At 33.6% G+C, this 72,089-nt stretch overlaps 3 protein-coding genes across 4 annotated transcripts; 1 reads left to right on the forward strand and 2 right to left on the reverse strand.

The window, feature by feature from the left end:
• Positions 1-18,972: 18,972 nt before the first annotated feature.
• On the reverse strand, positions 18,973-21,802 carry LOC105763624 (cytochrome b-c1 complex subunit Rieske, mitochondrial). Of its 2 annotated transcripts, none has more exons than XM_012581904.2 (3): positions 21,254-21,802; positions 21,019-21,163; positions 18,973-19,515 (listed from the first exon to the last, which is right to left on the reverse strand). In XM_012581904.2, the coding sequence occupies exon 3, from the start codon at positions 19,478-19,480 to the stop codon at positions 19,145-19,147; it is 336 nt and encodes a 111-aa protein (XP_012437358.1). In that variant the 5' UTR covers positions 19,481-19,515; positions 21,019-21,163; positions 21,254-21,802; the 3' UTR covers positions 18,973-19,144. The 2 variants fall into 2 exon arrangements, 1 of the variants encoding a protein (XP_012437358.1); XR_001124343.2 differs by having other exon boundaries at positions 19,366-19,515; positions 21,516-21,802.
• Positions 21,803-25,330: 3,528 nt separating this feature from the next.
• LOC105762090 (uncharacterized) lies at positions 25,331-27,953 on the forward strand. The gene is made up of 4 exons (XM_012580003.1): positions 25,331-25,574; positions 25,808-26,119; positions 26,389-26,738; positions 27,741-27,953. Exons 1-4 carry the CDS (start codon positions 25,331-25,333, stop codon positions 27,951-27,953), a joined length of 1,119 nt encoding a protein of 372 aa, XP_012435457.1.
• Positions 27,954-39,007: 11,054 nt separating this feature from the next.
• On the reverse strand, positions 39,008-54,383 carry LOC105763625 (protein GLUTELIN PRECURSOR ACCUMULATION 3). The gene is made up of 16 exons (XM_012581905.2): positions 54,119-54,383; positions 53,943-54,040; positions 52,508-52,646; positions 52,386-52,414; positions 52,202-52,298; positions 52,066-52,121; positions 51,853-51,960; positions 51,546-51,602; positions 50,789-50,880; positions 48,970-49,054; positions 48,130-48,282; positions 47,791-47,885; positions 46,881-47,060; positions 46,612-46,724; positions 39,734-39,824; positions 39,008-39,297 (listed from the first exon to the last, which is right to left on the reverse strand). Exons 1-16 carry the CDS (start codon positions 54,178-54,180, stop codon positions 39,193-39,195), a joined length of 1,560 nt encoding a protein of 519 aa, XP_012437359.1. The 5' UTR covers positions 54,181-54,383; the 3' UTR covers positions 39,008-39,192.
• Positions 54,384-72,089: the final 17,706 nt, after the last annotated feature.

Below are 72,089 nucleotides of genomic sequence, written 5' to 3' on the forward strand. Positions count from 1 at the left end.
ACTTTAACAATTTTACAATTTAATACTTGGGTTAACTAGATTAAGCTACAACAATGACAAAAGCATGAAATTTACTAAACACGGGTTGATTTAAGCTTACCATGCAAAGAGGTAAAGCTTAGTTGAATGTAACAATGGCTTCCCTTGTTCTCTTTCCTTCCAAACGGTGTAAAAATACAACATTGAAGATGATGATGGCTATTTGTTTTTGTCTTAAACCATTAAAAAATAATTCAATTACTTTTTAACATATAAATATTAATTTAACAAGCATTAACCATCCCACCATTTCCAAAAATGGTTAATTTTCCATTTATAACCTTAATTATTTACTATTTAGCCCAATTAACTAATAGAAATCATTAGTGATTAACTTTTATGGCTTTTACAATTGAGTCCTTGTACCTTAATTAGTAACTAGATCTAAAAAATTACTTATCCCAAATGCAATTCACTTACATAATCACTCAGAAAATATTTAATAAAAATATTTACAGCCTCAATTTATGGAAACGAGATCTCAATACCTTAATTTCCAAAACCATTGACTTTAGGGTCAAAGCACTTGTTGTACTTCAACTAACTGTCAAATTAGCAAAGTTTATCAGATTAAAATTCATTATAACACTAATATTGACTCATAAATATTAAATAGTAATACTTATGGGCTCACTCGTCATAAATAGGGTCTCGAAACCACTATTTTTGACACCACTAAAAATGGGTTGTTACACTAATAATTAATTTAATGTAAGTAAACTATGATTAAACCAAATTACTATAGGTTAATTAAACTATAATCCCACTATATATTAAACTTAAAGAAGAAAACCTAAGAAAACATCATACCATTCGGACATTAAATCTAAGGTAGATTTAAGTTATTTTCTTGTAATTTTATAAATTTGAGGTCATGGGAGCTTGACTTAGCTAACCCATGTACCAATTTATAAAAATTTTAAAGTTTTATAAATTTTCAATTGTTGATTTCTTAAACAATTAGGTTTGAATTTGATGGATTTTAAGTTGAGAATATGAAAAGGACTAGATTGTAAAGTTAATTTATCTTATTGTTAACTTTGTTACATTAGGGACCAAATTGAATAAATCAAAAACTTATTATGAAATTATGCTTGAAATAGAAATTTTAAGGTCCCTAATGAGAATATATGAAATCAAATTTTAATCTGAGGCTAGAATTGGAAGTTATGACTATCCCGAGTTCAAAGACTAAATTGAATAGAATGTAAAATTTTAAGGATGTCCAAAATCAAGTTATATATGTTCATGCATATCATAGCATAAAATAGAGATATTTGGTATTGATAGATTATATAAAACAATTGTTTAGATCAAGAATTGGATCGAAGTGGAGTTGATCGAGGAAAAGCTAAAATTACGAATTAGCCCTTGAAGTATCCATTTTATATATTTTGAACAGGTAAGTTCATATGGAACTTACTACTTTATTTTATTTTATGTATAAATTATATTTGAATTTATATATAGTAGAAGTGAGTAGAATTAAAGAATTTGGCTCATATGTCTTGAAATAGACTGAATTGTAAATTCATGTAAATATGATTATTGTTTATATGTCTCATAAATAAAAAAATGAAATATGTACAGTGATTGGTATTGACATTTATACAAAAACTATGCTTGAGTGAACTTAGTAAATATTTATGATATGCATGGCATGCCATTAGGGATTATGCGTGCGATTGATTAGGGATTTTACAAGTTATTATGAGATCTAGCATTTATTGCAAATTCTCGAGTTATACATATCACAGGTTTTACCCGAATAGGTAACCTGAACACCACTAAATGTGCAAACGTTTAAAGTAAAAAATGTTGGATCTGTTGCCTTAAGTGTAGTATTTTCATCTAAGTACACTTTTAATTTTACGAACATATTGGTTAATAAAATTATTCATTAATACTTTGTATATTGTCCTCATATAGTTTTTGCACGCAAAGAAAAATGGAAGCAAATGTTGCTATGTGGTCGGATCGTAATATAGAAACACAGCTTATTTTAGTAGACAAACCTAAACATGTCTTTAGTCTAATAAAAAATGACCAACCTGATTGAAAGACTAATATGTAGTCTATCAAGACCAATTGGGGAGATGACTCCTAGAAGATATAGACATAAATGTGACTGACTAGACCCAAGCAGAATAGATCCTTAATCCGTTTATAGATTTATTCACTTGTTACATTCACAGTGTCGCATTCCTATATCCTGAGTGGATGGCAAACTATGTATGCATGACTCATACATTTTAATGAAAGTAAAAGCTGAAGTTCGAATAGATAAGGAACTGAAAGTTGGTGCGTTGGGTGTACGAATTATGCAGTATGTAGCCTCATTCAAAATGGTGGAATACATAGCCCGAGATATGGGTAAAAGATATCCTCTCATTGGCATTACAGTTTTGAAGAAAACTAAACATGGTCATGTGTCGTTTGTCTTTGTGATGAATGACTTGATCGTTATTTGATAGTGATTAACTTTTCATGAACGAATATGTAATGGTTACCATGAGATAAAATAGGATCATATTGGGAGAACGGATATCATCCCAAAGGGATCAAGGATCACCTATGAGGGTAACACACTCATGACAAGGTCATTGGACGAGCACTAAGTAGTTGCTTTTGTAATGGTATGTCGTTGGGGAGAGCTTAGTCACGATACTATAGTGGACTAAATTCGTGAATAAATGAGTTTATAATTAATAGGTGAAAAGTTGAAACTTAATTATAAATCATTTGAGCCTTAACTACATATATCCAATCGGTCCCCCCGCTAGTTCGTTGAAACCTTCAATGAATTGTGTGTTTAAATAGAAATAAACGGAAAGAATATGAAAATAGAAATGGGAAACATTCAGGAATGATTATAGTTTTCTTCGAAATGGAGAAATGGAATCATTTGAAAATGAATGTAGGTTTCCAAAAATGAAAATGAAATTGGAAATGGAAATGATCCATTTTGCAATCCTATATGGATTACTTAAAAAATGATCAGAAGAATGAGTTTATGTTTTTGGACTATTTTGAAGCCTGAGAATGAAAACAAACCATTACATAGTATTGGGTCAAAAAGCCCAGGAAGTACTCGTAATTTGAGCTGATGTGAGAGAGGCCCAAAAACCCCTCATAGACATGAAATGGGTGGAAACCCTAGTAGGAATGCTAGGGTGTGTCGTCCACCATAGTCCTATTCTAAGTAGGATGTTGTTCTTCAATTTGATATAAAACACTACAATTCAACAAGGGTTCTACCTTCTCTTTCTATAAATAGATGGCACCGGTAGAGCTATTAACACAACTTTAAGAGATTGTTATTCTGTCAAAAAATAGAGAGAATTTATTCTCAACTATTACATATATTTTTCCAGAATAAAAATTCTATCAGTTTCTATTAAGAAGAGAGAATTTTCATTTTCACCCCAAAAAGAGAAAATTTTTTCTAGTTCTATGTTTCAATTAAATTGGTTCGAGCCCACGCTTGAAGCAGTTTGTAGTACAAGAATAGCGAAGAAGATCTTTTGGCTGAAAGTCGGTAACAACAAAAATCTGCAAAGCCACAAACACAGGTATGCATTTGATTAAGGTTTATTGCTATAAATATCATAAATTGAGTCGATTTTCAAAATTTTAATTTTTCGCTATGCAAGAAAATCATTTTCAAATTGAGATTTTTCCAAAAAAAAAATCATGCAAATAAATAAATATAAAATCAGTGGGATATCTACAAGCAAATAGGTCAAATTGTAATATAGCTTTAGTGTTGCAACGGAACATAGGAAAATATTTTGAGGATCGTACTCAAGGGAGGTTGAATTAAATCTAAATATATTTTCTACACTAATAGGTCTAAATAGTAATCACCAAAAATCATATTACGATAAATAAAACAAAGATTAAAATTATAAAGTACAAATTAACTACTAAAAATAGAGTTAACCGAATATCTCTCAATAAATAAGCAGAAGATTAGGTCGCATCTATGTTTATAATTAACTTTAGAACTCGGCTTTTTATTAGAAAAATAGTTACTACCTAGACAGTATTACCTCTTAGCCTCTACCGCCTAACTAATCAACTAGTACACACTTACTTCTCGACCTCACTTTCCTGACTGGGATGAATACATGATTTACTCGGTAACCTCATCTCTCGATCTGTTTACCTATATTACTTCCTAGGTACGTCAAGCCTAGGGTTTAAAAACACATCCATTCACACCAACACATCCTATTAGAAAAACCCTAATTCTTTTGTTAATTACTCCCACATTTTCTTGTTAATTTTCCTAAAGATCTAGCCACTCATCATCTTAAAAACCATCTTTTCTACAATTAAATTGATCATGCAATGAACACAAATTAATATAAAAGAAAAAAGGTAGAAATTGTCCATAGGATATCTTGGAGTGCTCAGAATAGCAAAATCCTTTTACGTCGATTCAAATATCATCGATTTCAAATAAGAAATGAAATAACAATATGAAAATACTTAAAAACGAAGACTTGGATTCAAATCTAAACCAAGTCGAAGAACAAGAAAATAAGTTGTCTTTTAAAATAAACTAATCTAAGTAAAAACCTAAAACTACTAACTAAAACCTTAAAATGGCTTGGCAAAAGCTCTCTAAGCCTTACCTCTACTTATCATTTTATAGAAGAGTTTAGTAGCCCTAACTAGGATAACACTAGCCTTAATTACATAAAAAGATGTGTTGTGCAGACAGAAACACCCTTGGTTATTTTTAGCCTACCGTTGCTCCTGTGTCATGACATAGACTTATGTGTGTCATGACACACAACTTCGAATGTAAAATTCTTGATCAGCTCAGTTGTGTTGCGACTTTGAAAGCTTGTGTCATAATTTCGCTTTCTTTCGTTATGCTCTTAGTCATAAAATTTAGGTGTCTTGCATACTCAAGTAAATCGTTAAAGCTACCTTAAGGCCAATATTGGCCCAATTAGGTCAACTAACTTGAAATAGTGCATTAAAGCATTTATTTTACAATATTTTAAATCTAAACTAAGAAATGTGAAAATGTAATAAAATATATTAAAATACCTAGAAAATAAGCTCATTAAGTGCCGAAATATACTTAATATGCCACTACGATTTGTGGCAGGTCATAACCTCGATATAATGTTAGTTTGTTTGAGAAACTTATTCCTATGCATTCGAGTTCGTTTCACTACAGTTCAATCGAGCGATACTCAATTGATTGAAAATGGGAATTAAACTATATATTGGAAATGAAGTGGCATTTGGTGAATTATTAATATATGGATTGTTACAAGACTTTGTTCAAGTATTGACATTTCTCATTGTTCTAGATTGTAACTAATGCATTTGATTGTTGATGTTGTTATATGTATAGATATGTCACAATATGATAAAGGATAGTTAAATTTGTTGCCAAAATTGATTAGTTAATTATGCTTTAATGATCAAGGTATGTTTTAGTTCCATTGAAACTTACTAAGTATTCTTAATACTTACCCTAGTTGCTTACTTTCCTTGTAGATCTTTACCTTACAAAATTGTCGAGTCAGATCAGCGGTGGAGCACACACTATCTCGAAACAGTAGTTATAGTCATTTTGAATCTAGACTATGTGGAATGTACTTAAAAGTCCCTAATGTGTATTTGGGTATTTTGGGATTTGGTAGTCTCATGTTAATAGTTGATACGAACTCGCTTACAGATGTAATTGAGTCGTTGAAATGCGCGATCGTCAAATTAAGTAGTTCTCATTTTTAATTCAAAAAAGTTATTTAGGCAGCAGATAAAACAAAGTAAATATGATGGATGGATGGTATAGTAAACTCAAAACAAGAATGAACCCGTAACAAAGGTTAAGGACCCGATTCTTAAACGTTTTAAGGTGACTGGCGAAAAATAGGATAGAACCGAGACCCGCTATCTAGGGAGATAGGAACCGACGGTATAGGTAAACGCCACACTCGAAAGTGTTAAGTTCAAGAATGAAGATAGGTTGACGCCGCTAGCAATGCTAGATAAGCCAAAAAAGTCATTTGGAAACTTCTATGCATAGGTGACGATAATGGGCAGGTTGTTTAGTCTTCCAATTCAACTAATAATTGGCACTAATGAGCTGAAATGAGTTTGTTCAATGTTTTATCAGCTGAAGACATTATGAGTAGCCATTAATTCCTACTTGGGCAGCCAAATAAGCAGCAGCCAAATTAATGGCAGTTTAAGCACACGAACAGCCCAAATGTGTGAACACTTGAATTCAATCAGCCTCCAAGTGTGAACCAACGAATTTAAAAAGCTTCCATGGTGTGAAATCATTTTGTTAGCTGAATGGATTGATTTGAATGTGTTGTCCATTAAACTCCACAAACAGACTTTTGGAGAAGCTCAAAATAACAGCTAAATTATTTCCACTTAATGCTCCAGCCAAATACATGCTCCTCTTTAATACCATTCCATGCACTTGAGCTAGCTGAAATCAGCTTGTGTGAACACCTTTAAGCACCAAATAAATTCGGTTAAGGCACCTTCAATATCTCAATTTAAGTTGTACAAACTTAGGACATTTTAAATAGATGTAGGAGCTAAGACATATTAAATGGCTGTAGTAATCAAAACATATTTAATTACTTAGACATATTATTGTTGAATATTCTTAGACATGTTAATTAGCTTAAGACACATTTAATTACTTAAACTAAATATTATTTAAATTTATTCCAGCAACTAAGTGTGCTAAAAACGCATAGATTAAGTAAAGCTAAATTTGAGCTGAAACCGAGTTAGATATTCCAGCAAATTGATGCACAAGCTAAAACCGAATAATATTGAGCTCAATGAGCTTGGATGAGTTATGAACGAGCTGAATGAGCTTGGAGCAAATTGCATAGAACACTTAAATCGGTCTTCTTTGATTGTTTTACTTTTCCAGCAATGGTTTCCAACCCAAACTTGCTTAATTAAGGCCTGCACAAAAATTAACAAATTAAAATTAAGCTTCATTTTGCACTTAGGCCCCTCGAGCTTAAGCCAATCTCAATGGCGTCGAGTTGTGTCGTAACATAATGCGACTGGGTTCGCATCAATAGTGGTCATGGTTGATTTGATTATAACCTATGGTATGAAATCAAATGAGGCATAATTTGGTTAAAATGATATTAAGAAAGTAATGTTCTAATTCATGAATGATTGGTATGCTATGATTTGAATTTGGACCATTTGAAATAGCTAGAGTGCTTGATGATTTATAAATGTTGAATTGAATGTAAGGTATGTTATATTATTTGGTTAGTTCATATTAATTATAGGAAACTACTTAGCCTTTAAATTGTATATTGAGGATAGATGTTGAAGATAGTAGCATTTTGAATATGGTTAATTGACTTGAGAAGTAACTAAGCTTGAATGGTGAATGTTTGGATATTGTAATCTTGAATGGTTGATTTAGGTACTTTTGTACTTGGATTTGGTTGTCTTTGGAATGGTTTAATAACTTATCTTGTACAATATTGATTGAATACTTGGACAGAAATGGTTTATAGATCATGAATTAGGTACCAAATATGTGTTTTGCCAAAAACAATGGCAACATCATGACCTCGGGCTTTTGATGTTGCATCGTCGCAACGTTGCCATCACAAATAGTAATGTCATCATGAACATAGGCATGTCATTGCGATGTAACATACTAAGATGTCCACGTCGTGACGACGACATGTTGAAGTCGCAATGTTGATCCAGACATTTTGAAACCTAACAATTTGGTCCTAATTCAAGAGTGGACTAATATAACAGTATTCTTAAGCTTGTGTAAGTCCCAAAATTAGATATATTGCATCACATGCCTATATTGCTTGTATCTAAGTGTATAATATCATGAATTGAATGTTTATTTGATGGTTGATGCTTTGGTAACTAAAGTAGCTTAAACCCAGCGATCGAGTCGGGTAAGGGGTCTTACAATATAGATGAAAATACTACACTTAAGGCACCAGATCCAACATAATATTCACTATTAATGCCTAAAGTGAAGTAATCCATTAATGCATCTAGGAAAATTTCAACTTGGTTCCTATCCAATGTATTGTCAATCTAGATAATCATATTTATGTCTCTATGTTTGAGAGTTAATCTAGCTTAAATAACAAAGATAATCTATCTCCCCAAGTGGACTTATAGACAAAATAGTAGTCCTAACATGAGTCATTTGCTAAATCTGACCCCATGGACTACGGACAATTTATATTACCCACTAATATAAGTTATCTTTTCATTTCAATCAATCCAAGTAATGCAACTTAAATATTAGTTAAATATTAAGAAATTAGTGTGATAATATTTTCTTATTCATTTTGCTTTACATGCAAAAATAATTCAGGACAGACAGAAAATAATATTAAATAATCATGTGGAAATGTTATTTATTCAATTAGTTTGAATAATTACAAGTAACATGGATGAAATAACTACGCTAAGGGCACAAACCTTAAGCTGGTGTTATGTGTCTAAGGGCATAGAAATGCATTAATGTAAAGACTTGATTTTAAACAGTGTAAGAAAATGCAGTTTTGGAACCTAGTTCCGTAACTTGAGTGAGTGACATCATAAATAGAAAGCTTCATTAAGTTAGTACGAAAATATATTATATGTAGGTTAAATAATTAAATCAAGAAAATCGTTAATTAAGTAAAAGAGTCAATTGTAAAAGTTTAATCCCTATGAATTTTTAAATTGGAAAGTGCCTAAGTGTAACACCCCAAACCTAGCCCAGTCGTTATGGCTGAATTCGGAAAGCTACATTGGCCACCGGAATGGCCCAAAAAAACTCTTGATTTCAAACCTAATTTTTTTAAACCATTTGCGCAATTCATTCAAAACTAGTAAAATCGAATATTCAACTTTATTTTCAATCTCATTTCAAAAACTATTTGTCCACGAAAATGGCTGAAAAAGACTTTCAGAATTTTGAAAAAAATATTTTAAAACTATTGGCTTATCAATTCAAAACAAATTAAATAAAGCGTTTATTTTAATTTCATAAAAATCGTGCAAATTTTAAGAATCAAATAAGTAATATCTCAATTGTAAACATTCAATCATTTATTTAAAACTATCTCGGATTTTAAATCATAATTCTAAATCATTTGCCTTTTTATTCAAAATTGAAGAACATGGTTATTCATCATTATTTTAGAAATAAAAACATATTAACTTTGTCGAAACCAACTTTTATTTTGAGAAACAAAAATTAGTTGTCGATGAAAATTGGAGTCGCCACCAATCTTTTATTAAGGTGTGATTGGATCACCTAAAAGTGACCTTGGTCTACGAGTTTTAGAAAAACGGGTTCGGGAGTCAGTTACGTACGAGGAATGATTAGCACCCTCGTAACGCCCAAAAATTGGTACCAAATTGATTAATTAGTGTCCTGATGTCGAGAGTTGAAAAATACGATCCTTAGTTAAATTAAGTTGTTCATTAAGACTCTCTCATTTTGGAGAAGAAAATGTCACACCCAAAGCGTTAGGGCACGATATTTTATCTTCAAAAATGAGTTTGTCCAAGAAACTCATGTAATAAAATTTAAAAGAATATTCAATTATTTAAGATTTAAGAAGAAATCGCGGCCCAATACATTAGGGCACAATTTCTCAAAATCCTAAACATCGAATATTTCCTTTATTAATTTTTAGAAAGAAAAAAATCTTTAGCTCGAGAAATCAACACGTCACACCCAATGCATTAGGACACAACATATTGAATTCCAGACGACAAGCTTTTTATTTTGTTTGTTTTAAAAACATTCTCGATAATTAAATTCAACGAAGAAAATTGAAACCCAATACGTTAGGGCTTAATCTTTTCGAAGAGTCTAAATTCGAGTATTGCCTTTATTTTCGAAGTTTTCTATTTTATAAATTCGAGTAAAAAACAATATATTGTTTCATTGGATGTATGTATAAATGTCGCTTTAAAAATAACAATAATAAATACAACAATGATATGGAAATAATATAAACATAAATAAGGGAAAAAATAAACAATGACATGTAAAGTATCAAATAAATGAGCAAAAAAAAGACATTCTTTTAAAATGCAAATGAAAGCATAAATCAATAAAAAATGAAGGAAATAAACAAAAATATAAAGAATAAAAGGTACATAATATATATATTGAAATTATAAAGAATGGGTTTACATATAAAATTTTGGACTATAGAATTTATAAAATATATATATAATGCATTTATGAAAATAAAGAAAATATATAAATATACATATATATATTATAACATATGTGTTAAAAGTATAAGTTTGTATTTAAGCAAATAACAAAACATAGACATGTGCGTATATATATATATATATATAAATATAAAATATATTCATTAGAAACAATATACAAATCAACAAAATAAGAACAAGCCACGGAAAATAAGAACGCAAGAGAGAGAAATTTGAGTAAATACTCTTAAGAATTATTATTACTCCCCAACTCCATTCCTTTACAATGAAGGGAGAGGCATCTATTTATAGTTGAGCCTCCCCAAACCCAACGGTACAGATTAATTACATCAACGGCTAAGATTAAAAGGTATCTACAAATTAAATCTCTAATATTACAAAATCATATCTTCTAAGATTGCATATCATATCTAAGATTACATATCATATCTATGATTGCATATCATATCTAAGAGTACATATCATATCTAAGATTGCATATCCTTGAAGATTATGTTTCCATATGCATCAAGCTTGTAGATGGACCTTCAACCTTTTCAAGTAATGGGCCATCCCGATCGGGCCAAATGATATAATTTTGGACTTTGTTTTATTATTTTTGGTTTATTATTTTTTTATGAGTCTGGGCTAAATTAGCCTATTACAGCTGCCTCTCTTTGCTCATTATCGTGTAACGAGAACGGAGCAAAGACTTTAGAAATAGCCAAATTTTCCTGGTCGTGCTAGACTTTAGCGCTCTTCTTCTTTTTCAAATAGCCTCATTCCTTCCTACTGCATCTTCAGAGGTATACGAACTAGTGCTTCAACCTACTCCACTGCAATGCCAGGGAGATAGGATTTGCACGTTGTAGTTTTCAAGAGAACAAAATTTACTATCTTTAATCTGTTCTACTGTAACTTCAGGGAGACAAGACTTATAGCTTCAAATTGATCTGCTGCAACTTAAAAATGAGTTTGACGCGATCTACTCTACTGTAATTTTAGAGAGATAAGATCCATCACTCTAATCCACTCCACTAAAACTTTAGGGAGGTAGAATTTGTTTATTCAGTCTGCCCCACTACAATTTCAGAGGGATAAGACTTGTCATCTTCAGCCTTTTAAATTGCATTGTTGGGGAAACAAGATTCGCCGTCGTAGCTTCAATCTGTTCCACTACACCTCCAGGGAAGTAAAATTAGTCGTTTGCTGCTTCAATCTTTTTAATTGCAATGTTGGAGTAAGATTTGCCGTTGCGGCTTTAATCTGCTCCACTGTAATGCCAAAGAGATAGGATTCGCTGCCCACAGCTTCAATCCGCTCCTCTTTAGCTAATCCAAGCCTTAATGCTAGGGAGATAAGATTCGCCGTCGTGGCTTCAATCTGCTCTGCTACAACGTCAGGGAAGTAAGATTCGCCGTTTTGGCTTCAATCTATTTCACTGTAATGCCAAAGAGATAGGATCGCTGCCCACAACTTTAATCTGCTCCGCTTCAGCTATTTCAAGTCTTAACGCCACGATCATCTCATGCCCCATTTTGATCCAAAATTTGAGCCGCCCTTTTCGGGTTTTCAACTCAAATCCCCTTTGGTCTCAAGGTGCCCTTTGCAGGTTTTCGCCTTGGCCTCTCCTTTTCCTCTTCTTCTTTCTTTTTCTTTTTCTTTTTTCTTTTCTTTTTCTTTTCCCTTTTTCCATCATCATTTTTTCATCATTTTTTTTTGAATCTGAACTCATAGGATTAGGCAAGTCCTTGTTCTCCCTTTTGATTAGAATCAATGCTTTTCTAGGTAAAATCTTCCACCTTCATCTTGTATGCGTAAGATCTTCTTTGTGATCAAATTTCTTTCATAGATCATTTTAGGGCAAAATTTAACTATAACGAAAAAACTTTGGATCTTCCTCTTCAATTAGGATGAAATCCAACAACAGAGAAATGGAAACTTGACTTCGACGGGCAAAACCATGATGAACCAAAGAAGAAGGCATTGCCCCGGCAAAGAATTCTAAATGCATCGTTCATGATGTTAATCTTGAACATACTGTAAATTTTGAATATCGTGCTGTTGTTCAGATTGCAATGACAGTGCTTAATCCAGGCATATTCTGGTATGACCATGCGAAGATATCTTTGAATTCTTGAAGTAACTCAGCAACGTATTGCTTTGTTTCTTCGGTCATGCATGTTCCCTCAAGGTCACAATATCTATTGTCTCCTTAGGATGTAAATTTGTTTCTCTTCTTACTCTTCCATCCTCAACAAGTCAGGAGATAAGCTACAATCTATGTCATTTTCAAAGTCATGAAATCCCTCTAAACACATGCCTCGCTCAAAAGGAAAGTTTGAGTCTGTAGCAGCGTCACTCGTGTTATTGATATCTGGGGACCCATAATAAATATCAAAGAATATACAAAAGAATGTATAAATTTATGAATAACTATTTGTTCAATTATGATTATGAATGAATAAAGGAATAATGTGGAAGAAAATCCAAAAGAATGAAAGAATAATTATTCGAGAAGAATGAAAGAATATTGGCTCAAAAATGAATGCAAAGATGTATTTTATTAGAATAACGACGTTCAGACATGAGCCTATTTCATAAAGGAATTCTTATTGCCTCTAGGCTAAAGGCAACAAGTGTGTTCTAAACATTACTCTAAGTAAGCTCTAGATGCTACAGAGATTTCTTCTACAATCCGATTATTTAGAACACTCTCAAGTTTATAAGGGTGGATGTCTAACAAGGTTCCTTTTCAAGTGTGCCTTCATATATGGAATTGATGTGATCGTTTCCCACCACTTTTTCATACATTGCATTCAATCCATTATCAATCTTGATTGGGTAGTGGGTTTTCTGCACTAGATGAGTCACCAAACTTGACAACACCCATGTTGATTAGTCTTTCAACTAGCTTTTTAAATGTAGTGCAATTCTCAATTGAGTGCCCCATAATTCCCGCATGATAATCGCATTGTGCACTTGCGTCATACCATTTGGGATACGGAGGCTGTGGAGGCTTCACATGAAAAGGGAAAAAACATGTGCCTTGAATAAACTTTGATACAGCTCTTTATATGACATTGGAATTAGCGTGACCTAGAGCTTCTCAGTACCTTGCTTTACACCTGATTCTTGTCTTGATGAACCCTGCTGATTAGCAACCACTTTTCTTGGTTGATTCACCGCAATCGATATGCTGTTCACCTCATTTTCTTTTGAGGCTTGCCTTCTGTTATTTCCTCCAGCATAAATCTTTCCACTTCTGATAGCATTTTCTATCATTTCACCATTCATAACTATGTCAGAAAAGCTTTTTGTGGCACTTCCTAACATATGTGTGATAAATGGGACCTTCAATGTGTTAACAAAAAGCATGGTCATCTCTCTTTCTAGAAGAGATGGCTGAACTTGGACGACAACCTCCCTCCACCTCTGTGCGTATTACCTAAAACCTTCACCGGGCTTCTTTTCCATGTTTTGTAGAGTGATTCTATCAGGTACCATGTCAATTACATGATTGTACTTCTTTACGAATATCTATGCTAAATCTCTCCATGAATTAATCTTGGTACGGCTCAATTGATTGTACCACTTGGATGCTGCCCCTGTGAGGCTATCCTGGAAACAATGTATCAATAGTTGGTCGTTTTTAACATACCCAGTCATCTGCCTACAAAACATGGGTAATATGTGTTTCGGGGCTACAAGTTCCATTGTACTTCTCAAACTCGGGCATTTTGAATTTATAAGGGAGTACTAAATCTGAAACTAAACTCAATTCTTTAGTATCGATCCCATGATAGTTTTCAGTGATCTCCATCGCCTTAAACTTTTTTCGAGCCATTTATACTTTTCTTCTAACTGCTTTGGTAACTCTTCCTTTATTCTTTCTTTTTCAGCCACTTCATCGAAGTCAGGAATGGCAGAGTTAGCAGGGTAGTTTTCGGGGTTAGAGCCAGATCCAGCCTGGAAGTTTGAAGCACCGGCCTGGAACTGCTGAGGTCTGATTGTGACGGTAGATTTGTGCGAGTATACCTCAGCTTAGGCTTGCACACGTGGAGAAGTAAAGCCTGGGGGATACTGGGGTCCATCATCACCTTCCTCTTCGACATTGGCCATAGGGCTCTTTCCTTTATTCTTTCTGTCAGTCAACAGTCGCGTTAACTGTGTCATCATACTCCCTTGGGATTCCGTCATTTTGTCTATCATATTCTGCTGAATCTTTTCGAGTTGCTCTTTCATTTGTTGTTGAAGCTGATCTTGCATTTCTTTTTGGAATTGTTCTAGCCTTTCCATCCTTTGGTCCATGTCTTTAGTTTTTGATCGAGTACCGTAGCAATGTTTGGTGGGTTGGTTGGTTTCCAGATTAACTGAAATAAATTTACTCAATTAGACTCTTTCAATGCATATGATGTCATGTAATGCAGATGCATGAAATGAATGCCTAAAGAGACATTGATTCTGATTCAATTACATTTAGAAAACTTTTCTAGAAAACAAATCTCTTTACATAAAATGGATATTTATACGGCCTTGCCCTCATAGGCGAATACATTTGATCCTCTTCTTCATTCGAGCGTTAAGATAAATCTCACGAACTCTTCAAAAGGGACGTCTCTTCCATCTCCTCTTTGCTTGATCCGGGCTGCAACTCATTGCTCACTCATCCTCATGATGCTCGTTGGCTTCTCTTTAAGAAAGTTCAGCGGCTCTCGAATAATCTTTGTTATCTTGAATCCTTGGGCAACGGAGCCATAGTCATGTAGTCCTCCATTAAACTATCATCCTTCTCTTATCACATTTTCTTGGACCATATTCGAACAACCATATTATCATCCACTTTATCAAGAAACTCATTTTCTTATGACAAGCTCTCTATTTAGCAACTGAACGTCAATTAACACCTCTTTTTTGTGATCAAAATGCAATGCAATTGCAACCAAAAAGAAAACAGGTTAGTACAAAGCTAAAGCAAGAATAAATAGAAAACCTATTCGGGTGACCACTAGAGGTTTGACATAGCTCTACCTAGGGCAAGTTCCTAAGGTTCATTATATGAGGTTCGGTTTCTAGGGCAAAGGTACCCGAACCAGCAGATTCATCGATCTTTACCCATTACAGGCTCATATAGATCAAGTTCGGTTCAGGGGAACACATTTTCCCTATGACTGTACGGAAATGATAATCTAACGAAGGCATAGGTACTGATGTATTCTGAAAGCGATGCACTATCCAATACGAAGGTGAAAACCTCACAAAGGAATAGTTTCTCACTCCCACTTAAAAGGGTAAAATCATTCAACTCATGTAATGTATAATGCAAAGATCAATTAAGCAAGAAAATAATGAATGCAAAAGGATCTCATGAATTTTTTTTAAAAAAAAATTTTCTCAACCATACGACAAAAATTAATCAACTTTGTGGCTCGACTCTCTTATTTTTTAAAAATTCTCGAGTGGCATCGCCAAGCTGTCGAAACCAACTTTTATTTTAAGAAACAAAAATTAGTTGTCGATGAAAATTGGAGTCGCCACCAATCTTTTATTAAGGTGTGATTGGATCACCTAAAAGTGACATTGGTCTACGAGTTTTAGAAAAACGGGTTCGGGAGTCAATTACGTACGAGGAAGGATTAGCACCCTCGTAACGCCCAAAAATTGGTACCAAATTGATTAATTAGTGTCCTGATGTCAAGAGTTGAAAAATACGATCCTTAGTTAAATTAAGTTGTTCATTAAGACTCTCTCATTTTGGAGAAGAAAATGTCGCACCCAATGCGTTAGGGCACGATATTTTATTTCTTCAAAAATGAGTTTGTCTAAGAAACTCATGTAATAAAATTAAAAAGAATATTCAATTGTTTAAGATTTAAGAAGAAATTGCGGCCCAATACATTAGGGCACATTATCTCAAAATCCTAAACATTGAATATTTCCTTTATTAATTTTTAGAAAGAAAAAAATCTTTATCTCGAGAAATCAACACGTCACATCCAATGCATTAGGACACAACATATTGAATTCCCGACGACAAGCTTTTTATTTTGTTTGTTTTAAAAACATTCTCGATAATTAAATTCAACGAAGAAAATTGGAACCCAATACGTTAGGGCTTAATCTTTTCAAGAGTCTAAATTGAGTATTGCCTTTATTTTCAAGTTTTCTATTTTATAAATTCGAGTAAAAACAATATATTGTTTCATTGGATGTATGTATAAATGCCGCTTTAACAAGTAACAATAATAAATACAACAATGATATAGAAATAATATAAACATAAATAAGGAAAAATAAACAAAGACATGTAAAGTATAATATAAATGAGCAAAAAAAAAGACATTCTTTTAAAATGTAAATGAAAGCATAAATCAATAAAAAATGAAGGAAATAAACAAAAAATATAAAGAATAAAAGGTACATAATATATATATTGAAATTATAAAGAATGGGTTTACATATAAAATTTTGGACTATAGAATTTATAACAAAATATATATAATGCATTTATGAAAATAAAGAAAATATATAAATATACATATATATATTATAACATATGTGTTAAAAGTATAAGTTTGTATTTAAGCAAATAAAAAAACATAGACATGTGCGTATATATATATAAATATAAAAAATATTCATTAGAAACAATATACAAATCAACAAAATAAGAACAAGCCACAGAAAATAAGAACGCAAGAGAGAGAAATTTGAGTAAATACTCTTAAGAATTATTATTACTCCCCAACTCCAGTCATTTACAATGAAGGGAGAGGCATCTATTTATAGTTGAGCCTCCCCAAATCCAACGGTACATATTAATTACATCAACGGCTAAGATTAAAAGATATCTACAAATTAAATCTCTAAGATTACAAAATCATATCTTCTAAGATTGCATATCATATTTAAGATTACATATCATACCTAAGATTGCATATCCTTGAATATTATGTTTCCATATGCATCAAGCTTGTAGTTAGACCTTCAAACTTTTCAAGTAATGGGCCATCCCGATCGGGCCAAATGATATAATTTTGGACTTTGTTTTATTATTTGGGGTTTATTATTTTTTTATGAGCCTGGGTTAAATTGGCCTATTACAAACTTCATAAATCAAATGTGTTTAGAAAACTCATTTGTAAATATTAATAATTTTGAAAACTAAGTTTAATTTTATTAAAAACTCATTTTTCATAAATGTAGTGGAAAATATATTATTGATAGATTTTATTTTCAAAATCGAGTTTCATATGAAATCTTATTAAATACTAACTTATGTACTTTTTAATACTTAATTTCATGAAATGATGTCATGCAAATCAGAATAAAATCTCCAAAGTAAAGTCCCGTGCCACAGTACCATAATTTAACATAAAAAGTCTCAAATAGCAATAAAGTCCATAAAAATAAAAATCATAAATAAAAGTCCATATTTATTTAAAAACCATTTCCGAGAGCATCACTGACGACCGCATTCGAGTCCTAACCACGAGGATTATCTTAAACACATAACTAAAGTGAGCTTTAAAGAGACCAGTGTGAGATCAACAAAAATATTGTCGCATACATATCAAAATATAAATATCAACATATCAATCATCATAATAATCACAAGTTCTAACACTAATGATACTTATGCATGAACATGTCGATGCATATTTTAAAATGATGCACATTTTATAAAACTTCCTACCCATCTCTGCTACACATCAATATCAAGTTCCCCAGAACTTGTCCATCTGAAACACCTTTTGTGGACAAGCCACCACTGATTTGCAGATAAAGTGCCACATACTTCCACCTTTCACAAAACCCACCCTATGCATGTGATATGGCAATTTCACTTTTTAACACATATTATTCACTTTTACACTTAGGCATGTAAACATGCTCTCGTAATCACATATCACTTAAGAATCAATTTTAATCACTTTCACATGCTTTAACATGCTTTTCACATTTGATCATAGATCTCAATATTAACATACACATATATAGATCTCACATAATTAAATTATCAAACGTATCACATAAGCCACGCATCACATATCATGAGGATGAGATCTACACATACATCTTTGTCAAAGTTATAATCAAATCATATATCATGCATTTCATAGAATTACTCTATTAGAGTCACTTACTTGTGTTCCCCTTGATGAGTTTTTCATCTCCCCTTTGAATACTTAGGGCATGTTTGGCTCGCTGTAATGGAATAGAGCTGTAATAAAATAAAGCTGTAATAAGTAATTCAATTGTTTAGTTGAATGGAATGATGTTGTAATAGCATAAGAAAAAAAGTTGAAATGACCAGAATACCCTTATGATTTTTTTAAGTACATAATTATTGTTATTAAATTTTACTAAGATTATTATTAAAATAATAAATAATTTAATCATGTTTTAATATAATTATTACTAAATATAATTAAATAAAATAAAAATATATAATTTAATAACATTCTTAATATAATTTTATTAAAATATGAATTAATAAAAATCATAACATAATCGATGGGATCATAATTGCCAAAATTACAAATATTGATCCAAAAGCAATAATTATTTTCATTTTTTTTATAGATGAAAAATATCAAACATTTATACACCAAACAAACCCATGTTTTAACTTCTCTATGAGATTACCCTAGCCAACCAAAAATTTATAGACCAAATCAAAAGCCATGCAAAATGGATTCCACCATAAAGTGTTGGAGACATAGGAGATATAAATTCCATTGGTAGCCAACCAAGTCATCACCAAAGTTAGATCAACCAATGTATAAATGATATATATACACATTTTTCATTGCAAACACGAAATGCTATTGAACTTCAAACCCAAAACAAACAATAAAAAACCAAAATAAAAAATTAAACTTCATCCCTGTGATGCAAGGTCAACGCTGTTAGCTGTCTTGATGTCCTCTTCGGTTCTACGTCTGATAAAAACAGGCTTCCCTCTCCACTTGACGGTAACAGTGCTCCCTAGCTCTATGCTAGAAAGGTCAACCTCAAGAGAAGCGAGTGCAAGAACATCTTTGCTGGCAGACATGCTTAGAACAAACCTGCCACCAGACAAGACGAAATAAGCAAAAGCACGCTTGCTGGGATCACCAGGTGGAAACCGCTCGTGATTATACTCGTCGTAGACAATTTTCGAACTAGGGTTCTTCACAGTTGCCACAGTAGCAGGGACATCTGAGATCATTCCCATATCGCGTCCTCGGCTGAGGGCATCTGAAGAAAAACCTGGAAAAAGGTAAAACAACTGTCATATGCTATTACAAAAATACATGTACTGATCACAATAGAGCAGCCAGGAAATGTGAACTAAATGTCCACACACAAAGTAAACTAGCAGAGGCTCGTGTATCACATAATCTATAAAAGAAAGGGGGCGGGGGTAGTCCAGCCATACAAGCACAAGTTTTCAGGCCTTCATTCACATATCTATAGATCGCACCATGATAACATAACAACATTATTGCACGACAGCATAGGTTTTTCTCTGAAGAACTTTCTTCCTAAATGGCATGTGAGCTAATTCAACTAGTTGTTTTAAGAATACATTAACATGAAGTAAAGCAGTGGCTTCAAATGTGAAAATTCACCATCCACGAGCATATATGTATAGGCGAGTGCTTCAATGCTTCTCACTTGTATAAACCAAAGGATCACAAAGTTCTTTACCTCTTTTTTAAATTTTTCTTGTATTTCCATTATCATGAATAAACACAATGTGGCTTTTTAATTCAATAAAATCATAAATGAATGGTTATCTTCACACAAGAACAACTGATTCAAAATAAACATCTCATTATTAGCATTCGACTTTCCTTTTGGACATAATTGATTGGGTTTAGTATGCTCCAAAAAGTAACCCATATGACTATTTTCTTATTATGATCTTTTTAAGGTCATCCATCAAAACTCTTTTAAACTAAAGTCATTATAATAATCATCATAAATATTAATAAGTAATGATATATGTTAAGCTTCCAAAATGAAAAGAAGAATTATGGGCACTAAAATATGTATATCAACATTGTTTTACTTTTTATCTTTTGTACTTCAAGCCTGCTTAAATGACTAGACAATTGGCACAACTTGGTGATGATAACCACTAGGAAATTCATTTTTCTTGGGGACACCAAGATGCGGGGCAATGAAGCCCAGTAAAATTGCACAACTTAATAGTAAAGCATTTAATAGTAAAGCATTTTCCTCCATGTCTCTCGCTTTAAACTGTAAGACAAAACTGTTGTAATAACATCCACTCACCAAAGAAAAGAGAATTAAGAGAAACGGAAACTTACAAGAGAGTCATTTCTAATAACACAATCTTTGAAACACTCACTTATAGTCAAAATAAAAGAAAACTTATCCAATCCAGACCTTCAAAAATACATACAGTGTATATACACCCACAAAGAAAATGCTTTTCATTCTAGAAGAATTTCAGACCAAAGAAAAGAGAATAAGAGAAACAAACATATAGGGTAAATAAGATCACATATGAAGAACCCTTCTCAAACTAGGATCACTCAAAAAGTTCCCAAACTTTTACCCCAGCACAATCTGCCTTACTGTTCTACATCCTAGCATTTACTAGCAGTTACTTCTAGGCCAATTGAACTTTGAACTTCCTTTTCAAAGTTTTAGTCGTTGCCAAAAACAAAACAATGAACATTTGAGATGATAAATATTTTAGATGATAAGCTAGACCAACAAAAACAGGCTATGTTTTGGCACCTTAAAGAGGATTGCACGATGCCTGCAAAGTCCAATGGATAGGCTGCCAATGGGAAGCACAATACACTTATGAAAATCCTTCAATCTCGTACTGACCAATTTCCAGCGTTTGTGAATATCCCATTGCTCCACCGAAAAAGTTCCCCTAAATATATAACAATTCAAACACAAAGGAAAATAGATTAAAAAATAGTCAAAAAAATTAACCCTTAAGGGAAAAAAGGGAGAAACCTACCCCATGTATATAGCAAAATTAAAACTTTTTTTGGTTCCTGATAAAATGAAGAGAAGGGGACTGTCTAACATTTCTAGAAATAAAAACTCTAACTCAAAAATTATATTTACTTAAGGGAAAAGAATACCCAAAAAAAGTTTGTCATCTTTTTCTCCAGTTTCTAAGTACCCAAACGTGATTAACAGAAAAGTAAAATAATGAAAAATACGAGAGAACTATTTCATTTTAAGTCACAGAAACCCTAGAAAATAAAAGGTCTAACAGAAACAGTAGCAGCAGCCGCCGTGCAGAATGTTGAAGGCCAAGCCGAATGCTGAAGGCGAACAGAAACAGTAGCAGCAGATGGGGAAATAAGAAGGAAAAATGGGAAATAATATGAAGGGAAATAAAAAGGAAAAAAGGGAAACGCAGAGATGGAAAGGAAAGGAGGAGATGAAGCTAAGGGCAAAAAATGAAAATGGGAAAAAAATTACTCCCATGGAATGGAATGGCTATTCAGTGGTGAAGTAAGGGATTGCCTATTCAACATTTTCCCATAATAGAGCCTGGAATGGATTCAGGCTATAATGTCATTACAGCCAACCAAACTAACGTTTGGTGGTGAGCCCACCAAATTGGGAGGAATGCATTCCTATTCTCCCAACTAAACATGCTGTTAGTGTACTCACAATTAATTATAATTAATTTATTAATATAACAAAAGAAAACACATCATACACAACTAATATTATTGAACCCACACATTTTTCATAAGTCTGACATGCCACAATCCCCTAGTAGTGATTCGCTTTGATCTAAACCCAAAAGACGTATCTAACACACAAATAACGTATTTTGGTTATGATTCGTCAAATATGTTATATTACTAAAAGGTTAGCCACTAAAAAAACTCACCATAACAATTACCTCACGATTTTTACACTCGAATCGATGATCTCTGATCCAAAATTAAGGATCTCTCCTATTGTTATCAATAGGACCTTCAAAGAACATGAAGAATAACGTTAACAAGTGAATAAGAAAAACTTCCATGGCCAATATACCATTCGGCCAAGAGAAGAAAATACTAAAGAGAATGGGTTGATGATCGTATAATCCACACTCACACAACTTGATCAATTCGGAACGATCGAAGGATCAATAATGATATGAGATCGGAGAGTTGGATGATCTAAAAGAATCACCAAAGCAAAGAGTATATAAGATTAACCATAATAAAAATTATGGCAAAGAAATGAGAAGAAAAAAAGGAAAAACTCAACCATCACCGATGAATACAGCGGTCTGACGAAGGCGACAGCAGTCTAGCGACAAGAGGAGTAGCGGTCCGGTGAAGGGTGAATCAAAAATGATGAGGGTTTAGCAAAAACAAAGGTGAAATAATGAGATGAAAAGAAAAGAGATGGAGGAGAAGAGAAATCTACTGTAACAGCCTAATTTTAACTAAATCAGAATAGTGGTTTTGGAACCACAAATTCAAGATCATAAAATTTATTTTATTATTATTTTAATATTTACAGCATGATATTAAAGTTGTGTGAAATTATCGTAAGGAAATTTTATCGTTTAAGTGTTTAATTCGGTAAAAAGGACTAAATCGCGTACAGCGTAAAAGTTGTGTTCTATAAGTTAAAGGCATCAAATAGCTATAGAACTTAAAAGTGAAGGTCCTTATGTAGTAAATATCCCATTTATGAGATAGTGGACGATAGCAGAGCGCAATTGGTGTTATTATTAATGTTTTTAAAGGGTAAAAGGGTAAATAGGTAATTAAGTTAATAATAAATAAAACAAAGCCAAATATCATCATCTTCCATCCATTTACAACCAAAAATAGGGTTTAAAATAGCCATTGAAGAGCTTGACATTCGGCAATGGTGTTTTTGCTCAAATAGATCAAGAAAAAAAAATCAGAGTCAGATTGGGGAAAGTCGAAAGTTGCCGAATAGTCATTACGATCCGTTCATTTCTAAATGAGGTACGTTCATAAGTAAATAAATGTTCTAAAATTCAATTGTATACATAAATATATATGTTGTCGAATTTAACTAAGCATGCGATGACTTGTTTCGAGCTTGAATTGATTGAATTACGACGTTCGAAAGCCTCGTATGAACCATAGGAATAGTATAGGATACGTATGTCATGACGTTAGGACTCTTGTGGTGTGATTTCGTGTAAGACCATGTCTGGGACATTCGCACCGTATATTATTCATGTAAGACCCTGTCTGGGACAGAGGCATCGATATGTGATAACATGTAAGACCATATCTGGGATATGGCATTGTATGTGATATATGTGTTTTTGAGTATCCTTAACGATTTCGAATAGTACAACGGGCAATGTTAAAACGAGTCTGAATGTGAAATTGAGCTAAATGATCCAGGTACGTATGAGGTTTATATGTTCATTGAAAAAATAAGATAAGTGAAGGTACTTAATGTGGTAATTTGGATTATATGAGAAAAATGACTGTATATGTGTATGAGATAAGTTAAATTTGGCCTATTCCGAATTGAATTATATATGTTCTTGTGATAAATCATTTGCTTCTAACTTACTATGCTTCCAAAGCTTACTTTGTGTATCTTTTAATTGTTTTATAAATTTTGAAAGCTAGTTTCGAGCTCGGGGATCGTCAAGGATCATCGTCACACTATCGATTGCTATTTTGGTACTTTAAGAGTTTGTACTTTTGACGTATGGCATGTATAGGCTAGTTTCGATATGGTTCATTTTGATCTGTATATATGTGGCCATGCGAATATGGCCTGATAATGATGCTAATGTTTGTGTATACTCGGTCATGGTAAAAGCTTATTTTGGGAAGTATGTTTCATGGTATATATGTATGGTGTATTGGTTATATGTTTTGGTTGAGTAACGATTTAGTTAATGGATGTGTTTTTACGATAATGCATATGTTCCCATAAGCTAAGTTATGTATAACTGATTGCTTTCATATTGGTTGTTTAGGTACTATTTGTGATGGCAAAATACGAATATGTTTTATAATTTATTGGACGGTTATCTAGGTATGGACATAAATGGTAAATTGCGCATGAAATAGTAAAGTACAAGATCATATTTAATCGTTTGGTAATGTTTGATAATGTCTCATGTATGGATGATATTTAAGTTATATGGTCTGTCTTGTTTTGACTTAATAATTTGAATGTGCATAGGTATGTAAAATGCATGTTTGACAATTTGCTAATAAAATAGATTTATAAAATTGAAGATCATAATCTATGTGCTAGGTACCACATATGAAATGACACATACTTGGTTTTAATTTTGGTAGTCGAATACCATGAATGTGATGTTCATATGGTTCGAAAATTATATTTATCAAGCACGTGTTGTATGACTTTGATGCATGTTAGTTGGATCAAAAATTTGATTGAATGGAGAACATTGATATGATTGAATTTGAAGCATGGTTCGTATTTGTAATATGATTAATAATGCATTTTTGACTTATATAAATGAGTGAATGGTTGCTATTTGAATTCGATAACTATTGTAAAGAAGTCATTATAATTTTGTGCATAAATTGTAATAAATGGCCGTGATGAACTATGTTTTGTTCGGTAATGCCTCGTAACCCTAATCTGGCGACGGATACGGGTTAGGGGTGTTACATTTGATTGGTATCAAAGCTACGATTCAGTCGGTTCTAGGACTAACGTAACGCGTATGAGTCTAGCTATACATGCCATATATATAAACTACGATAGAGTGATGATTCCTAACAATTAAAATGTGTTTTTGTATAGTAAATAGATCCCGATCGAGCTGTAGCTGATGATGTGGAAAGTATCAAATGTGTTGGATAATACGATCTGGGTGTTTGATGAATTATCTTGTACTCCTAATGAATGTATCAAATGTGTTGGATCTTTGTTAAGGGACACTGCATATCATTGGTGGAATACACTAGTATCAGTGGTTCCAAAAGAACGGGTTACTTGGGAGTTCTTTCAGATTGAATTTCAGAAGAAATATATTAGTCAGAGATTCATAGGTCAAAAACGTAAAGAATTTCTCGAGTTAAAACAAGGTCGCATGACAATGACAGAATATGAGCAGGAATTTGTGAGACCCAGTAGATATGCTTGGGAATGTGTTTCAACTGAAGCTATAATGTGTAAAAGATTTGAAGACTGTTTGAATGAAGACATTAAGTTGTTAGTCAGGATTCTGGAAATAAAAGAGTTTGTGGTACTCGTTGAGCGAGCATACAAAGCTGAGGAACTTGGGAAAGAGAAAAGAAAAGCTAACTTTAAAGCTAGAGATTCGCGAAAAAGATCATCGAGTAAGTCATTTCAGTCAGCATCAAAGAAGTTCTGAGATGATTTTAGCCGTTCAAAGGCTACTGTGGGTTATTCTAGACGAGATCGAGACAGACCACTTGTGAGTTCGAAAGTTACTTCAATAGCTAGTTTTGGAAATGTTAGACCAAATCAACCTGAGTGCAAACATTGCGGTAAACGACATCCCGACAATTGTAAACTGAATGATGGGGTTGTTTCAAATGTGGATCATTAGATCATTTCATCCGTGAATGTCTTGAGTTGGTCGAGCAAGCTGCAGTGCAGAATACGAGGCCGAGTAACACTGCAGCTAGAGGTAGACCACCCAGAAACACGGGTAATGTGAATGGTAGCCGGAGGGGAACTAAAGACACTGTTGTTAGATCTGAAGCCTGCGCACCTGTCAGAGCTTATGTTATTCGCGCTCGTGAAGAAGTTTGGTCTCCAAATGTTATTACCGGTACTTTCACACTCTATGATATTAGTGTTGTTGCATTGATTGATCCAGGGTCAACTCTTTCTTATGTATGTGAGACTTTAGTATCCAGTAAGACTTTGCTTGTAGAGTCTACTGAATTTGTGATTAGAGTATCAAGCCCCTTAGTCAGGTGTGTTTTGGTTGATAAAGTATACAAGAACTGTTTGTTGGTGACTCGAGACTTCTGTTTTCTGGCCGAACTGATGTTTTTGCCATTCGACGAATTTGATATAATTTTGGGTATGGATTGGTTAACACTGCACGATGCTATTGTAAACTACAAATAGAAGACGATTGATTTGAAATGTCAGAATAATGAGATTATTCGGATTGATCAGATGATTTGAATGGTTTACCAGTAATGATTTCTTCGATGTTAGCTCGAACATATGTGAGAAAGGGTTGTGAAGCTTATTTTGCCTATGTACTCGACTCTAAAGTGATCAAAAAGAAGATTGAATCAGTACCAGTTGTGTGTGAGTATCCAGATATATTTCCTGAAGAGCTACGGGGACTACCACCGATTCAAAAAGTTGAATTTGGTATTAAACTAGTGCCGGGAACTACTCCGATATCAATAGCTCCATATAGAATGGCTCCGACCGAGTTAAAAGAATTGAAATATCAGTTGCAAAAGTTGATCGATAGAGGATTTGCACGACCAAGTTTCTCTCCCTGGGGTGCTCCGGTATTATTTGTGAAAGAGAAAGACAGAATTATGAGAATGTGTATTGATTATAGACAGCTCAATAAAGTGACAATCAAGAATAAATATCCTCTGTCATGAATAGACGATTTGTTTGATCAGCTAAAAGAGGCTATAGTGTTTTCTAAGATAGATTTGAGATAAGGTTATTATCAGCTGCGAGTTAAAGACTTAGATGTGATGAAAACTATTTTTCGAACGAGGTACGGGCATTATGAGTTTCTAGTTATGCCTTTCGGACTAACGAATGCACCTGTTGTTTTTATGGACCTAATGAATCGGATCTTCAGACCTTATTTGGTTAGATTTGTTGTTGTGTTTATGGATGACATCTTGATCTATTCCCATGATGAATCTGAGCATGTTGAACATCTAAGAATAGTACTACAGACTTTGCGAGATAAACAGCTATTGGCAAAGTTCAGTAAATGTGAGTTCTGCTTACAAGAAGTTGGTTTTCTGGGGCATATTGTGTCAACATCGGGTATTCAAGTCGATCCAAGTAAGATTTCAGCAATATTGGATTGGAAGCCTCCGAAAAATATATCCGAAGTCTGAAGCTTTCTAGGACTTGCCGGTTATTATAGACGATTCGTAAAAGGTTTCTCAATGATTGCAACTCCGTTGCCAAGACTATTTCAAAAAGATGTTAAGTTTGAGTGGTCGGACAAGTGCAAAAAAAGTTTTGATCAGCTGAAAGCTCTTTTGATTGAAGCTCCAGTGTTAGTACAGCCAGAATCGGGTAAAGAATTCGTAATCTATAGTGATGCACCGTTAAATGGTTTGGGATGTGTTTTGATACAGGAAGACAAAGTCATAGCTTATGCCTCGAGACAATTAAAGCAACATGAAAAGAATTAACCAACGCACGATTTGGAATTAGCAGCTATCGTGTTTGCGTTGAAGATTTGGCGTCACTATCTGTTCGGTGAGAAATGCCATGTTTATTCTGATCACAAGAGCTTAAAATATTTGATGACTCAGAAATATATAAATCTACGACAGCAAAGATGGTTAGAATTGTTAAAAGATTATGAGCTAGTGATTGACTATCATCCAAGAAAGGCCAATGTTGTTGCTGATGCTTTAAGTCGGAAACCTTTGTTTGCTCTACATGCAATGAATACTCAGTTGGCTCTATCTGATGACGACTCGATTATAGCTGAATTAAAAGCAAGACTGTTATTTATGCAATAGATTTGCGAAGCTCAGAAAGCTGATAGTGAATTCTTAGCAAAACGGCTCAATGTTATTTGAATTTTGATTCAGAGTTTCGAGTCGATGCTAATGATTGTTTAAGATTCAAAGACCGAATATGTGTACCGAGAAATTCAGAGTTGATTTAGATGATTTTAAATGAAGCTCATAGTAGTCGTTTGTCTATTCATCCGGGAAGCACGAAAATGTATAACGATCTTAAACAGCTTTACTGGTGGTTTGGTATGAAACGTGACATCTCAGAGTTCGTTTCTAAATATTTGATTTGTCAGCAAGTTAAAGTTGAGCATCAGGTACCGTCTGGTTTATTGTAGTCGATTATGATTCTCGAGTGGAAATGGGATAGAGTGACTATGGATTTTGTGTCGGGATTGCCCCTATCTCCGAGAAAGAAAGATGCGATCTAGGTTATAGTTGACAGATTGACAAAATCAGCTCATTCCATTCCAGTACGAACGGACTATTCGCTCGATAAGTTAGCTAAGTTGTATATTTCAGAGGTTGTGAGATTGCACGGAATACATATTTCTATTGTTTAGCATAGAGATCTGAGGTTCACATCGCGGTTTTGGAAGAAACTGTAAGATGCACTAGGTACAAAGCTACACATCAGTGCCGCTTTTCACCCACAGATGGATGGACCATCCGAGCAAGTTATTTAGATACTTGAGGATATGTTACGATGTTGCATTCTTGAGTTTAAAGGTGCGTGGGAAAAGTATTTGCCATTGATTGAATTTGCGTATAATAACAACTTTCATTTAAGTATTAAAATAGCACCTTACAAAGCTTTATACGGTCGCAAATTCCAGACACCTTTGTATTGGATTAAACTTAGTGAGAATAAGCTTCACGGGGTCGATTTGATTAAAGAGACTGAATAAAAAGTGAAAGTGATTCGTGATAGTCTGAAAGCAACGTCAGATCGTCAGAAATCGTACGCAGACTTGAAACGAAAAGATATTGAGTTTCAGATTGGAGATCAAGTGTTTTTGAAAGTATCTTCGTGGAATAAAATACTTAGATTTGGCAGAAAAGACAAGTTAAGTCTGAGATTCATCGGGCTGTATAAAATTATCGAGCGTATCGGGCCAGTTGCTTATGGATTTTTGTTGCCACCTGAATTAGTAAATATTCATAATGTATTTCATGTATCAATTTTACGACCATATCGATCTGATCCCTCACATGTGATTTCCCCATCTGAGATTGAGATTCAGTCTAATATGACATACGAAGAAGAACCAATCCGAGTTTTAGATCGTGAGGTTAAAGAATTGAGAAAAAAGAAAATTTCATTAGTGAAATTCTTATGGCATCGACACGGGGTTGAAGAAGCTATGTGGGAGCCCGAGGATGCTATGAGAGAGCAATATTCAAACCTATTCACGGGTAAGATTTTCGGGGACAAAAATCCCTAAGGGGGGAGAGTTGTAACAGCTCAGTTTTAGCTAAATTGGAACAGTGGTTTTGGAACCACAAATTCGAGGTCATAAAATTTATTTTATTATTATTTTAACATTTACAGCATGATATTAGAGTTATGTGAAATTTTCATAAAAAATTTTATCGTTTAAGTCTTTAATTCGGTACAAATGACTAAATCGCGTAAAGCATAAAAGTTGTGTTCTATAAGCTAAAGGTATCAAATAGCTATAGAACTTAAAAGTGAAGATTCTTATGTAGTAAATATCTCATTTATGAGATAGTGGATGATATTGGAGTGGCAATTGGTGTTATTATTAATGTTTTTAAAGGGTAAATAGGTAATTAAGTTAATAATAAATAAAACAAAGCCAAATATCATCATCTTCTATCCATTTACAACCGAAAATAGGGTTTAAAATAGCCATTGAAGAGCTTAACATTCGGCCATGGAGTTTTTGCTCAAATAGATCAAGAAAGAAAGAAATCGGAGTTAGATCAGGGAAAGCCAAAAGTTGTCAAATAGTCGTTCCGGTCCGTTCATTTCTGAACGAAGTAAGTTCATAAGTAAATAAATGTCCTTAAATTAAATTGTATATATAAATATATATGTTACCAAATTGAACTGAGCATGGGATGACCTGCTTTGAGCTTGAATTGATTGAATTACGACATCCGAAAGCCCCGTATAAACCATAGGAATAATATAGGATACGTATGTCATGACGTTAGGACTTTTGAGGTATGATTTCGTGTAAGACCATGTTTGGGATATTGGCATCGATATGAGATTACGTGTAAGACCATGTCTGGGACATTGAAACCGTATATGATTCGTGTAAAACCCTGTCTACGACAGAGGCATCAATTTGAGATAACATGTAATACCATATCAGGGATATGGCATTGTATGTGATAAATATTTTTTCGAGTATCCTTACCGATTTTGAATGGTTCAACGGGCAATGTTAAAACGAGTCTGAATGTGAAATTGAGCTAAATGATACAGGTACGTATGAGGTTTATATGTTCATTGAAAAAAAAAAGATAAGTGAAGTTACTTAATGTGGTAATTTGGATTAAATGAGAAAAATGAATGTAGATGTGTATGAGATTAGTTAAATTTGGCCTATTCCGAATTGAATTATATATGTTCTAGTGATAAATCATTTGCTGATGACTTACTAAGCTTTCAAAGTTTACTTTGTGTGTCTTTTCATTATTTTACAAATTTTGAAAGCTAGTTTCGAGCTCGAGGATCGTCAAGGATCATCGTCACACAATCGATTGCTATTTTGATACTTTAAGATTTTGTACTTTTGACTTATGGCATGTATAGGCTAGTTTCGATATGGTTCATTTTGATCTGTATATATGTGGCCATGCGAATATGGCTTGATAATGATGCTAATGTTTGTGTATACTCGGTCATGGTATAAGCTCATTTTGGGAAGTATGTTTCATGGTATATATGTATGGTGTATTGGTTATATGTTTTGGTTGAGTAACGATTTAGTTGATGGATGTGTTTTTACTATAATGCATTTGTTCCCATAAGTTAAGTTATGTATAAGTGATTCCTTGCATATTGGTTGTTTAGGTACTATTTGTGATGGCAAAATACGAATATGTTTTATAATTTATTGGACGGTCATCTAGGTATGGACATAAATGGTAAATTGCGCATGAAATAGTAAAGTACAAGATCATATTTAATCGTTTGGTAATGTTTGATAATGTCTCATGTATGGATGATATTTAAGCTATATGGTGTGTCTTGTTTTGACTTAATAATTCGAATGTGCATAGGTATGTAAAATGCATGTTTGACAATTTGCTAATAAAATAGATTTATAAAATTAAAGATCATAATCTATGTGCTGGGTACCACATATGAAATGACACATGCTTGGTTTTAATTTAGGTAGTCAAATACCATGAATGTGATGTTCATATGGTTCGGAAATTATATTTATAAAGCACGGGTTGTATGACTTTGATGCATGTTAGTTGGTTCGAAAAATTGATTGAGTGGAGGACATTGATATGATTTAATTTGAAGCATGGTTCGTATTTGTAATATTATTAATAATGCATGTTTGACTTATATGAATGAGTGAATGGTTGCTATTTGAATTTGATAACTATTGTAAAGAAGTCATTATAATTTTGTGCATGAATTGTAATAAATGATCGTGATGAACTATGTTTTGTTCGGTAATGTCTCGTAACCCTAATCCAGCGACGGATACGGGTTAGGGTATTACATCTGCGGTGGTGGTCACGACGACGATCGGTGGCGACGGGGAAAAAATAGGAGGAGGATGAGCTACGGTGGTTAAAAGGCGCAATGGTCGGTGGTGAAGGGTTCTGTCATAGTGGAGGAAGGAAGCAAAAATGAAAAGAGAAAAGGGTGGTGGTTTTGCAATAAAGAGAGAAAATAAGTGAGAATAAAAGAGAAAAAGTAGATAAATGGGAGAGAGGGGGGAGGGGACGGCAATGAGAGGTGGGTGAGTGAGAGGAGAGGTTGGCAACTTGGTTTAAGTTTAATGAACCTCTTCTATGGCAAGGGTGAGATGAAATGGAAAGATAGGGAGACATGGAGTAAAAAAGGGATCATGCTCCCTCAACTTATGGTAAGTTTGACCCATAATGGAGGAAAGGAATCCTCCTATTCATGGAAGCTATGGGGTGGAAGGAAAGCTTAATAATCACATGGGTTGTGTTAAAACTTAAATAAAAAGATGAGAACAAAATGAATTGAACTTAAAACCTCTAAGATAACTTAGGAGCACTTAACCACTTGACCACTTCTCTTCCTTGTTTTTATTTTAGTAGAAAATATTTGAAAACATGGGATGACCTTTGCTAAGGGTTTAAAACAAATTTGCACCAAAAAGAAATTAATGAGAGGGAAGGGATGCGAACTCAGATCATTAAGTACAGTTCCACCACTACTCAATCACTATAATTTATATTTATTTATTATTAAATAAGTAAAATATTATCTAAATAAAAATTCGACAATGACCACTCTCGGTTCATTAACCCAATTTCTACTAACCCGATTTTTAGGATGTGATATTGAGGAGTCAATTAATAATTAACCAATTAATAATTAACAAATGGACCTAAATGGTTATTAAACAATTTTTTCTTATATGATAGTGGATGATAATGATGATTGTCATTTAACATTTCTAATTATAATTATAATATATATAAGCCTTAAGTAATTAAACTAAACATGATTAATCAACTTCATTAGTTGTTAATTTAAGTATATATATTCATAAGTGGGAGATGACAACATTATCAATTTCCCATGTATTTCAGCCGTCCATGCCCTAAAAAGAAGAAGGAAAATTCTTTTGCTTTCTTTTCCAATTGATCCAAAATTTATCAAGTTAATTGAGTTCTTTCCTTCAGATTTTTATCAATTTTCAATCACGAAGCTTCATTTAACTAACCCATATATTGGTTTCTTCAATTGTTTGATATTTAGCAAGTAACCATTAAAGCATAATTGATGAAATTAAGCTTGAATATGAAGAGATTGTTAGTTAGTAAGTTTGATTATGTTAAGGATTAAGTTAGAAATTAAGTTAAACTTTATAGATAATTTTATGATATTAGGTACTAAATTGAATAAATTAAAATTTATTAGGAATTGTGTTAAGATTAAAATTACAAGTCCCTAATGAAAGGATATGAAATTGAATTTTGATTCGATGTTAGATATCAAAAATATGAGTATTTCGGATATATGGACTAAAATGAATATAATACAAAATATGTTTGATTGTTTGTTTTTGATGTGATTGAGTGGAAACTAATACCATTTTTATAATTGAATTATTGAAAGTAGCTAAAGATGACCTTGGGTTGTCTAAAGAGAAAAAAAAGTGAGTCGCGACCACGCCCCGGTGTGCGTGCACCCAGGCTATAAAAATAATGCAGATAAAAGTATACTGCAAGTGAATAGATCAAATTGTAATATAGTTTTAATTTACAACGAAATACAAGAGTATTTTGAGGATCGTACCCAAAGGAGGTATGACTAAAACTGAATTAAACAGTAACAAAGAACGTGCAAAGCTAAGTCTAACTAGTTACTTCCCTAATTATTATAGTACGACTAAACATAAATTAAGAGTGTAAAATTAACTACTACTAAAAGGATCTAATTGCAAAAATAATAAAACTAGAAATAAGTCGATCAAGAATGACAAATAGGAATTGACCAATTTCCATGATTGTAATTAATCTAGACTAAATGTTTTTCTTGATTAATTATTAATTGATCTAATTAATACATTTCTACCTATAGTTCTACCAATTAATCAATTTAGTCCATTTATCTTTCGACATGATGAATCTAAATGGGACAATTGAATTGATTCCGGGTAAAATCTCCTTTTGGTCTCATTTACCTAGATTACTACCTAAAGTCATCAATTCTAGGGTTTTAAGTTCATTCAATTTGATCCAATTAACTAATTTCAATCCCTAAGTTAGATTAACTACTCTATCTTCTATTAATCAACTTCCATAAAAATTTAACCCAATTAATTCGTAAAACATTAATAGAATGAATAACAAGAAAGTAAAGGGTTGAAAGATGCTGAGTAATTCGAAGAGTCTGATTGTGGGAATCGCGATTGGTAGCAACTAAAATGCTTGTAATAGAAACATTCAATCACTCGTATTGATAATAAATCCGCAACAAATGAAATTATGAAAAAAGTAAACATAGAAAAACTAAAGAATGAAATTAAGAAATTGAATTACTAGAAAACAAAATTCTAAATAACAATGTTGTAAAGAAAATCCTAAGAATCTAATTACTAAGCTACTATGAATTTTCAAAAGCCTCCTTTTAATTAAGCTTAAGAGTTAACATTTATAGAACTAATGATGTTTGACCTAATTAGGGCGACTATGCCCTGAATTAGGGGTGAGCATTCGATCGAATCGAATCTAATCAAAAATTTTCAAGTTAATCGAGTTTTCGAATCTCATTTTATCATCCTAACTTTATTTGAAGTTTTCTCGAATCGAGTCGAGTAGATGGAATTCGAATCGAATCGAATCGAATATATTTGTTCGAGTCAAATTTTAAAAAATAATTTTGGGTCCTTATAACCATTGTCACCCATCGTAATAAAATTTGTCCACCTTAATCAAATTTTTTATTAACTTTCATCACTTCATAATTTATTTATTAATTTTTTATATACTGGTTAGCCTTTTTGCTTGCTTAGTTGTTTCAATTATCTTGATTCTTGTCACTATGTATTTTAGAATTAAAAATATATTAAATGTAAAAATATAATTTTTAATAAAAGTTATTTTAAAAATAAAATATGAAATTGATACCAATATAAAATTTTAACACGAATATTTTATGGCATAATTAATAATTTAATTTTAATATAAATATTCAATATGACTAAACAATTCAATAATAAAAATAATATAAAATGTGAAATTTAATTTAATAATATAAATAATAGATATAAATAAAATTATTACTATTTATGTTTAGTGATTTTTTGGATAATTTTGATTTTTATTTGAGAGTAAAGGGTGAGAAGTAAAAGTTTAGGGGAAAAATAAAAAGTTTTGGGGAATAAAAGTTTGAGGGAAAGTAAATAGGGAGAGTAAAATTTTGGAGGGAAAATATTAAAAAAAATTGGAAGGGGGAGGGTTTGGGATAGATGGGAGGTGGGATGGGAAGGGAATAAAAGTTTTAGGGGAAAAGTTGGAGGGGGTAATAATTTTGGGGGAAAATAAAAGGTTTTAAGGGTTTTGGTGAGTAAAATTTTGAAAAAAAATAAATGGGAGAGTAAAATTTTGGTAGGAAATGGATTTTGGGTAGATTGGGGGGTTGGGAGGGGAGGGGAGTAAAAGTTTTGAGGGAAAAGTAAAAAGGTTAGGGAGTTTGGGGTAAAAATGTAAAATATTATAGTTTGATATTCGAATTATTCGAATTATTCGAATTATTCGAATTCGAAAACTCAACTCGATTCGAACTCGAAATTTGAAAAAAAATTCGAGTTGATTCGAATAACTCGATTAACTCGAATAACTCAATTCGTTTAACTCGAAATTCGAATTTTTTTTCGATTTTTTCGAGTCGAATCGAGTTTTGCTCACCCCTACCCTGAATTACGAGTAAAAATTGATTGTGCAGATGGAAACACTTTTGCATATTTTAAGTCCATCGAGCCTCAATGTCGAGTCATCACATGTCCAATGTTGCGACTTTCTAGGCAGTTTGCTCGAGTCTTTGAATAGGGACTTGGGTATCGCAACTTTACTCCTCAATGTCGTGACTTTGCTACAACCTTGTAATTGACTTTCATCTTTCGCTACTGTCATGGATGTCGTGACTTCAAGTGTTGAATGTTGTGACTTTAGCTTCCAATGTCGTGACCTTGGTAACGGTCTGCTTGTCTTGTCGATGTTGCTCGAAAATCCTTCTAAGTGTGTATGTAACGTCAATGTTGCGACTTTATGTTCTCCATGTCCCGACTTTCTAGGCAATCCACTAGCTCTTTTTCTATTTGGTTCAAGTCGTTTCTTGCCCCACTACATCAACTCGTTAAAACTTCATTAGGCTTGAGTTGGCCTAATTGGTCGATAAACATCATAAAAAGGCTTGTTTTATTTAATTACGTATAACTAATATATAATTCATAAAGCTACTAAAATGACATAAAAATGCTCGATTACAAGCTTCTTAAGTATCGAAAAGAACGTAATTTACCATATTAAATTATGGCAGATCAAATTCTCCCACACTAAGTCTTTGCTTGTCCTCAAACAAACACATAAGCCAACAAACAACAAGCAAAATATGACGACCTTTGAGCATGCTTAATGAAGAGATTTGATTAAAGATATAGACAAAAAGAATGACTCTTCTATCGTACAATTTCGATATGATACTTAGAGAATTCACAACTTTTAAAAGTGATCGTTCAAAGAACTACAACATGAACAAGTTTAAAGATGATCATATATATTCTCTATTTATCATACTACTAATCCATCAAAATTCATTATCAGATGTAACATTATAGCAAATGAACATAAAGCAATCATTTCTCATACAAATAACAAGACAATCATACAATATTTTATAAGCACAATTTTGAATATAAAATTTTATTGTTTTTTTTTTACAAAAAATTTATTGTATCATTGATTTGAAATAGATCATGAGAAACTTGTAATGTGACTAAATGAATCTAGAATGTTGTATACTTACTCTACTTTAATTTTCTAGCTATTATATATAGCTAATAGTTTTTTAATAGACAACTCTTGATATCATGAATAGGGGTGAGCAATCAGTCGAATCGAATCGAATGAAAAAATTTCGAGTTAATCAAGTTTTCGAATCTTATTTTATCATCCTAACTCGATTTGAAATTTTCTCGAATCAGATCGAGTTAGATGAAATTTGAATTGAATTGAATCGAATTGAATCGAATATATTTGTTCAAGTTAAATTAAAAAATAATTTTTTTATTTTTAATGTATTTTTAAAAATATTTTTCTTTAAAGTTTTTAAATATAATCATAAAATGAAAATTTGTTAGGGAACAAATAAAAGCAACACAACATGAGTCCAAGTGAACAACAACACAATAAGATTATAATAAAAAATATAAGCAAAAGTCAAAAAAAAAAAAAAAAAAAAACTAAACCAACTCAAATTCTTGATTCTCCACACAATTGAGTCAGCCGAATTGAAACGATGTGTTGCTGGAAACATTGCATGTCTCTATCAGTCAAACAAATAAATAAAACATTCCATATCTTACTGTTATATTCTGTTCCTAAGAAGAAAATCAAATGAGAACTTTCCATTGAAGTGTTGTTCTATTTTTCCAATTCCATTCAATTCAAACGCCAACTACGTAAACCATTTCCCTGTTTCAATATAACCAATTAACCATAGAATCGAGTGCTATGATTGCTTTTAAGATGGCATTTTATTAATAGTGTTTTAAATAGTAAATTAAAAAAAAACACTCATAACCCAAAAATATGCAGCAGCAGTAATATTTTAATTTAATCTCACAGTAATATATGCAACAACAACCGTTATATTTTTATATAAAAAAAATTAACTTATAACCTAAAATATGTAGCAGCAGATTACTTTAATCCCACAATCATATATACAGCAACAGTTATCTCGGGACAAACCTGGGAGATGCAAAAAAGTATAGGTTAAGACTGAAGAGAACGGAGCGCCGCCGGCCAGAAGGAACACCACTTACGGAGCGAGCGGAGATTGTGAGGGATTTGCCCATCCTAAAAAAGTTCGATGAACTGATGAAGAAGAAGAATGGAGATAGAGATTTTAATTTAGAAGGTTTGAATGAACCAATGAAGAAGAATAAGAAGAATGAAGGGTTTAATATAAAGATTTTTTAAGAAGCGGGGGATTTAATTTAGGAATTTTTGAAGGAGAAGCATGAATTTGGGGGTCTGAATGGATTAAGGGTTTGATTTGGGAAATTTTGAGAAAATTGTGGGGCTTGCCGACCGGGGGAATAGGGTAAAAGAGTTGGGGTTAATACAATATAAATTTAAAATTTAAAATAATATAAATTAATATTCGATTTATTTAAATTATACTCGAAAAAAAATTTAACTGATTTAATTAATTTAATTTGAATAATTTGAATTTTGAATTTTTTTTAGGATGAATTGAGTTGTGCTTACCGGTTCTACAATCGATTTAGTTGTATGCAATTTGCAGAGAAATAAATTGTTGATTCTTTATATTAATCAATAAATATTGTGCCCATTATGTATGAGTGAGCCACGTTCCAAATAGTAAACCATAATTAAGCAACTGTTTAAATTTTGAATCAGAGAAAAGTTAAACTGCCTTTTAGCTGTCAACCAATATAAGCAGGAAAACTCCCTTTAAGCAATGGGATAAAGAAAAAAATATTTAAAAAAAGAGAATAAATTTTGACTTCCTTGCTTATGACGTAAGACCAATTTTAGAAAAAGAAAATAGAATATCAACTTCCTAACAGTCAACCGTCAAAATGTCTTTGAATAACATTTTGGCCGTTTGATATATATACGACATTCGGCCATTTGCAATGGCAATTCAATCATGAAGGAGAAAATAGTATTTGGCTATTCAATAACATTATTTTTTACATTCACATAAAAAGAATTATTTAGGCGTTGAACAATATTTATTATCATATGATCGTTAGTTTGTTAATTTTAAATTCAACATTTTATTAATTACGTTATAGATTATATATTACTCCATCATATTTACTAGTATTGATTTAGAAAATCAGGCTCCTAAAGAACTGTTTTCTAGAATTTACCATTTAAAAGGGAAGACAGAATTTATTTTCTAATTGTCATTGACCAAATACTTCTGTAAAAACAAAACAAATATCGAAAAATGCTTCTGGTTCCACACAATTCTTGTCTATTATGATTTTAAGATAGAATAGTAAACCCAATTAACAAGTATGCATCGCAATTTCTTTTCCTCTATCAATCATGTAAATATAAATGCAATATAATTTACGTCAGAATCTTAAACACAAACGAATCTAAAGCATGCACCATTCATATTTAAATGTGTTATTATTTTTATGGTTTAATAAAACATATCTTGTTCAAGTTAAAACTGGTCACATGAACATAAAATCGAAGTGATATCCACAGAAATGAAACTTGAAACCCTAATGTCATTCATTTCTATTTTGTTTGCCTTATATCAAACTTATCTTTTTCACAAAACTTGTTCCTCGAATCCAGCTCTCGGGCCAGATGCGTTTTGCTCAGGTAGAATCTTTTTGTATTCAGCAAGCAGTTTCGGAATATCATTCATCCGTAGCTGAAAATACGAGAACACAGAAATCAGAAGAAATGAGGAGAGGTGATGCAGTAAATAAACGCAGGATAGAGGATGACAAACACACCAAATATGAGAGAAGTTTAAAGTAATTCCCAATAACAAACAATTATTACAGAAGTAAGCGACTGAGCATTTTATTACGACCCATGTTCAAGGCTAGGCTAATGTTTAGACGATAAAATGTAATATAATGCTTTTGATCAATCAACCATTCACATACTTTAAACCATGCATCTGATAATTTCAAAATTTTCAAGATTAATCATTGCATGTACTATGATAAACTCTATGCAGGCAAATAATGTCCTTATTTTACTAGCTAAGAATCGTTAACAAACACAATTTTCATTTCCCTTATTGTGGGCAGTCATAAACAAGAACTAATATACTGGATGTGCATCTATGTAAATCATACCTGAGAAACATTTTTCAAGTGATAAAACTTGTAAGCTTCTTTTCCCGATAACCATGAATCAATAGACTGAAAATCAGATCCACTATTTGCTCTGCCATTTGACAATCAAAAATCACCAAAAACTTGAAAAAAGTGGAAAAATGAAAAACCAAAGCAAAAATTTCATCACATTTGCCCATCATTAAATGGCCCCACAACATAAAATGATTTACCCGCATTAACCGAGTTATTGCCCTAATTACAGCAATCACTACCAGATTGGCTCACATTGAAGATATTTCAAACTAATACCTCTTATTCAAATTTGTTAAACATCCAAAAGATTCAATACAGTTTCTAAGTTTAATCTTAACTATTTGAGATTTTCATACAAAAATTTTGTAGATTAGCTAAAATTTTGGAAAAAAAAAATAAATGTTTCTGTGAAATAATTTAACATGTTCAAAAAAATTTTGAATTCCATGTTAAACATGTGTGGGTGTTAGGGGTTAGCATTAATTGCTGATAACTGAAAAAACCAAAGTAACCTACAAAATTCAGTGAAGTTCAGCTCAATACAGTCAGGGAACTATCATTTCAGTTTATGTGGTCGGTTATCAGTGTTTTATTTTTTATACAAAGCCTAAAACTATCCATAACCCCTTCCCAACTCTTAACATTTGATTTAAGAAACCGAAACCGATAAAAGTTTGCACCAGTACTTGCTGACAGAAATGTGAATTTAAGAGTTCTTTTTCTTGCTTAGGTGATGACTGTAGTTGGGTTTTGTTACCGAGTGCAATTTATTAGCTGTATAGAATCTGCAATTACTTCAATCAGAAGCTAAATGATAGGAGCTATAATCTTAGGCTAATGTTAGGATTTTCTTTATTTCCTTCCTTTTCGTAGCTATTGTAACAAGTATTGGTGACTAACTCGACAGGATTACAATTTCAAAAATGTCTATGAGACCCTAAAGGAACCAGAACAGAGAAAAAATATGAATGAAGAAATTCAAACATTTGAAAAGAATGAAACCTAGAAGATTACATATTTGCCACTAGACAAGAATACAATAGGATGCAAATGGGTCTTTAGAGTAAAATAAAAAGAAGATTGAACAATGGACAAATTCAAGGTCAAGCTTGTAATAAAATATTCACTTAGTCCTAAGGAATTTACTACCAATAGCTATTTGCTACTATTGCAAAACATAATACAATTAGAATCCTCTTCTCCTTGGAAGCAAACCTTGACTGGCCCTTTTATCAACTTAATTTTAAGAATCCTTTTCTGAATGGAGGTCTAGTTGAAGAAGTATACATGAAGGTTCCACGAGGCTTTGAAGCAAAGACCATCAAGAACAAGGTATGCAAACTGAAAAGAAGTATACATTCATCTTTTTCTTCATAAAACTACGATGCCGCAAAACCCTTTTTAAGTTAATCCGTAACAATGTATGGGGACCTTCTAAGGTAGCAATCGTAAAAGGAAAAAGGTGATTTGTGAGTTTCATAGATGATTGCACTAGACTAAGTTGGGTGTACTATTGAAAGACAAAGGTGAAGTAAAGCATATATTTGAAGCTATCAATATTATGGTTAAGACACAATTTTGTGAGTAGATGCAAATATTTTGGAGTGATAATGGTCAAGAGTTTTCTAATGATCAACTCGGCAGTTTTTTCAATTCCAAGGGAATAGGGCACCAAAGTTCTTTACTAATACAAACCAACAAAATGGGGTAGCTAAGAGAAAAAAAATAGGCATCTTATAGAAGCAACTAGAGCCTTGTTGTTTACAAAACAGCAACTCCACCTGCTGCCGCTGTGATTTTTCTAACACCGTTGCTGTGCTCTCTGCTCTCTTCCGATCATTCTCCTCTAAGTGGTGGTGTGTTTTGGCTAAGTGTTTTCTGTAGGGATCTATTTAGTTTTTTATTTTTTATTTTTTTATTGAGTGGTTTTTTATTCTAATTGTGCAAGCAGATTTTTTTGAGGGGCTTAGTTGTTTTTTCCAGCATTATGTCTACAGACAAGAAGCTCGTGATTCCAACCGATAATCCCTCATTGCAAATTAGCCCTGTGAAGCTTGTTGGACATAATTACCTTACTTGGTCAAGGTCCTGCTTGTTGTTTATCAAGGATCGTGGCTTGCAAGGATATATAATCGATAAATCGTCAGAACCTGAACTCACTGATTCAACCTTTAGTCAGTGGGATTCAACGAACCCTCTTGTTATGGCATGGCTTATCAACTCTATGCAAACCCATATTTCCAAAACCTATTTGCTGCTTGATACTGTAAAAAAGATTTGGAATTTTGCTGCTCTCACCTACTCTCGTGTTGGGAATGATGCGCAAATTTTTTAGATTCGTAATAAGGTCCATGATACAAAACAGAATGAGCTAACAATTTCTCAATATTTTGTTGAATTAAGTGGGTTCCGCAGGAACTTGATTTTTATCAAGATTTACAAGCGAATTGTGCCAAGGATGCCGACAAATTTCAGAAGATGGTGAAAAAGGAGCATGTTAATTGTTTCTTGGCTGGGTTAAATATTGAGTATGATCAGATTCGGGTTCAAGTTCTTGACAAGACTCCGTTCCCTTCTCTCCATGTGACATACTCTTATGTACAACAAGAGGAGAGTCATCATGTTGTCATGCAAACTCAAGTACTGTTTTACATGCTCCATCTACTTATCAGATTATTAATTCCGATGCAAATAGACATATGACAGGATCAACCAAAAGCTTATTTAACCATACTACTTGTCCATCTAAAGATAGTGTGTGACTAGTCGATGGCTCCCTTACCTCCATCTCTAGAACAGGTTCTATTGTTTGTACTCCCAATATCACTTTATCCTCTGTCATTCATGTCCCTAAATTCCCAGTTAACCTTTTATCTGTTAATACCACTAAAGTCTTAAATTGTAAACTTGAATCCTTTCCCGATCACTGTGTTTTTCAAGACCCCCAGACAGGGAAGACGACTGGCAGTAGTAGATTGTGTGATGGCTTATATCTTCTGGGTCGATTGTCCAATATGTCTTAAGCATTATTTAGAGACAATAAAGATGTCAACCAGGAGATTATTCAATGGCATAGGCGGTTAGGACATCCATCATTTATTGTTCTTGCTAAAATGTTTCCTAATTTGTTTTCAAGAACTCAATTAGACTCTTTAGGTTGTGATACCTGTGAGTTTGCTAAGCATACAAGAAACAGTTATCTTTTGCGTAATAATAGAAGTACTGTTCCTTTGAGATTATCCATTCGGGTGTTTGGGGCCCTACTCACCTTACTTCTTTATTTGATAATCGTTGGTTTGTTACTTTTATTGATTGTTGCACTCGGATGACATGGGTATTTTTATTAAAGTCCAAAAGTGATGTTTTCTTAAGTTTTCGTTCTTTTCATAAATTGATTACTGCTCAGTTTGATGCTAAGGTTAAGATTTTGCGAACTGGTAATGGAACCGAGTATAACTTTAATGATTATTTGGAATCATATGAGATTTTGCATTAGACCAATTGTCCAGGTACAAGTGCTCAGAATGGTGTTGCCGAAAGAAAAAATCAGCATCTTTTGGAGGTGGCTAGATCACTTATGTCCACTATGAATCTCCCAAAACCTTATTGGGGGATGCGATTTTAGTTGCAGCTTATTTAATCGGATGCCTCTTAGAGTCATTGATTTTAAAAGTCCCATAGAAACCTTACAGGGTAAGACAGATTACACAGTTTCCCCGAAGGTCTTTGGTTGTATTTTTTTCGTTCATCTTCGACATGAGAGCAAACTGGATCCTCGAGCAGTCAAGTGTGTTTTCATTGGATACTCTCCCACACAGAAGGGTTACAAATGTTATCGTCTGTCATCTAGAAAGTATTATCTAAGTATAAGGCTGATGGTTTAAATTAAAAGACTCAAAATCAAATTAGTAGCGCAAGGATTCACTCAGACATATGGAGTAGATTATCAAGAAACATTTGCTCCTGTTGCTAAATTGAACACGATTAGGATCCTTTTATCGTGTGCAGCAAATCTCGACTAGGACTTTCAGCAGTTTAATGTAAAGAATGCCTTCTTACGTGGAGACCTAGAAGAAGAAGTGTATATGAAAGTTCCTTCAGGATTCGAGGATAAAAATATTCAAGGGAAGGTATGTAGACTAAAAAATGCCCTATATGGACTAAAGCAATCTCCCAGAGCCTGATTTGACAGATTTAGCAAGGCTATGGTGTCGTTTGGCTATCAACAAAATAATGTTGATCATATCCTCTTTATAAAAACATCACAAGGATAAGATTACTCTCCTTATAGTTTATGTTGATGACATAATTATGACAGGAGATGACAAGGAAGAAATGGCCCGACTTAAGAAACAACTGACTCAAGAATTCGAAATCAAAGACTTGGGAAAGTTACAATATTTCCTCGAAATAGAAGTGACCAGATCGAAAGAGGGAATTTTTATTTCCCAAAAAAGTATGTCTTAGATCTTCTGACAGAGACTGACATGTTAGGTCGCAAACCAACCAAATCACCTATTGAGAGTAATCACAAGTTACAAGCAGGGATCGACGAAACGGTGGATAAAGGGAGATATCAAAGGCTCGTCGGGCGTTTGATTTATCTCGCTCATACTCGGCCTAATATAGCCTATGCTGTTAGTTTGGTAAGCCAGTTTATGCATGATCCTCACAAAACTCATATGCAGGCAACATTGCGAATTTTGTGTTATTTGAAGTCTGCACCGGGTAAAGGTATTCTCTTCTCAAAATATAGTCATCTCAAGATAGAAATATTTACAGATCCAGATTGGGCTGGTTCTCTTGATGACACAAGGTCTACAACGGGTTATTGCACTCTTGTGGAAGGAAACTTAATCACTTGGAAAAGCAAGAAACAAAGTGTTGTGGCTCGATCAAGGGCAGAGGCTAAGTATAAGGCCATGGCTCAAGGAGTTTGTGAGCTTTTATGGCTACAAAAAGTATTGGAAGAGCTGAAGTTGTTAAACAAAAATGGATCAACCTTGTACTGTGACAACAATGCGGCCATCAGAATACCTCAAAATCCAATACAATACAATAGAACCAAACACATCAAAATAGATCGTCATTTTATACAGGAAAAAGTAGCCGGTGGTGCCTTAAGTCTATCTTACCTAGCATTCGAAAAAACAGTTAGCTGATGTTTTTACTAAAGGGTTCAACTGTAAGAATTATCATAATCTTCTTTGCAAGTTAGGCATGTGAGACATCTATGCACCAACTTGAGGAGGAGTGTTGAGAATCTTTGATATTGAGAATCTTTCATATTATTAAATAGTACCTTTAGAGATTACAACTAATATTTTTTAGAGATTCTAATTAAGAAATATTATTTCCTTAGTTGTTAAATCCTACATGTATATATAGTTGTACATATTTCTAAGAAATATATACTTTGAGAAAGTTTTTTCCTCAATACATTAGAGTATTCATCTCTAATTTCATCAGACTGCCACTTACTTTATTAATAAGATGTCTTCTCATGTTAAAGGTTTTAAAACATTTTCCGGCATGTTCAAATCATTTTTTTCTACTTCTAGGTTGACCATTGATCTATCTTTGAAAGTGTTTGGTTTTAGTGCATTTGTTCATATTCATGATCATAATCAGAGTAAACTTGAGCCTTGTGCTAAAAAATATGCTTTTGTTTGTTATGCTTAGAATCAAAAGGGATACATGTGTTACGACCCAATCAAAATCTTGTCATCTTGTGGAAGGAAACCTAGTCACATGGAGAAACAAGCAACATATTCTAGTTGTTCAATCAAGTGATGAAGTAGAGTATAAAGCTACGGCTCAAGGTGTTTTTGAGCTTCTATAACTGCAAAAAGAATTGGAAGAACTAAATGTTTGGAAAAGATAAACTATCCATGTATTGTTACAACAAAGCTACCAGAAGTATAGCCCAAAACCTAGAACAACATGATCAATAAAAGCACATAAAGATTGGTCGACACTTTTTTTCTCTTGCAATGGGAAGATTGGTCAACACTTAATAAAAAAAAAGTTCTCTCACAGTGCCTTGAACTTATTTTATGTTTTCCAAGCAACTAGCAAACATGATCACTAAAGGGCCTAACACCAGATTTTATCATACTTAGATATGCAAGGTGGGAATGTGTGATATCCAAGCACCAACTTCAAGGGGTGTATTGACCAATCTTGTCGATAGCTTAGCACAATCTAGTTAACCTCTTATGCACACCTAATCTTAACAGATTCTTAGGCTAACTTGTAGGGTTCTATTTGATTACAACCATTATATTTATACCTCTTTTCAAATGCAACAACCTTGGGTTTTAACATATGAGAATTCATTTCAATCAATCTCTCAAAATTCTTCATATATGTGTGTGTGTAAATCATGGAAGATTTCTTAAGATATGCTACTAAGAATCTTGGCTTTATATTATATCACCTGGCAGCTTCAAAATTCCTCTAATTTCACTAAGCCACCCAAGGTTAACATTTCCTCCACATCAATCTTCTTTAGTCTATCCATCTTAAACCTCCAAACCCTAATTTGTTTACTCTTATTTCTTGTTTGACATAGCATTAGAGAAACTCGCTTTTTCACTATTCCAAATGTTTTGCATTTTCATAATAATCACCTTCCCATTTATTTTCGCTTTGTGTTCTTGTCTATGATTTGAACACATTCTAACATATTACTCAATGCAGACTATCTGCAATATAATTGGTTGCTGATAATTTTATAAAAGAAAATCGAGAAGACTAAACACAAAGAAAACGAAAAAAGAAACCCTAAATCATCAAACAAGCTAAGTTGAAAATTAAACTAGGACATAGAGAAATAAGAAGAAAAAATTGGTTAGCCTTACAAATGATGACGCGAAATCAGTCGTTGATAGTCACGAAGCAAAGGTCCAAGCTCCTTCAGTGGTATTGAACTTGGCGTAGATCTCCGCCAATGATCACGAAGCAACTCAATTGTCTATTTATTACACCATTGGACATATTATTACCGAAAAATACACAAAAAGAAACCACTAGTGATCACGAAGCAACTCAACTGTCTATTTATTCCACCATTGGAAATATCATTACCGGAAAATGCACAAAAAGAAAACATTCAAATATTAAGACATACCTGATTGAGCAAACCCTGGTTGTTACTAGGAACTCTTTCTCCAATCAACCTTGATCCTAGTTCAATGAATTCTTTGTCTTCAGACTCATCTATTATCTGAAGCACAGGACTCGAGAGTGAAACTGAAATTCCTAACGCTCTTTGCAATTCTGAAATTGTATCATTTTCTCTTCGGCTTTCCTGTTATAAGAAATGGAAATCATCAGATACCGTTGAAACAACACTAGGTGCAGTGACATCAACGGGAAATTACCCCAAAGGTGAATAAAAACTTCTGTTTGTAAGCAAACTATGTTTAGGACACTGAACAAACTATTAAGCTTACGAACTTCATTAATCTATTGAGTTGGCAATAATTTCTTTAAAGTTTCAAACCTAGTAAAAATGTACCAGCAATACTTCCACGGTGATTCCGATAATAACTTCTCTAAAAACAACTACATCAATATACACGATCTTTATTCAACTATGAATATTTACTTTCTAAACAAAATGACTTGATTGCTCATCCAACTCAAGCTATTATATATATGTTAAACAGGATGCGAGTTAAAGATGACCTCGGAAGACAAGGTATTCCAATTGAATCTTCAACAAGAAAAGGCCATGATGTTGAATGAGTGGCTACCTAATTGCTGGTTTAGCCTGTACTTGTTATGTCAGCAGATTTTGTGTAAGTTTAAGTAAGACTATTAAGTTTTGTAGTTGGTGAAGTTGGTGTACTTTTAGACTTTATCTTTCTGAAGAAAAAATGTATGCAGCATTTATAGCTCTATGGTTCTACTCTTTCTCTTGTTTTTTTGCTTCTGTTTTTCCTGGGTATGCTTGTCTGAATAAAACCAACACATGAACTAAAAGACCAACTGGTGATTCCTTTTCTAAAAGGTACAAAATTATTTTGCATCAATACCTTGAAAGAAGATTGGATACTTTCTGCAGCCATGCCCTTATTATCAGGAATATTTTTTGGTGGGGACTCAATAAACCGCTTTGCAATTGGGTCCCCTGTAAGGAGGAGACCAAGCCAAAAGCATTTAAAAATGGTAAAATTGTGAATGAAACTGGAGGGCAATTTAAAGAAACAAGTGAATGCACGTTCTGAAGAAATTATGGACCACTTCTTGCTGTAATACGGAAGTCCATGTCCTATCTAATTTTTTCCTTGAGTGGAATCAAGTTGCAACACTATCTGTCATTTAAGAGTAGTTAAATGATGCACAATTACACTAGCTGAAAGTAGATTTAGTACCTTCAGGAACCAACCACCATATATCCCCATAAGTTAATTTGCCATCAAAACCGCCAAATAACAAATAGCGAGAACCTATGTGAGTCAAAGAATGGTATGCTCGAGCAGCAGGGGGGTCATTTCCAATAGGTAGGCGCTTCCACTGAGCAGACACTAGTTTTGGAGCAATTAAACCAATAGTCAACCACATAAAGTACATAAATCACTAGGCATGAGTAAGGACAGGGATAAAGATTTTGTAAAACACATAGTAAAACAATAAAGATAATTGCCGAGCATATCAACAAAACAATAGAGTATTGAAGCAACTGATGCAGCGCTGGTAGAAAATAAATACTACAATAGGATTCAATAGACCTCCTAATAAAGAATGCAAGGTTATCTCTTGTTTGTAGAGTTAAGTTATGGAAAGCTGTGATATTAATCATAAACATTCTTGCATCCAAAATTCAGTATCACACCAAAAATCTTTATATGTTTAAACAATAACTGATTCAAGCCCATTATTTTATTTGATCAAAGAGGAAACCAAAGGGTTGACGTGCTCAACAATTTTCTATCTAAACATATAATTATATAGTTCCATCTTTATGTCTTTCACACTTCCATTTTGTTTTGTTTTGTTTTGTTTTGTTTTACTCTTTTGTATTGGTCCAGCATGTAAAGGTGTAAGAACAGCACCACCTGACGCCACCATGGTACAAAAGATTGATGTACTTAACTCTTACCACCAATTTGTTCAAACACATAGATTAGAAGAAACCAGAAAGAATAAGGAAAACAACCAAGATCAAGATGCAAAGTGCAATGAGTTGGAGAAAACCAAAAAAATATACTCACATCTGTCCAAAACAATACAATCATTATAGTAAATATCATAGCGACTTAGCCAACCACCAGTTCCATGTCCTCCAAATAGCAAGAGCTGCAAGGAAGGGGAGAAAAATAAGCCAAAATGTAAAAGAAGGGAACCTTCGCATTAGAATTAGAATAACCATACTTGGCATAACAATGACAACGATACTCAATCCTTGAACTTTTGTTCTCCGAAAACTTCAGAGACACACGCGGATACTATTAATATTAAACATAAAATCTTTTTAAAAGAGAAAATTACTAAGATGGCATGGATAGAAGATTAAGATTCCAAAACAGTAGTTTGTGATCTTATTAGGAAAGCAAGTCTCAATATTGTATATAACAACAAACTAAATCTTTTCCCACCATATACGGTTGACTGTAAGGATCACTTATTAAGCCCTTCAGTCAGCTCAGTAAAAGGTCAGTTTATAGTTTTCATTCATTTCCTCTTTGGTCTTCCAATTCCTCTCTTGAAATAGATATTCTCCATTAAATTAATTCTCTTGGGAGAATTTGCATATGTTTTCTTCAAATGCCCAGATCACCTTGAATTCTCTGATTTTGTCCTCAATGTATGCAATCCACACCTTTATCTTTATGTAGTCATTCCTAGTTTATATTGGTCTGATTTAGGGAATAAAACATCAACAATCAATAAAATTAAGGCTGAAAATCAAGATAGAAGTTAGAACTCATGAAAATGTAGAGTTATAAAAATCATTAGTTTTTTAAATCTATTAATTAAAAAAAACAGGTTGCCTGCAAATCTATTTTACTGCTTATTTACTCTAAGATTACAAAAGAAGTTTAGTCCTAACCCTAGATTTAAAACAGTGTAGTCGGTTCCGCACTAGTTCCGGCTGGTGCACACCATTCTAGTAATAAACCAGTTCAACCAACTCCTTTTTCTGCATTTGTTAAAACTTTGATCCATACCGGTCACACTGGCTCGCTCTGCCTTATTCCGGTCGCACCGGCTGGAACATTGTGCACTGTCTTGTGCATGAATAATATTAAAAACTATAAATTTTCTAACTTTTTGTCGTTATGGTAATAAATAATAAAAAATTTTACTAGAACATTATGCATTAGTTGGTGCAAGAATATTTTATATTTGAAATTTAATTTATATAATTCTTTTGGTATTTGTAAATATTTTTATATATGTTAAAAAAAATTCAAAAATATCAATAAATCAGAAATGGTACACCAAAACAGACCGGTACCGGTACGCACCAGTTCCAATAGAAAAACGGTGCGTCCACCAGTGCGGTACTGACTTCCTTGATTTAAACCCTAAAGGTAACTTATAATCCTAGCCATCCACTCATGTCTAATAATCAATAGATTAATAAAATAGCATAATAGTAATAGCTACTGCATCATAGTTCTTTATAGGCCCACACATCCACTATGACACTCTCATCTCAATCAGTCATTTTTTCTGTGTATGTTGATAGTTTGATGCCTAACATTCCATTTGAAATTAAGCTATGATTTAAATGTAGATGCAAGAGCTATAAGTTAAGCTGGATATTTGAGATTCATGCTCACCCTGAAGACTTATCCCAAAAAAGAAATATTATATAAATAACATAAAAGCAGTCCTATTTATTCAATATTTCAGTCATAAATTACAGGAAAAAATGCAAAAAAATAATTTTCTTATATGTTCTATTCCTGAATAAGAGATGGAGGCATATGAATTAACAAGCTAATTTTGCATCTTCAGCGGTGTTTAGTTCTGCAAGATTAAGATGCACAGCTAAATCAGTGAGGAATTTAGAGATGATATTACATAGTGCCCTCCGGATGTGACCGTATGTCCACAACGGGGAGAAGGCGATTGACCTGGAAGCTTCAATTGGGTCCATCCGGGTGTTTCGTTCTCTTCCTTCCACAAGAAAGGCAACATAAATTAACTTAATAATTCATTATAACAATCTAAAATCAGAAACAATATTTATTCTAAATGCAACAAAAGAGCAAACATCATTGGCTTATATTAAAGACAAATAAAGGTCGAGATAAAGCAAAGAAAGGATGTCTCTAATAAAAATTTTAATTAATAATTAACAATAGGTTGGTCCATTGAATTATACATCTCCTAGCTTTGTCTAGGCAAAATGAAGCAAACATGTAGTACAATTGCCTGTATAAAATTATCCAAGGAAAAACAATTACATGAAAATGTATCATCCATACTATCATTAACATGGAAGAGAAAGTTGCAAGTATCCATAGAATCAATATCAGGATTCATGCTATTGCGCCATTAAATATTTGGATTTGGACAACACTAGAAAGCTGGTTTTATCTTCTGCAAGAGCACTACTAAGAAAATCATTTCATAGTGCTACAAACATCTTTCAAACGGAACTAACTCATTGAAGGACAGAAATTATACAGATATCATTAGATACAAACTCTTTTAAATTTTAAAAGCCAAAATTCAAGAATAATATAAGCATCAGTGAGGAAATTACAGTTCAATGATTTTAAAGAAATAGAGTCTATCTGCACAACTAAAATGGAAAGGAAATCCAAATACAAACCTTCTTCAATAAGACCCTTCAAAGCCCATAAATCACTCATGATTGGCCCACCACCACCTGCCAAAGTTTAGAAAGTGCTCGTGTCAGCTCAATTAACTGAAACAAGAACATTTTTCAAAACCAAGCATGCTCCTAGTAAACAAGTATCAAAGATAGAAATCATCAAGAAGACATAAAATGCCATCTTGCTTCTAACATAAACAATAATTCTCCAATAATTATTCTATGAAAAATGGTTTCCAGATGGTCGAAAGATTAATGATCATGGAAACTCAGTTACAATGCGACTGCTATATGAACACTTCACCTCTGCCACCAAAGACAAGCAACCTTTTCTCAACCATAGTAGCTGTGTGGCCGCATCTAGGTGGTGGTAGTGATCCAGTAACTGATAGCTCCATCCATTCGAGCGATACTGTTCAAGGACATCCTCTTCTTACTTAGCAAGTCGTCTTACGAAGTAGGAATAAGTAATTTAGTGGAGGAGGAAAACAAATAAATTCCAGAGCAAAGAAGTTACTTGTGTCCAAGATATATACATCTGACAACCACTTTTTACCATCCCAACCACCATACCTGCACTCAATTCACTACTGCTTGAAAATATACTTACACAAACAAATGATCTACATGATTGAAATTCCAAGTTAACATACATAACAATTTTTCGATTTCCAATAGCTGAAGCAGCAGAGAAATCCCGTGATGAAGGAAGGTCACCGAAACTTGTTAACTCTGACCATTGCCATATATCTGTAATAAATATATCCAATTATTTAAATGGGTTAAACATAAGGTTCAAGAAGCTTACACCACAAGATAACAGAAATAGAACCTTACCAGTGTCTAGGACCCAAAAGTCGCCTAACCTGGATATTAATATCATAATCAATAGCATGTGTTTACAAATGATTTGAGTAATAAAACAAATAGACTTTTAGGCACACTTGATGCTTACAAACCTTCTGTTACCAGAACGACCACCAAAGATAAACATATGACAATCAATTGCAACAGCAACATGAAATGCTCGTGGGCTGGGACCAACTTGTCCATCTGACCCATTTCCAGTACATTCTGGCTGAAACCATAGTTTGCTTTCTACAGCATTAAGGAAAAAATACAGTACAAGTCAGAATTTGCAGATGTACGAGGTTTACTTGTTATATCCAAAATACAGCAATGATGAAAAATGTCAAAACAATACAATTATTATTCTTAAAGAGGGCTAGGCATATTAAAGCACAAACACCAATAATAATAAATCTCACAATTCTCTAGAATGAGCTTCACTTGACTAGCTACTTACTCTACAGCTAATGGTATGATGAATATCACTTAAACATCATCACTCCTATCTGCATCAATAGTGTCTCTTTTACCATTAAATCCAGACAAGGGTATGTTTGGACACCATAAGGTAATTGTAAAAAAGTGTAATTATTAGGACAGTGCCTTGTGGTTACAATGAATCCTAATTCCATAAATGTGTTTATCTTGCAGAGAGTAATTACATCTTAAAAAGGAATAAAGAATCTAAAAGAAAAAGGTTGGAAGTCATCATGGCTAATTACCCTAGTATTTCCTCCAATTTTCAATCTTCTATAAGAATTAAACAGTGTAATTGGAGTGCTCTGGTTATACTCAATTCACTAGGACCTACTAATTAAAATGGTTACCCAAACATGCCACACATGTTTAATTACAAGCAATTAGACCCAAGTCCAATTACTAAGTGGCATTCTGAACACACCATAAATTATACATTCCTAGTTCATATGAGCAATACATCCCCCAAGTAATTTCCTTTGGCACCTGTAAGCATTCATATAAGGTCAAACTCCCACTGAGCTTCAAAAACCCCAAGCTCTGAAAAATACACAAGCACTCAATCCTTATAAAACCCCAAGCACTTGTCTCCTGGATAAAAAATACACAAGCTAGCTCCAGTTGTTTCATCGCTAGTACGAACACAAAGATAAGCGTTAATTTCATCTCAATGACCATGATCATTCTCTTTGACAATTACTTCACTATATATAAATATAAATGAAAATTCCGATCTAACACTATTCACTGAATAACTGCATCAGCTTCCAAGGATTTAAACCGCTTTATTCAATTAAAAAATTAAACATATATCAGCTATTTCATCGCAATATTGAATGCACATAGCTATTGGCTTTCATAGAGTTGAAAAACCAACTATGAAATCACACAAATTTGACTATAGATTCTTAAAATGAGCTAACGAATGCATTTTCTCATGCCTCGATCAAATTTAAGTTACAATCCAGATGAACGAAACGGTGAAAAACCAGAACAACCGTGAAGAAAATTAAAAAGGAAAAAACAACTTTCACCAAATACCAAAGAACAACCAAAAAAAAAAAGTACCGATGTCATAAACAGTGATGTCACTAAGGAATTTCTTGTCGAGAAGACCACCAAACACAACGATCTTGGATTTTCCGATTGGAACAGCGGTGTGACCACTGAGAAACCATGCAAGAATCAGTCAGACAAATCTTCTACAACGTAAACAATTTACAAACATATAGATTTAGCGTTACCTTCGAGGCTGGGGAGGAGTTCCAGAGAAATCAGAAGCAAAAGCTCGAACCCAGTAATGCATTTGTTCAATTTTTTTTCTCTGTTTTTTTCTTTTTTCCCTCTATGATATTTACTTCTTACTTCACCAGCTATCGAAGATTCAAGAACAACATTAACGATCTTCAAAGAAAGGAATTGATCAAGCCTCGTTTAGAATTAGTGCTGCTATTAGGAAATTTTCAGTTTTCAATGGAGCACTCGAGAAGAATAAACTTAATGCAAAGGTTTTTAATAAGGTATACCATTGTTTCCAATTTTATCCTTAAAAAATTGTTGGGTAAATTACACTATATGTCATCCAACTATATTTAAAATTTATTGTCACTTAACTTTTAAAAATGGTAACTAACTAATCGGGCTTCTTTTCTTTTTGATCTTTTTCCCTTTTAAGTCTTGTGTTTAACTAGAGGGTGAGGTGGTTTTTTAAAAATTAATATAAAATAAATTGTTTTAATGCATAAGTTGATATCTAAATTATATCATTTTTTTAATCTTGAGACCTAAATCAGTTTTGGTCCCAAGTTACCTTCAAAGGTCAAATTATTAGTGAAACCATTAAGTCTTTAAAAGAATAGGCTTAGCCCACAAATTAGTACATAAACAATATTCTTTTTTTTAAGTCGGTACCTAAGCTTAAGCGTGAGCGCTCAATCGAATTGAATGAAAAATTGTTGAGTTAATCGAGTTGACGAATCTTATTTTATCATCCTAACTTGATTTAATTTTATTTTTGAATTGAGTCGACTAAGATGAAATTTGAATCGAATCGAATCGAATATATATGTTCGAGTTAAACTAAAAAAGTGACTTTGGGTCCTTGTAGCCACTATCACCCACCGTAGTCAAATTTATTATTAACTTTCAACCCCTTATAATTGATTTATTAATCTTTGTTTCAATTATCTTCTAATTATTGTCACTATATATTTTGAAATTAAAAATATATTAAATGTAAAAATGTGATTTTTTTAATAAAATTTATTTTAAAGATAAAATATTAAATTGATACCGACAAAAAATTTTAATACTGAATATTTTATGGCATCATCAATAATTAAATTTAATGAAATTGATAAAGATTCGGATGATTAAAAATTCAATAATATAAATAGTATAATTTGTGAAATTTAATTCAATAATATAAATAGAAGACATAAATTAAAAAAAAATTGGAGTTTAGGAGGAAGTAAAAGTTTTGGGGAAAAGAAAAAAGAAAAAGGTTTTGGAGGGTTTCCGAGAAGTAAAAGTTTTGGAGGTAAAGTAAAAGTAAAAATGTTTTGAGAGAAAAGTAAAAAGGTCGGGGTGGTGGGGGGAAGGGAAGTAAAAGTGTTTAATATTTAGTTTATTTGAATTATTCGAATTCGAAAACTAAACTCGATTTGAACTTGAAATTTGAAAAAAAGAAATTTTAGTTTATTCAATTAACTCGATTACTTCGATTCGAATAATTCAAAATTTGAATTTTTTTCAATTTTTTTGAGTCGAATCAAATTTTGCTCACTCCTACCTAAGCTACTCTTGTATTACCCATTTCACACCAAAATATTATCTCCATCCATTAAAAAAATCTAACCAATAATAGATCGTTGTGTCATATAAACTATTAAAAGTTAATTATTTTATTTTACATTATTTCTCTATCTCTGTTTTCTTTTTCTTTCTTCTTTCTTTATAATGTCTGACAATGTCAACAATGCTTGAAATTGGCCCTCAAAATTGAGACGCTGGTGATTAATTCTATTTTCAAACTTCACCACCTACTTACTCGACTTTACGGGATCAAAAAAATCTTTTATAAATCAAAATCAGTGTTTTCAAAACCAAATTGGATCGACCGATGGGATCAAAAATCAATCTGGAGATAGGGGTTGAATCGGTTGACTTACGAACCAATACAAATCAATTGAACTGAGCTAAAAAAACCTGGTTGAACCAGTTGAATCAATCCTCTCTATTTTAATTTTTTTATTTTTTTATCTTTATGAATTTTTAATATTTTTTAAAAATATATATAAAGAAAATAATATTTTTTTTGTCTTTTTTGCACATGGTAATTTTTAACTGGTTATCTCTTTTTTTAAAATAGACTTAACAATTTAACTAACCACACAGGTACCAACTTGAAGAAAAATAGTTTAGATACCACTTGAAACAAGAAAAATATTGGTGTGTCGTTGAAAGCACCAAAAATAACCTATCCCTAAGAAATAACTAAAGGAATAGTGTAAAAGAAGTAGGGTCAAATCCTCAGGGACTATATTGCTATAACTTCTTGTTCCTCGAAATCCTGGGCATAGTCGTGCCTAAGAAAAGCAGCATACCTGGAAAAAAAAACCAGAATTAAAAATATGGACGAGTTGAAACTATATAAATTGAAATTAAAATTGTAAAAAGAAATAGAATTAAGGAAAGAAATTCTTCGATTTGTGGAATTCCAGCATTCGGTTATCTCGATCCTCCTTTTGTTCAATCCTAAGCTTTTAGGTGATCCTTCTCATAACAGAATAAGCCAGTTATAGTGGAAGAGGACACCTACGGCCACCAGCTCCACTTAGATTTTAAACTTATGATTTATAGGAACCTGACTCTAGCCAACCGTCACTTTTGTGGGACCGTCTTACACTAGATCTGTAACAACCCAATTTTCAGTGGTGTAAAAAACAGTGGTTTGACACAGCTAAATCCTACGAGTGAGTTCAAAAATTTTATTATTTAGTATTTATGAGTTAAATGTGATTTTAGGAAGACTTTTGAATTAGTGATTTATGTTTTAGAATAATTTATTAGGTAAATTAGTTTTGAAAACAAGGTATCGAGACATCGATTTTATAAATTGAGCCGTAAATATTTTTATAAATATTTATGAAGTTTCATTAAGTTAGTAGTAAATTTTTGTCAGAAATTTTTAACGTTTTGATAGTTAATTAAGTAAAAATGACTAAATTGAAAAAGATGCAAACTTGCTAATTAAAGAAATAGTGATTAGATAGCTTAAGTGGTGAATAAGGGAGGACCAAAGTGGCAATTAAACATTTATTAGAAGGCTGAAACGGCATGTGTAGAGAAAAATTTTGAAATTTGATGAATTAGGGCCAAAATGGTCATTTGGGAATTAACATAAAAATTTAAAACAAAGACTAAATTGAAAATCTAGACATTTCTTCATCAATCTTCAGCCAAAAATAGCCATTGGAGAGCTTCTAAAGCTATTTTTTCATATTTTTACTTCAAGTGAGTTTAGTTCTTGTCATTTTCTTGAAATTTTTATGTTTTTAAGACTTTTACAATTAGGTCCAACTATCTATTTTAGTAGCTTTTGATTTCATGGGTGATTTTGAAAGTTACCATTGATGAGTGCTGGAAGTTTTTGATGAATTAACATGGATTTAGAAATTTAATTTTGTTATATGATGATTTTATTAAGTAATTTCGATAGAAATTAATTTTAGGAACAAATTGTGAAAAAGATTAAATATTAGGGTTTGGTATTATATTTCCTTTATCAAGGACTGTGTGATAGTTTAGAATATTTAGATAAATTTTCAATTGGGAAAAATTAGCTCATTTGATAGGCTAATTGGTGAAGGACTAATTTGTAAAAATTGTAAAAGTTGGGGTAATTGTGTAATTTTGAAAATTGAAGGGTATAAATTGTGAAGTGGACTGAAACTGAAATGTATGCTGATAAATGAATAATTTTACATTTTAGATCAAGCCGTAAATAAACGTGAAAAAGGGAAAATAGCAGAATAGTCCCTGAATTACTACAAATTCTACCATTTAACCCAGGTAAGTTCGTATGATTAAACCTTTATATTATATGTTAAATCGATGAATGGTAGTATGAATTTATTCATATCATTTGTGGAAAATAAAATTATTATTAAAATAAAGAAATTAAATTGAATGTTCAAATCCGGTCGGAAACGCGGGATTGAGTACTATCATTATTGGGAAAGGATGAATTGACGGAAATGTAAAGGATGAATTGAAGGAAAATGTAAAGGAGAAACTGACGGAAAATGTAAAGGATGAATTGAAGGTAATGTAAAGGATGAATTGATGACAAATTGTCTAGGTAAACCGAGGTTCAGCATTTGTTGCGAACTTTCGTGTTTACTTTTCATTTAACTCTTACAAGTTTCTCTTAACTCATATGAGTTTCTGTTTAACCCTAATGGGTTTTCGTTCAGTTCCTATGAGCTCAGCTCAACCCTTACTGGTCCTGTTTAGCACTTATGTGCTTCAGTACAACTTTCGGGCTTCTAAATACGATGTGCTCACATCCGTAAATTGTAATTCGATTTGGTAAGGAATGAAAGTGATATATGAAATTAATATAAGAAGATTTAAAGTTATTGATAGTATTGATGTGAATTCATAAATTAAAGTTGTGGTTGGCAGGAAATGTAATTTGAATGATTTACTTACTTGAATTGGTTGTAATATGTTCAATGTTCGGTAAGATTTATGTTTAAAACCATCAAACTTACTAAGCTTCATTAAGCACTCGTTGTGTTTAATGTCTTTGTAGATTGTTGTGAGGTCAGGGGATCGGATCAACACATCAAGCCACACTATCCAATTTAATTCGTTAGTTTTTGCAATGTGAATTTTGGTTTATATGGCATGTATAGGGTTGGTTTGGAAATGAAATAGTTGAATTGTGGTTGTAAATGATAAATGTTAGTAAGTTTGTAATTAGTAGTAGATTTGACAAATCTATGAAATGGGTTAAACAAGTAAGTATAATAGTTAATTAAGTATTTGTGATGTTATGTCATGTTTAAAACATATGTTTAGCTTGTATTGATTGCTTGATTGGGATATATTGAAGTATTGAAATGTGATGTATAGGTTGATGTCAAAATGGGTGAGAAAATGGTCTTAAAATGGTCTATTTTCATCCACACTGGTAGAGACACGGGTGTGTGTCTCAACCGTGTGTGACACAAGGCCTGGCACATGGGCATGTAGTCTGGTCATGAGTCCCCTGCACCTACAACTTTGAAACAGAATGCCTAGGTTTTTGCACACGGCCTAACACACGGGCGTGTGGCTTGCCATGTGACCCTTGCACCTTACACACAGCCTATCACACGGGCGTGTGGTTGGCCGTGTGATCCAAGTTAGAGAGTTACACGGGTATGGACACGGGCTGGGACATGGTCGTGTGCCTCACATCGAATGCCCACACGGCCTAAGACACGAGCGTGTTTTCTGGCCATGTGAGCCACACGGGCGTGTGTCCCCTGTTCCTAAAATTTTTTTGACATTTTGAGAAAAATTCCCTGAGTATCCAGTTTAGTCTCGATTCACTTTTAAAGTGTATATTAGGCCTTGAGGGCTCATATAAGGTTATGGGTGTTATAATATCATCATTTCTTAATGGTGAATGCCATGCCATTTCGTCTCTTGGGCTCAACAACCATTGACGCAATAAGTTAGAAAATCGACTATGCAACCTTCCTAAAACATACAAAGCAGCCACCTTTGCACAAGATGAAAAGATCACTTTTGGAAGGACATGGACAGAAGCGTCAATCCCGTAATGCGGAGAAACGATGAATACTCGTTGAGAAGGCTAAGTGCAGATTCTAAGCCTCATGATCCTTTTTTGGGGAATCTCGATAACTTTTGGCTAGATGAGTTTAGTGGCTCATGTTTTTCGGGAAAAAGGAAATAAGTTTAATGGAATGGAATTTTTATTAAAAAATAGAAGGAACAAAAAAAAAGCTAGAGCCTAAGGGAGAGAGAGTGTTTACAGAAAAAATGAGTGAATATTCAAGTCACTCCATCCCCTATTTATAGTACATAGAAACCTAGTTTATTCCTATTTAAACTCTTAAAAGATAAATTAAAATATAATTTGAAATTAAATCTAATAATATCATAATAATACTAACAATAATCCTAAAAATAAAATTCAAATTTAAATAGAGTCTTCTGTTCATAAATCTCTTCTTTGAATTTTTGCCACCAAGTCTTTTGCACTTTATATTTTCGGCACCATTTCTTCCCTATTTCGCATGCTGACCCATTTTGTCTTTAGTTTCATGCTTTTTCCCCCAAACTCCCTTTTGTCTGCAATTTAGTCCATACAAGATAAAAAATCATAAATATCCCAAATTAGTAGGATCATACTCAAAATAAATATGTAATTAATACATAAAAATATGTCATTTTAGAGTATTATCATATTCCCCCTACTTATCCCATGCTTGCCCTCAAGTATGGTTCTTATCCACTATGTAACTTAGATTTTGTCATAAAAGAGGTATTACTCCAAAGTTTTATAAAAATTAGGCATAATGCATATGAAAATAAAGAAAACCTTTAGCTTGCTTTAAGTACAACCAAAAAAGTATTCCAATTTAAACACACAAAAATTAAACTGACTTAGATTATTTCATGAAGATTAGGTAATTTATTAAACTTACCAAGACACCCTATTTGTTCCAATCTTAGTCCCTACATGCAATATATAATTTTTTTTGTTAGTTTTTTTTTCTTTTTAATGGAATGTATTGAACCTTTTAACGTGAAGAGGGATGACAACCCAAGCACCCCACCCCGGTTACTGAGCCCAACACACTCTTAATTATTTTTAAGAATGTATCGAACCTTTTGACAAGAAGAGAGATGACAACCCAAGCACCCCACCTCGGTTACTCAGCCCAACACACTCTTAAAATAATTTATTTAATTTCGGTTAGCGGAGCATTTCCTAACACGTCACACAACCTTTTAACGCGAAGTAGGATGACAACCCAAGCACCCTACCCCGATTACTCAATCAGCACGTTTTAAGCTATGCTCATAACCATAGAAAATTTTTATTAGTATCATTTCTTTAATGAAACATAACTTTAATTTTGGAGGACTAGGAAAAACAATCAAGTGTCCAAAATAAGTTTTGGCAATTACCTATCAGTCATGAAAAAAAATTTAGCATACATTCGTATTAAGTGTCCTCTTTTCATTTAGACTTAATCGATTTTACTGTAAGCAAGATAGGGTTAAATTCATTATATCATAATTATTTTAGCCTAATAGAAATAAAACAGTGGAGATGAAATCAAAATAGCAAAATCATAACTAACTCAGTAGACAAGAATCATGTTCGTAGGTCAAACAATGGGTAACTCCTAGTCAAAATCTTGGGCATTAAAAAGGGCAGGATATACTAAAAAAAATACATGTGGGAAAAACAAGCACAAGGCAGTGGCAACAGTAACAAAATAGTAGATAAAATAAGAAAAACAATGAGGAATGCCTCCACCTACTTAAAACAGATTGTCTTCGATGTGAAAAAAATGAAAGAAAAAGAGTTTAAAAAAACTCCTTATGTAGTCACTGTCATTCATACAGAGCTGCAATGAGATCACCCATCTGCTGGATGAAGGTGTCGAATCGTGCTTCAGTACGCTTCAAACGCTGCTCGATGGTCATGGAAGGTCGGTCTTGATTAGGTACCTCGTGTTGATTTTGTTGCCTAAAGATTCTTTCAGCTGGTGAAGATTAAATACATGGAGGGACAAAACGAATGGATGAAGGAGAGCCAAGAAACAATCCCATCGAGTCAAGACAGCAAGCATCCAATGGATCAGCTTGGCAAGAAATATGTAAGTCTAAAATAGGAACATTAGAGCCATGTAAAGAGAAGAACAATTGTGTAACAAAATAGCCTAAAATTAGAATACGCTTAGCATTTATAATATGCTCAAATTAAAGCACATACCAATAGCCCAAATTTATCGAACGACTGGTGTACATACACAATAATAAGAATAATTATGTCTTTGAGACGGTAGCCGGCTCATCTTTCTGGCCTAAAAAATTGTAAGCCAAATAACGGTGTATGTAACATAAGGAAATGTTACAAAACTGCAAATCCTTTGATGTTCTAGGGCTATATGTAGTTTCGGCATTGTCTGTTAATAACACAGAGGCCTCGATAGCCTTAAAATCTGCTGGAAATGTGCACAAACTATTCTCATAGTCAGTGGACATAGCATAATCCTCTGTCACAAAAGTTAGTGCAATATTAAATCAGTGAGGGACAAACTGTGTGTGGTACCAATTAGTCGAAATGTTATAATCCCAAGTGTGTCCAACGAGAATTGGCCATGCCATTGAAAATGGAAGGTGGAATAAAATTCTAAAATCAGTTCGTAATAAATGCAAGGAATGATATCAAAATTACCAACCCAACCAATATTGCGAAAATAATCGGTAATAATAGTGTCAATATGCAAATTATTCAAAACAGACAGTGATAAACATTTGCAAGGCACTACTTGTTTGTGTCATAAACGATCATAACTGTCTCGATCGACAATGTTATCAAATGTTAAGTTACTATTTAAATGGCATTTTGGTGGCGAAGCATTCACTCGAGACCTGTAGGTTCTGCCTTGGGTGAGCAACGGTCAGTGGTCATCGTGACTCCCCGATGCGCCGTACTGTGTGAGACGATCGTGGGTGTCGGCATTAGAGGTGGTATCGTCAAACGTAGTTGCTGGTTTAGCCGAAGGAACTTGTGACCATTGACGGGTCTAACGACGAGTGGGGGCGGGAGTCGAGGGTGATGGCTGCGATTGTGGGTGTGAAGCAATCGGTGAAGGCGACGGTGGGGGAAAGGAAATTTGTAAGGGCGGCGGTGAAGTTGAATGGAAAGGTGCGAGTGGAAGAGAAGGAGGAGAAGGAGAGGGTTCGCACGGAGGGGAAGGAGAAGAGGAAGGTTCGGCGTTGTGTGGAGGAGAGGAAGATGGATAGTGTTCGGCGTCGCCTAGGTCAATATGTTGGGGTGCCGAGAACCGACGCCGATGGCTATTAATGGTGAATGAGGGTTTAACGATGGTAGGGATTCTAATCCTAACCATAGTGGTTCGAAAATCAATGGTTGGGGTAGGGGAGAGGGCTAACGATGGCTTGAGGGATTTTTGGGTGAAAATGAGGGGAAAAATTAAGGTTTACAGGTGTAGAAGGAAGGGTATTTGGCTGTAGGGTGGGTGTTTAGATGTAGGTTTGGGTAAGTTTAAAGCAGGGATGTGCTATTCCTACGTGGATAAGGGTAGAATATGAGGTTTTGCTAAAGCATGCCCATTCCGTCAAGATGTTGTTCCAATATAAATTTTTTTCGTCGGTTTTCCTAAACAGAAGAAGAGAAATTTGTTAACATGTAAATAAAATAAAATAAAATAATGAAGTAATAAATAATAATAAAAAATAAATAAAAATTAGATTACCTTCCATCAAGTGCTTGTTTTACATCGTTAGCTTGACGTCTCGATTAGTATTATGGAGATTCCAGCTGAATTTTTTCAACCATATGGGCTTGAAAATTCTCATAAAATGGCTTCAACCTTTGATAATTGATTGTGAACTGTTTTCTCGACTCTTCACTTTCTATTTCAACTGCACCATGTGTGAATAATTCGGTTACAACAAAGGGTGTTTGCCATAATGACCGAAGCTTACCGAGGAGAAATTTTAGTATGGAGTTATAAAGTAACACTTTTTGTCCTATTAAGAAATGCTTCGGGATATTTTATTATCATGGAACAATTTTGTTTTCTCCCTATAGTTACGAGCATTCTCATAGGCATCATTATAAATTTCCTCCAATTCTTGGATGTCTAATTTCCTTGCTCTTCCTATAGGTTCCAATTCCATGTTACATTGCCATATAGCCCAATAGGCTTTATGTTCCAATTCTATCGGAAGATGGCAAGCCTTGCCAAAAACAATCCAATATAGGGTCATACTAATTGGTACCTTATATGCTGTCTGATAGGCCCAAAGTGCGTCATTTAGCCGAAGGCTCTAATCCTTTTGGTTAGGCTGAACCATGTTCTAAAAAATGGTCTTGATTTCTCGATTATAGACTTCAGCTTGGCTGTTCGTTTGGGGGTGATATGTTGTAGCTATACAGTGTGAACTTCGTATTTTTTCATAAGTGCCTCCATGACTCTATTGCAAAAATGGGTTCTACAATTGCTGGTCAAGGCTCGAGGTGTGCCAAACCTAGAAAAAATAGTTCATTTTAAAATCTCCACGACAGTCTTAGCATTGTCATTGCGAGTAGGCTTTGCTTCTATCCACTTAAAAACATAGTCTACCACAAGAATTATATACACATTTCTAAATGATAAAATAAATGGACCCATGAAGTCGATGCCCCACACATCAAAATCTCACATACATGAATTGGGGATAGGGGCATTTGATTTCGCTTAGTTATGTTACTTGAATGTTCACATTTATCGCAAGATTTACAAAAATTATATCCATTTCAGAAAAATTGTAGGCCAGTATATCCCACACTCTAATACCTTATGAGCAGTCCATTTAGGGCCAAAGTGACTTCCACAAGCTTCGGTATGACAAAAAGTAAGGATATAACCTACCTCGGTTTCTGGAACACGTCTTCTTATTATCTGATATAATCAATGTTTCCACAGGTATGGGTAATCCCAAATGTAATATTAAGCTTCCCTTCTAAGCTTGTCCTTCACAAAACGTACTAACCCAACATGAATCTTCAAAAGAATACTAAGTGCTCACAAGGTATAAAACTATAAGTGATTGTCGATGCAATAAAATTCAATGTATATCTTAATTAGCGTTACTCCTCTATTTAATCTCAGAATTAACCATGCATATTAACCTCACCTTCTGAAGATGACAGTATGGAACTATTAAGAAAAAGTGGACTAAATTCCTCTAATCCTCACTCAATTTCTGTTGTAATGCTTGTTGGCTTGAACTGTCACTGCACTTTCTAGTGTCAGTGACTGCAATAACACTTCCTTGTTAAAAAACATTCAAACCCCAAGATTAAATCATAAAAGCAAGATTAAATAAGATAACATTTCACCAAGAATTCATCAGTACTTCGATACAATCAGAAATCAGACAGTAATCACCAGCATTTAGAAAGAAATAAGAAAGAGTCAAATGGAGAATACTATCCCTAGACAACTCAACTGAATCTCTCTATTCCCTCTTGTCGCGTACTTAGGTCTCCTCGTTAGGAGCTAGTCTGCATCTGGTTTTCACGGTGGCTCACCCATGAGAGGTTTAAGCTGCTATGGCTGCAAGCTCCCAAGTTATATGATGAAGATGATGATGGAGAGTAAAAAACTCAAGAAGGCTCCTTTTTCTTCTCATGTCCACCTTTTATGTCCTCTCCCACAATACAGGTGTCATTTTCCTAAAATTATTCTGTCCTTGTTCGTACAAGTTGGTTATACCGGACTGTACAGCTCACACAATTTTGGTTCTTATCTAGACAGCCGTCAGGTGCGACAATAATTTTGGATGCAATCTGGAATTAACTCATGCAGCGACATTAATGCAATAAGATAGAAAAATTAAGGATAAAATAGGCTAGGATTCATTGAGTTATAAAATGCAATTTACTAAATTGAAAATGCTAAAATGTATGCTAAGGATAACTAAATGGGAACAATTTAACCAATAAGTAAGGGGAAAACCTATGTTCTTTCTAGTGCTATCACACATTGGAACTTGAGTTTTTACTTGTCCTCAAGTAAAACAGAAACTAGCAAGGCTACAAAAAATTTTACTAAGGCAAATGATCATTCTAGCAACTTGAACCCTCTAAATTCCCAATGGATGAATCACATTCAGATGAAATAATATTGTGTCGACAATTCATAAGCATGGATGAATAAGATTGCAACTTTATCAATGCTAGCATCATGCTTCAAACCCTAAGCTCTATCTACCATTATAGCATTTATTTTATAATATTAAGTCTATATATACATTTTTTTAGAATAAGGGATATCGTTGCATTACTGTACCCTTGTTCCTGAGAAGTAACGATGGGGTGCAACAAACCCCTAGGGAGTACGTAATTGCGTCGACACACACTCATGTAGCGATAGCCTTTGGCTAGATTGATTTTTATAACGCTTGTATTGGAGTGTTCCCTTTTTAACATTCCATACTACATCCACTTTGGAGTGTCTTAACTTTATAACTATATATACATATATAAGTAGCTGTACAAAGTAGATCATTCAAGATTTAAAGAATGATAGTAGTCATCCATTACTAATACGACCTAATCCATTCATCAAAGAATTGAAGTTACAACCTTCTGTCAAATTTATCCAACTCATTCATTGCTAATTTACATGATTCAAAAATTAAGCATTGAATGCAACAAAAATTTTTTGAACAATTTTCATTAACTATAATTAAATCTTGTTGCTTCATTTTCGAAAACAAAATTTTTGAAATGTGGGTGCATTTCCAATCCCCATGTGCATTCCCCTAAACTTAAAGTTTGCATTATCCCTAATAAAATAACACTAAAATATAATGACAAAGAAAATGCAATGAAAATGTATACTTATCAAAATAAAACCTACAGCTACCTGCAATGCATGAATACTATAACTAAAGCTTAAAACAAACTAACTCAGTTATCTGTAACCGTCGATATGGCTGCATGATGTTTCTTTCTCCTCTTTTTCTTCTCATTCTTTCATTTTTTTATCTATGGAGCACTTCCTTTTCTGTTCTTTAGGCTTTGCGCGGTCGTCGGATTGCTCCTCAGTTCCTGGCTCAGCCTTGGCATCATCGGCTGCTGTTTGTGTAGGAAAGGCCACTTGGAGTGGTCTAGTGTAGACCTCTATTGCCCATGAATTGTATTGCTCTTCACTAGTGACCTTAGCAACTTCTGCCAGTCTCACTCCATTTCACTCTAAATTATCAATATTTGCACCCACAGACTCAAGTGCAGTGACAACCTTTTCAACAAAATCTTCTGCTTCTTTTTCTTTCTCATTTTTAGCAACTTCCTCTTCTTCAGCAACAACTTTCTCTTCTGCAACAACTTCTGCTTTTGCAGCATCAATTTCATTCTTAACAATAGTGTCTTCTTGATCAGTAAAAATACCATCCTCTAACAAGCTATCAATCTTTCGCAAGCATTCTTCGATATCCCTAGATTCCTCTTCTTTGTTATTATTAGAGACCTACACAATGGGTCTTCTAAGTCGTCATCTGAGGAAGAGAGGTCATAGTTGGAAACACAGGGAATTCCAGTAGTAGGGATGGGCTCAGTTGGCCTAATGTGGCTACAATAGAACTGTTCCAGGCTCTGGTATAAACATAAAACAAATTATGAGATCTCTCCATATCTTCTACTCTAGCGACAAGCTTGATCTGCCTATTGTTGATGGAATTTACCATTTTTTCGACATCTTTCAGTTTACGCCAAAAAGATGTCTCTGTATTTAGGTTAGTTCTTTTGCTGTCGGCTTTAGCGTTGCCCTTTCTTGTCTTGTTGGTCTCTGCCTCCTTCAGTATTGGTGTGTCCTTACCTCGAGTCATTCTTTCTTGCAGCGTCAAGAAGCGACGGTGCATCATATAGTTCTTTTGATGGGAACCCATCTGAACTATTCCTTTAACATACAAGTCTCTCACCAGTAGGTTTCGTTTTTTATCTGTGATGTCATCCATGAACTCGTAGTGTTCGTCGGCATCAACCTTAGTGTTGTACAACTCGTTGATGTTTGCAGCGTCCCATGGTATTAAACCTTCTCGAACGAAAATAAACTTTAACTCATGATTGTAGAGATTGGCATAGAACTCACATACCAGTGAAGGCAAGTAGCTTCCAGGATGGTGGCAAACAGTTTTCCACTTTAACTTCAAGATGGTTTTGGAGACTTTTTTACCCAAATCTTGTTGTGGTGAAAGAGAAATGCCCTCTTCTGGATGAAAGTTGCGCTTCAATATGTTGTTGTGAAATCGTTCCTTTTTTGCTTTATTAAAAAAGACTACTGGCTTCTTTGTCTGCACTGGCCTAGGGGATTCCAATTCATGGACTGTGGTAACAGAGGATACATTTTCCCTAGTAGATTTGGTGGCTTTCTTGCCCAAGCCTCTTGTTTTTTTCCATATTTTGTTGAGGAAAAACGGTTTTAAATGTAAAAAGATAGGATTTTTAGAAGAGGAAAGAAATAAAAATGGTTGCTTGAATGCGTAACAGTCAGTATAGTGAGGGAGAATTTATAGTGAGTGAAAGAGGAAGATGGAGAGGCGTGTTGTTTTGTGGAGAGATATAGGGTTGACGGGAAGAGTTGTGTCCAATAGAAATTTTGTCCGCTTATAAGGATCAAACGGCTGAGTGAGTTTTGATCCAACGATGGAATATGAATTTCTCTGAATTCTGATGAGCTATAAATGGTAGTTTAGACACATGGAATGCGTTGACAGTAAAACTTCAATGCGTCGACAATTGTACCTAATTATTCTGCAAAAAAGAAGGAAAAGAAACTTTAACAAAACATAAATAAAATAAAATAAAATAAAATCACGATGTACTAATTAAAAATTAAAACTTGTCGACCAATTTAATGGTCTCTGCCTGCTTTTGATCATTATTGCCAAAAGAGTGTTTCAGCCTCTGTCCATTTACTTTGAATTGGTGTCTATCATGTAAATCTCGAATTGTGACTGCACCATGGGGAAATACGGCAACAAATTTAAAAAGATCAAAACCAATGTGAACGTAATTTACCTGGGTGCAATTTAAGTCGAGAATTGAATAATAAAACCTGTTAACTCGCGATAAATTATCATTGTAAAATAATCTTGCCATGCCATCGTTTGGTCTTTTCCTTGTAAATTGTAGCATTTTCATAAGCATTTCTCCTATTCTCCTTTAGTTCAGTGATATCTAACAATGTTTTCTTTCTAGCCGCTTCATAATCCATGTTCATTTGCTTAATTGCCCACATTACTTTGTGTTCTAGTTCAGTTGGCAAGTGACATGCTTTCCCCAAAACCAATTGATATGGCGACATTCCTAAAGGAGTTTTGTATGCTGTCTGCAATGCCCATAAAGTGTCATCCAATCGGAAAGACCAATCTTTCCTTGAAGGGTTTACAACCTTCTCAAGAATGTTCTTAATTTGTCAATTCGATACTTCGGCTTGTCCATTGGTTTGTGGATGATAAGTAGTAGCCATTCTATGATTAACTCTATATCTCTTCAGTGCGGTCGCTACTTGGTTGCAATGAAAGTGTGTACCCTGATCACTAATTAATTCCTTTGGTGTGCCAAATCGGGTGAGTATATGCTTGTGAAAAAATTTTAGCATTGTCTTTGCATCATCCTTTGGGACTGCAACAGCTTCCACCCATTTCGAGATGTAGTCAATAACTACTAATATATACAGATTTCTAAATGAACTTGAAAATGTTCCCATAAAATCCATACCCCAAACATAAAATAATTCAACATCCATAATTGGCTGCTGTAACATTTCAGTACATCGGGGTATAGAACCGGTGCGCTGACACCTATCACATTGATTGACAAAATTGTGGGTGTTTTTGAATAATGTCGGCTAGTAGAATCTGGATTAGAGAAATTTAGCAGCAATTCTCATACTATCGAAATGACCTCTATAAATAGCATCATGACAATGCTTCAAGATTGAAAGCATCTCCTCTTTCGGAACACAATGTTCAATAATGTTTTCATTGCATACCTTGAATAAATACGACTCGTTCCAATGATACTTCATTATGTTATGAAGAAATATTTCATTTTTAGGGCCTGTGACACCCAATGGGAGTTTTCCACACACTATATAATTAACAAAATCTGCATACTAAGGGGTTGCGTCTACAACAAATAACTTCTCATTTGGAAATGTGTCGACAATTTGAAGTATGTTTCCGTCTTCGCTGCCAACTTCCAATCGAGATAGATGGTTTGTAACTTGATTTTCTGAACCTTTACGGTATTTTATCTTGATGTCAAATTCTTGCAACAGTAATATCTAGCGTATCGGTCTTGGTTTGGCATCTTTTTTTGCAAAGAGATATCTCAACACCGAATGATCAGTGAATACAGTAACCTTTGTGCCGACAAGATAGGAACAAAACTTGTCGAAAGCAAAGACTATAGCCATCAATTCTTTCTCTGTGGTAGTATAATTGAGTTGAGCCTTTGTAAGAGTTTTGCTAGCATAATAGATGGCATGAAATATTTTTCCCTATCATTGTTCTAGCATTGCACCCACAGCAAAGTCACTTGCATCACACTTAACTTCAAAAGGTTGAGACCAATCGGGTGCAACGATAATGGGTGCATTCACTAGCTTCTTTTTTAATTGAATAAAGGAATCAACATATGGACCGTCAAAGAAGAACTTTCGATTCTGTTCTAGCAATGAGCATAAGGGCTTTGCAATTTTCAAAAAATCTCTAATAAACTGTCAGTAAAACCCTGCATGTCCCAAAAAACTACGAATACTTTCACATTTGCTGGTGGAGGTAATTTCTCAATGATATCCACCTTAGCTTTGTCTACTTGAATGCCTTGACTAGAGATGTGGTGTCCTAACACAATGCCTTCAGCTGTCATGAAATGACATTTTTCCCAATTCAGGATAAGATGTGTGTTCTTACATTGCTTTAGTATTTTATCCAAATTTTCAGCGTAATGATTAAAATCATTCCCACAGACTAAGAAATCATCCATAAACACCTCTAAAGAGTCTTCGATCATATATGAGAGTATTGCCATCATGTACCTTTGAAATGTGGTTGGTGCGTTGCAAAGACCAAGAGGCATACGGTGAAAAGTGAAAGTACCAAAATGGTAGGTGAAGGTTGTGCTCCTGATCCTTCGATGCAATAACAATTTGATTGTACCCAGAATAGTCATCTAAAAAGCAATAATATGCTTTTCCAGCAAGTCAATCCAGCATTTGGTCGATGAAAGGAAGTGGGAAGTGATCCTTCTTTGTGGTCGCATTTAATTTGCGATAATCCATACAAACTCGCCATCTCGTGGGAATGCGTGTAGAAATTAATCTGTCCTTATCATTGCGAACCACAGTGATGCCACTCTTTTTAGGCACGTGTTACACTGGACTCACTCAATTTCTATCAGAAATCGGGTAAATAATTGCAGCATCAAGCCATTTTATGATTTTCTTCTTGACAACTTCCTTCATCTTCTCATTTAATCTTCTTTGCTATTCAATCGATTGTTTGCCTTCATTTTCCAACTTTATCTTATGGATGCAAAAAGAAGGACTAATCCCTTGAATATCGACAACACTCCAAGCAATAGATCGTTTATGTTACTTGAGAATATGGACCAATTACTCTTTTTGAGTTGCGTCCAGTGTTGCAGAGACAATAACTAGGAGAGTATTATGATCACCTAGAAAGAGATATTTAGGATGATGAGGTAGTGATTTCAATTACAGAGTAGGAGCCTCTTTAATAGATGATTTGAAAATTGGGGTTATTCTATTGGCTAGGTCTAAGGATTCAATTTGCCATCCATGCTTGAGTTCAAGATTATGAGCTTCAACCATGTTGTCACAATTAGCTAAGAATTCGACATCAGATGTCACTGTAAAATTTTGAAAGAGTGTTGTGCTTTGTCCATTGAATTCCTCCTCAATTAGATCATCTAGCACATCAACAATATGGCATTCTTCTTTGTCCTTACATTGAACAGATTCAAAAACACTGAAGGTGACTTGCTCATCATTAAGTCGCATAGTTAGTTCACCTTTATACACATCAATTAGAGTTCAGCTGGTGGCTAAAAATGGTTGTCCCAAGATTATGGGAACCTCCTTGTCTGCCACGTAATCAAGTATGATAAAATCAGCTAGAAAAACACGAACTAAGATGTCTTTTATTTTCCCTTCAGGTTGAGTCAAGGATCGATCGATGAGTTGTAATGTCACTGGAGTAGATTTCATGTGACCAATTCATAACTTTCTGAAAGTAGATAGTGGCATTAGTTTAATGCTAGCTCCCAAGTCGCATAAAGCCTTACCCAAATACTGATTGCCAATTGAACAGAGGATGGTAAAGCTTCCAAGATATTTCAATTTAGGAGGTAACTTG

Source organism: Gossypium raimondii, chromosome 12, assembly GCF_025698545.1.
Source record: "Gossypium raimondii isolate GPD5lz chromosome 12, ASM2569854v1, whole genome shotgun sequence".
NCBI lineage: Eukaryota > Viridiplantae > Streptophyta > Magnoliopsida > Malvales > Malvaceae > Gossypium > Gossypium raimondii.

Bases quoted from the DNA above. Each gene is read 5' to 3' on its own strand.
- LOC105763624 (XM_012581904.2), bottom strand. From the start codon at position 19,480: ATGGGAATGATCTCAGATGTCCCTGCTACTGTGGCAACTGTGAAGAAC.
- LOC105762090 (XM_012580003.1), top strand. From the start codon at position 25,331: ATGACAGAATATGAGCAGGAATTTGTGAGACCCAGTAGATATGCTTGG. The intron at 25,575-25,807 runs GTAAGTCATTTC...GTGGATCATTAG, and splicing joins TTCGCGAAAAAGATCATCGA to ATCATTTCATCCGTGAATGT. The intron at 26,120-26,388 runs GTAAGACTTTGC...CGGATTGATCAG, and splicing joins ATGTGAGACTTTAGTATCCA to ATGATTTGAATGGTTTACCA.
- LOC105763625 (XM_012581905.2), bottom strand. From the start codon at position 54,180: ATGCATTACTGGGTTCGAGCTTTTGCTTCTGATTTCTCTGGAACTCCT. The intron at 52,122-52,201 runs GTATGTTAACTT...AATTGAGTGCAG, and splicing joins GGAAATCGAAAAATTGTTAT to GTATGGTGGTTGGGATGGTA. The intron at 39,298-39,733 runs GTATGATTTACA...TCGTATTTTCAG, and splicing joins ACTTGAAAAATGTTTCTCAG to CTACGGATGAATGATATTCC.